The sequence below is a fragment of the Aphis gossypii genome, chromosome X (genome assembly GCF_020184175.1).
Source record: "Aphis gossypii isolate Hap1 chromosome X, ASM2018417v2, whole genome shotgun sequence".
In the NCBI taxonomy this organism is placed as follows: Eukaryota; Metazoa; Arthropoda; class Insecta; order Hemiptera; family Aphididae; genus Aphis; species Aphis gossypii.
The window spans coordinates 25759968-25832056 of NC_065533.1; the positions used below are offsets into that span (position 1 = coordinate 25759968).

The 72089-nt window shown below is 26.5% G+C and overlaps 4 protein-coding genes, 1 long non-coding RNA gene and 1 other non-coding gene across 6 annotated transcripts; 4 read left to right on the forward strand and 2 right to left on the reverse strand.

Annotated features, from left to right (window-relative positions):
- Nucleotides 1–6967: 6967 nt before the first annotated feature.
- LOC114128582 (protein ROP-like) lies at nucleotides 6968–11169 on the reverse strand. The gene is made up of 6 exons (XM_050207140.1): nucleotides 10811–11169; nucleotides 10624–10719; nucleotides 10080–10557; nucleotides 9797–9984; nucleotides 7107–7270; nucleotides 6968–7038 (listed from the first exon to the last, which is right to left on the reverse strand). Exons 1-6 carry the CDS (start codon nucleotides 10969–10971, stop codon nucleotides 6968–6970), a joined length of 1158 nt encoding a protein of 385 aa, XP_050063097.1. The 5' UTR covers nucleotides 10972–11169.
- An 11974-nt stretch (nucleotides 11170–23143) lies between these two features.
- LOC126552444 (uncharacterized) lies at nucleotides 23144–33208 on the reverse strand. The gene is made up of 2 exons (XM_050207141.1): nucleotides 31803–33208; nucleotides 23144–23295 (listed from the first exon to the last, which is right to left on the reverse strand). The coding sequence occupies exons 1-2, from the start codon at nucleotides 33190–33192 to the stop codon at nucleotides 23144–23146; spliced, it is 1542 nt and encodes a 513-aa protein (XP_050063098.1). The 5' UTR covers nucleotides 33193–33208.
- A 5987-nt stretch (nucleotides 33209–39195) lies between these two features.
- LOC114128585 (uncharacterized) lies at nucleotides 39196–42271 on the forward strand. Its single transcript, XR_003592765.2, has 4 exons — nucleotides 39196–39287; nucleotides 39363–39601; nucleotides 40433–40552; nucleotides 41532–42271. It is a non-coding gene; the product is annotated as an uncharacterized LOC114128585 (long non-coding RNA).
- A 3427-nt stretch (nucleotides 42272–45698) lies between these two features.
- Trnam-cau (transfer RNA methionine (anticodon CAU)) lies at nucleotides 45699–45771 on the forward strand. Its single transcript has one exon. It is a non-coding gene; the product is annotated as a tRNA-Met (tRNA).
- Nucleotides 45772–59641: 13870 nt separating this feature from the next.
- Nucleotides 59642–60926, forward strand: LOC114128583 (protein lifeguard 1-like). Its single transcript, XM_027993127.2, has 3 exons — nucleotides 59642–59824; nucleotides 59957–60035; nucleotides 60135–60926. Exons 2-3 carry the CDS (start codon nucleotides 59983–59985, stop codon nucleotides 60760–60762), a joined length of 681 nt encoding a protein of 226 aa, XP_027848928.2. The 5' UTR covers nucleotides 59642–59824; nucleotides 59957–59982; the 3' UTR covers nucleotides 60763–60926.
- Nucleotides 60927–64734: 3808 nt separating this feature from the next.
- On the forward strand, nucleotides 64735–69012 carry LOC126551796 (actin-like protein 6B). The gene is made up of 5 exons (XM_050206000.1): nucleotides 64735–65360; nucleotides 65849–66240; nucleotides 66320–66571; nucleotides 67895–68071; nucleotides 68140–69012. Exons 1-5 carry the CDS (start codon nucleotides 65132–65134, stop codon nucleotides 68356–68358), a joined length of 1269 nt encoding a protein of 422 aa, XP_050061957.1. The 5' UTR covers nucleotides 64735–65131; the 3' UTR covers nucleotides 68359–69012.
- The last annotated feature ends 3077 nt before the right edge of the window (nucleotides 69013–72089 follow it).

Consider the following 72089-nt stretch of genomic DNA (forward strand, 5'->3'; position numbering starts at 1 on the left):
AGGTACCTAGTCACATTGTATAAAGCTATTTATTTATCGTTTGTAATATAGTAATATTATATTATTGTCTCTCGCCTTCGACACAACGACGATGACGACGACGAATAGGGGTTTTCAAATAAATTTCATAAAGTATACTTCAATAGTCATGCATTCAATATTATATATATTATATATGTATATTGTATATGTATTATGAAACAAAAAAAACGTGTGTTGCTTAGGTCGCTTAAGTAAAATAATGCACTTATATTGTAATATTGTAATACCTATTATTTTATTTTATAAGTACAGCGTCCATACGCGTACACGATGTATTTTTCCAGAATAATATGACTATTATACTATATAGTATTACTTGTAGATAGGTACTTATTTCTTATACTTACTAGTTACTTAGATATACTTACTTATACTTGACTATCTGTCAAGGAAATAGTATAAATAAGTACTTACACTGTATACCAGTTTGAGTACAAGTACAGATAGTTACATACACGCGTATAGATTATTTCTATAAATATTAATACAATACATGTTCAACCATTTAGAATATCATATGAACGTCAAATTTTATTATATATGTATACAATTATAAACTTAATATTATGGATTACCAACCATCGCATGAAGACCATACAAGACTAAAAAATAATAACAACCTAAATATTCCTCATAATAAAACTAATTTTGGTAATCAAAGCACTATTATCAAAGGTGTTATATTATTACGAGTATATAATATAAATGTTTTTTAATTAATTTTATTCAATATAAAAACCATATAATTAGTGTTCTATCTTAGATTTATTGTTTTTGTAATTTGAAATAATTAATTTGTAACTTATTATCTTTTTTTTTTATTTATTTATATTTTGCACTTTTGTTATACACCGCGTAGGTAATAGAACTCAACTCATCCGCATTCAAGCTTATTTGCTTATAGGATGAGTTGCAACTTTTGTTATTTATATTGTCTATCTAACCATGTTAATTGATGTTGTTCCAATAAACTTTTATTATTATTATTATTATTATTTCATAGAAGTATATCATACAATGCCTATTTTAAATCGATTGATTTTTGCATTAAAAAATATCTACCTATACACAATACACATTTGGTTTTACCTATTTGATGAACGTACAATATTATGACATGTATGCACATTTTCTTACCTCGGAACTTTACTCTGATCATATGCCACTGCTATAATAGAACAAATATAATTATTAGATAAAGATAAGGATTAACAAAACATCACAACACCAAGTAGATTATAGTATAATTTTAATCAAAATATTCAATCAAGTAATGATTAGATAGGTATAATATATTATTTTGTATTAACGCAACACACAGATTATATTTTTTAATAAGCATAGTTATACTTAATGTATACGTTATTCGACTAAATAATGTTATAATATAATATAGGCTTAAAGTTTAAATTTTAAATATGTAAATTACAAATTAGTTTTGAAGTAAAGTTAATGATTAATATTAATATGTATCTTGCATTTGTACATTAGGTAAGTATAAGTTACTCGAAAACTCCGTAAACATGTATCTTGATATAATAATTATCGGTCAAAAGTAGTCTTTGGCAATCGTCATCCGGATCGATGCCAGATTCGTATAGGATATGATGTAGGATAGTATATCGATATTTTGAGTGTCGAGTGAAATGATTAATGATAATTAATAGGTAATTCAAATGAGTATAAATTATTTAAAAAATGAATTAAGTTTTTTTGCCAAAATATATCAAAGTTAAAACCTTATAGAATCCAAATTAAAAATCATCCCAAGAATTAAAGCTTAATATGCGGAGCCTTTTTTAAAAAGAAATTATATTTCACGAAACTACTCATATAATGCGGTAATCATAATTAAATGATTGGGTCGATTATGACGGTTTTCTGAAACTTTGTTTGTCCCCATCTAAAAAGTAGGTATAAATAACAAATAACTTTACTTGATAAATGTTTACAAGTTCACACAAAATATTTAAATGCAAGATACTCGATATTTATTACTAATGTAGATATCTCAGTTACTGATCAATAAGCATCAGAACGACTCACACGAAAAAAACACATAATTTAATGTTTATCTTAATTTTTACTATAAGTTACATAAGACATATATTATATATTATACTAGTTATAAAGTTAATTAGTTTTAGGGAAGGGTGGACGTGTCAAATGTTCCAAGTACCAAAAATATCATTAAATTAAAACAATCCGTAGAAATATCGATGATAATTTTAAATGACTTATCTTAAAATTATTACCTTTATATAGATAGTATAAGTTATATTTATAGGTATAAATTATTATATGTTTTATCTTTAAAATACTTAGAAAGTCGTGTAATCTGCATGTGTTTAAAATTTATAAGCAACGAAATTGTATTCTATATAATACATACAACTTAAGTAAAAGTTTTGGATAAAATAGTTACATTTTTCCAAATCTCTGCCGAAATTTAACAGATTGAAATATTTACCATAATTAAGAAACAAACTTTCAAAATCATCATTTTTTTTCTATACATTTTCTAAAATTTAATGATTTAATTTTTTATATACTGAGAAAGTCTTTTATTCACCCATAAATATGGAAAAGTACAAGATACATACATGAGTCACAATCTCAAACCATAAACTATTTATGAAAGTTTAAAAATATCAATTTAACGCCTGGAAGCTATAGGTTATAGTCATATGTATAATGTATAATGTACTTATGTACACATAAGAACACTAATCCCAAATGAAACCTAACCTTTTTGGCACTTAAATATTTGACACTTTTACTCTTTAAGTAAAATATAAATGAAAAAAAAAATTTGTTTCGCCAATCGTAACATTATAATAATATCTATCATCATAAAATCATAAGTACATAATAATAGTAATAAGTATATAATAACCACAAAAAAAAGTTTTATATTGAAATATTGAAATAATTGTTTTTTTAATACATATTTGTGATTGATAATTATTTTAGCATCACACATTCATGTCAGAAAATTAAATATTCAGTATATCTAGTAAAAATATATCATGAAAAATGTTAAGTAAATCGAATAAAATCATTCAAATTTCAAGTGAAGCATAATATAATTTATTGTTTTTAAAATAGGTTGATGATAGCTACAGATAATAAGTTTTTCATTTTCCATTATAATATATTTTAGAAATGAATTATGATATTATTGAAACTATCCGCCGTATGTTTAATAATTAACATTTAATATTATTACTTCGTTTTGGTACCTGATGGCTGATTTTAAAAAGTTCAATAATAAAAATGTTGATTTTTATTATGTCAATAGAAAATGCCAAAGTAGCACTCAGCGTTTATCTTTCTATTTAAAAATTTGATTTATTATTATGAATCGAGTATTTAAATAGTAACTTCAGTATAAATTAAGACGGCCAAAAGTTAAAGTAAATATATTGTTAGCACGAGATGAATAGAAAAAAAAAAATTCCAGTTTATAAGGTTGCTATAACTATTGACGATTTAGATTGAAGGAAATAGTGCGATACATGAAGATATTTTTATCACACTTTTCAACCCGTAAAATAATATACAACACATTACATTTTCCGTACGTTAAGAATATGAATTAAAAATATTTTTGAAAACCATACAATTTGTAAATGAGTTTAACAAGATACGTGTATGGCGTATGCTAAAAAAGGAGAAAAGAATATTATATGATACATGTACATGGATACGATACATGTATATGATACATGGACATACATGAAGAAAGCAGATATCCGATGGCGACGCTTTATGAAATACATAAGTTAGATTAATTTGTTACTATATTATATTATATAGTTGAAATTAATAGTTTTTAATTAAGATTTAAGACTGCATCATTTTCTTTTCAGCCTCCGAAGAGGATTGCCAGGAATCGTATCATATGTCATAACTCATAATCATAAACATAGTGGAAATAGTGAATTTTAATTATTCGTGAGCCATGCACCAGAAACGTTAGGGCAAGATTTTGGTAGTTTCTCTACAATATTTATTTCAACAACGAAATAATAAAATTATTAAAAAAAAACCACGACATTCCTCGTTTGTTAAGAATTTAAAAAATAAAAACATCTTTTAAAACATGGTCGTTTTCAAATATTTGTTCAGCATCTACAAAATACCAAACCAAATATTTTGCTGCAGAACAATTTTAAATTATGTACTACATGAAATTATATGTTCAATTTATTTTTATGTTTCATAATTATTTGTGTAAAATAAATAAATCCGATTAGGTTTAATTATTTGTTTATTTTATCAATTTTATGATTTTTACGATTTATAGGTATGTATACCGAAAATCGAAGTAACGAATTCCTGAAATTACTATTTAAAATTAAGTTTTAATTATATTTTATAGGTTTAAGGCTTTTTTAAAAACTATTACATTTAAATCCTATTGTTCATTAGAAAAAAAAAACATTGATAAACTATGAATACCTAAAATATAATAGTTATTAGATAATCAGTATTATTTCACTTGCGTTATTTTGTCCACTCATACTCATATAATTTTAGTTATTTTACTATATAGGTAGCTATACTTTTTTTTTTAAAGAATTTTTCTTAATATTCTTTGTTTCCGAGAATATTTCTCGTGGCACATCACTAAATACTAAATAGTATACTCCTTATTGCTGTTGGTTGAAATTAATGTTCACAAGACTAACAGAGTTGAGAGTAACAATATATTACATTAAATATTTTATTTTATTATATCTTGTTATAACCAAAATTTCAACAAGAAAAGTTTCGTTCAAAATTGTATATAAACAGTATGATTTTGTACTTAATTTTTAGTATCGATCTTCAAAACTTGATGAAATAATTCAAATAAATAAATTTAGTCGAGGTTTGAGACACATCAAATAAAAACCATAAAGATTTGCTTTAGGTCCCATTTTTATTTAATTCGTATAGGTACGTACAATTAAAATTTAATGGATACAAATTATGGAGATTTTAGATAAGTATATTTATTTTCAGTCAAATAATTATTAATTATTATTAAAGTGGTTTTAATTTATAAGATATTTTAAAGTTCAAATTAATGTATAATGATACATATTTTACCTTTGTGCTATTGTTAAAACGAGCAATGAGTAGGTATACGATAAAAATTACACGATTTGTATATACTAATAAGTAATACTATATTATAATTTGTACTTATATCAAAACATTTTGCCCACGCAACTTTTAACAATAATTAAATAAGAGTATCTAAATGAAAATTCGCTAACGAGACAAAGAAATATCATAATTCATTGAAAATTAATATACTAACATACATAATATGGGTTTGTTATTGTAATTATGTTAGAAGATAAATAAAAGTAGGTGTATAGTTTCTTGATTCTTTTATGAATATCTTGTGCAATCATTGGATTCAAATATTAAGTAGATATATAATGTATCCATAAAATCAATATAATTTCGCAATACCATGATAATAGAGTTAAAATCAAATTGCTTCAAAATAAAATTGTATGCAATGAGCGTTTACTGTTTTGAAGTTTGTGTATATATTTTTTTTATGTATGTACTTAGTTTATGATTTAAATAATAGGTAACTAAAAATATCTAACTAACAGTTATTGTCAGTTGTAACATAAGTTACATAGGTTTATTTTGTCATTTTGTTTGACATAAATTTAATTGACTTATTGAATACTCTATGGTTTTATGTTATGAAACATAACATAATATAAATTATCTAATGCCATAGAACAATGATATATTATTTGAGGTACGTAATGATAAATGTATAAAATTGTCAAATAGGTAATTATTATACAAGATCAACAAAGATATTGGTGACAATGAACCATGGTAATTAATTACATGATAGACAGATGGACACAATATACCTCTAGGGCCTAGGTAATGTATTGAGTAGGTAGTCATTAAAAACGTATGATTTAAATAAGTAACATGATAGTAATTTAAGTTATGTTAAAAAAAAATTTTATAATATTTTTCAATTTAATAAAATGTCACGAATGAGTTAACTTTTAAATAAATATTTTAATAAATAAAAAAAATTAGAGCATTAAACATTTTGGTTATAGGCACATTTTTTACCTACACAGTAGGTAACTTAGATACCTTAAAAATATTTTATTACCTATATTATTTATTTTATATATTTATAAAATTTTATAAACTTTATTTATGATACATATTGTGTAAAAGTAATATTATTTTAGCCAGGCTATAACAGGCTTTTAGAATTTTTTCTTATTTAATAGTCATTTTGTTTGTATTTGATTTAGAAAATATTATTTTTAAGCGTTTCATTGTATAACATAAATAATATTGTTTTCTTAAATTGTAATATAATTTATTATATCATAATTTTTATTTTATTTAAAATTAAATTTATACACATAGTTCTGTAATATGGTGAACACAAACAAAGTTGTGCATAAAATATTTAAATATTAACGGATCAAATACAATTTTTGTTGACATTAAAACTCTGACCATTACTTTGAACACATGCTAAGTGCAAATTACAATTTTGTTCAAAAACAATAATTGAACAAGCAAGTTATTCAAATAACTAATTAAATATATAATATTATATAATAATAAACAATAATATAATCATCGTTTAGAATATCTTTTTTAATTGTGCTATTAAATATGTATTAAAATTAAAATTGAGTTCATAGACGGTCTTGTTAAAAATAATTTTTAACCAATAAACAATACCGTTTACTCATAAAATTATTAATTAATTACTTCTTTTGAGTAATGTCATTTTTTTTTGTGATTAAAATTTAACCTTAAAAAAATAAATATCTATATAATAACAAAAGATAAATAGATTAAAAATACTACATTCTTTCCACTACAATCAAATATAAGTTAATGTAATGTAAATATAAAATTTCACCTAATGGGGCGGTTTGTTTAATTCAGACAAGTTTTGGATGAAGTCATTAGGTGTCAGTGGGTTTGATGAACCTACACAAAAACACAAATAATGTAGTTTAACGATCATATTTTTTATCAAAATAAACGTCTTTACTTACCAATTATAATTTCCCAGTTTTTGAATTTATTGGACACTTCATACGCACATCTCATTTCTGAATATGTGACTCCTCCCAGGATGTATATTATGACTCTTGAACCTTGAAATTCGGTCGAAGCTTTTGGTTTGTGCCACATTGCGTTAGGCGCTGTATACCTTGAACTATAATAGGGGCGTCATTTCAATTTTTATTTTTGGTATGCATAAATATAGAGCAAGCCACTATTTATTTTTTTCTTGACATATTATTTGACATTATTAATATATTTAATATTATATAATAATAGTATAATAGTATATAATAATAATTATTAACACAATTAAAATAAAGTAAAATGACATAATACAAGCAATAAGCAGTGCAAAAGCTATAAATGTCTAAATTTAATACAAATTAAAACTTCAACAGTCAAATTAAATAAAAACAATTACTTAACAATATAAATCAATACAATAGATATACACAGAATAAATCAGTAAAATTTGTGGTTACAAGTTATTATCATACAACGGTTGTTTGATCAATCAATCAATTATCAATTATCATAATATTTACATATTAATTTATTATTTTAATATAATTATAAAAATATCATTTTTATTTTTTTTTGTGATGTGGCCGAGCGGGCCATATGTATGTGCCTTGTGGGCCAAAAATTACAATTTAGAATTTTAGGTACGCAAATGTATACCCTGCGTACCGCCAATGACGCTCCTGAACTATAATAGTTATTATATTAATTAAATATTTATTCGTAGGACGATTCAATGTGTACGCCAAATATAATTTAGTAATGTATTAAATAATTATTTTAAATTCTTTGTTCAATTAATATTTGCAAATTTGATAATAGGTACAATGCCTGGTACATGCTTTTTTTATTTTTAAATAAAAATAAAATATTACACTTACAACTCACAAAGATAAGTTTTATAACAGTTAAGTGGTAAAAATAATTTAGTTTATGTAATTAGGTTTTTTTTGCATTAAACGAATGATAGATTAATATATTTTAAAGATATGTTCAACAAAAATAAGTGTAAGCTACACGAGTAATGAATACAATGCGATTAAAATCTAAAAATAACATTTCTCTAATATTATCTATATTATTTATATTTAAAACTATAAGTTCACATTTTTTTTCAATACATACAATTTATAAATAAATTGTACAACAAGCATGTTGGATGAATCAAAAAAATAAAATATAAAATTTTAGTTATTAAAATGTCTCAAATTTAAAAGCGCAAAATTGATACCGAATGCCATGATATTGGATAAGATTGATTACAGAAAAACAAGCCCAAATTTGACACTAATATATTTTTATTAAATATTCTATAATCTGATATATATTTTTTTTTATTTATTAAAATCAAAAATTGCAAAAATAGGTATTTGTAATTATAATTTGTGTAAATTATAATTTTCATTTTTATTTCTACCAATAGAAATTTCTAATTTCATAGAATAGTCAAAGGCTGCGGATTGGGCACGCCTGATATAAATAATAATATTCCCACAAATTATTACAAATTATGATCAGAGGCGAACTGGTTCACTGGCCTACTATGAACTGTCCTATAGGACAGTAGCCCTTGTATTATGCAGCCCTTCATCAACAACTTTCATGTGGTCAAAATTATTTTATTACACATCTAAAACCCTCAACTGTAATTTCTAAGTATGACAATGAATAGGTACTATAATCGATACTCCGTCATAACTATATAATATTGGACATTGGTATAATGTTTTTACAGTTGGTATTATAAGTAATAAAAATTTAGATTAACATTATCAAATTATAAAATATATTATATGTACAACTGTAATTGATTGTATCACAGATTGAAAGACTGTTTAATGTGTTATTGTATTTTTTTTTTTAATATTTATTGATTACTACTTAATAGTAAATAGTTAATAATTATTGATATTTATATTAAAATATAACAAGTAATTATGAGTGAAAAATAGAATATAAAAGTGAATTTGAAAAAAAAATAAATTACTAAAGGAATGCACGAAAAATATTCATGTTATTAGAAAATTATTTGCTTAATAAATATATGCAAATAATAAAATTTATTACAATACAATAGATTCTATTGAATAGAATGTAACCATAAATAAATAGTAAAATATTGGGATGTTCAATAAAAAATTATATTAGTAGAATTTCATACAAACCATGAATACTAATCTACGGAATATGGATTAGGATTATTTATAAATTATAACAGCCCAATAATATTATAATAATAAATTATTAACTATTACCTATTTAAACAAATGCTATTTTACTTATTAATTTTGTAAGTAATATTCTATAGGTACAGATAAATAGGTTAGTGTTAAGAATATACATTTATTAATGTAATACTTCCCACTAGTAATCTGGATTTTCTTGAATGTGGTGCCCTCTAAAATTCTAGAAAAGTAGGCCTATACAGGCCCAGTCCGCCCCTGATTATATTCATTATTAAAATATAATTACACGGACGCATGTACCTAAAAATTTTATAACTTATATTTAGTTATTATTTTCTTTATAAAAATAATATTATTAATACAAAACATGGGATTAAATGGTTGAATATAATTATTTTTACATTTTTTATAAAAATATTACTCCGACTCCTGTTATTTATGATTTAGTATTTAGTATCAAATTGTTATACCTTGATGCTGCATGATTTTCAGTTGAAGACTTATTAACACCTACAAATGGACATTGTTCAGGATCCAATTTATTTTCAATGCAATTTTCCATTAAATTTTTGATCAACGGCGTCCATGGAGACACCGGGAATTTTTCATCACTGACGCGGGTCCCATGTCCAAATGGGAGTTGTATCTTTGTGCCTTCCTAAATTATTAGTAGAATGGTTGATTAATTTTTTTCATTAGAAATAATACTAATTATGATAATTAATTGTATAAATAGTCATGTATATAATTTACTTTTTTAGTAGTACAAAAGCCAAGTATAATATTCAAATTCATAATAGTTTGTATATTAGTTGGCGAAAGTTGAGCAATTTGAATAAATTCATTAAAAATATTTTCTGGTAATCCACCCTTATGCAAAATAAATAATATAATAAGCCGCATCTTGTTCTGTGTAGATACATTAACATTATTTAGATAAGATTTCAGTTCACTTAAAAAATCTGTGAAATCTGCGCCAAATGTAATACCACTCATAACTAAATTTTGTTCTAAACCACAGATATTAACTAAATCTTTTCCATATAAGTCCATGCATTTTTGAAGTTCACTTATATAACGAGAACATTTTTCTTTTTCTTTATTTAGTTCAGGTATCATTTTAATAGATTTAGACATGTCCCAGACCGATGAACTCTTTGCAGCAGTACCAACAGTTAATGTTAATGTGCGTAAAGAGTTCACACAGTTCTTTAATTTCTCGTTCACGACACTAAAACAAAATAAATCTTAATTATAGAATTATCTTATCAAGTTTCAAAGGAGAATCTTAACATACGTTACTGCATGGCAAATATGTTGATGTCTTATTTGTGTCCATAATATATCTCTTTCTTCGAAACATGCAACATTTTGAGCATTGTCATCAGTAAAACTTTTCAGATAATAATATAAAAAAATATGAAATCATACGATCATAGGAATTATAAAAAATTATAAAATTAATTTAATAACTATTAACTCACTTAAAATTTTTTTTTTCCATTGTAAAATTATCATAAGCCATAGCTTGGAAAGTGAGCTCATGTAGAATTATTGAGTTCAAATCAAACGTCCGGTCAACTATAATTAACTGTGAACGTAATTTTCCACGACCTTCACCCATGCTTGGATTTAAATCTTTCATTATTTTCAGTTTTTCCAGGACCAGGTTTGCTAATTCGAAATTGGTTGTATCCTTATTATTATTAATATATCGCACTGATGGATATTCTTTTAACGTATGACAAACGGTGGAAATTCGGATTGCCAATTCTTCCAAGTGAGAAGTACGAACAGTCTTAAAAAATGGATTATATAATGATTGAAAGGAATCGTGGCAGTTCAAAAAATAAACCTAAGGAGTATATACAGATAAAAAACATATTAAGCTATTTATTTAAGTCAATAATTAGAAAAGTTAAATTGATCCGTGTATAAATGAAACGCACCTGGCTTTCAAATGGTATGAAAGCAATGTTAATCTCTTTGCAAGATTTAATCTTTGGCAGATTAAGTGATTCGGAGAGCGTATGAAAAAGTGGGTCTGGACATGCTTGTATTAAAATGAAGCAAAATATTAATACTAGGCTAGTCACATTAAAACAAAAAAAAATCATAATAAATTCATATTACAAATTATAAGAGGAAACCACCCATCCCCTCCATATCCTCAGCATCATACCGTACTGCAGTGGTCTCAAATTTAAATTACCAACGAACCATATATATTTACTTCAAAGATTAGCGGACAAAACACTTTTTTTTTTTTACTAATTTTAATATTAAATCTAAAATAAACAAAATCAAAATCAAAATTTTCATTCTAACATCGAAAGGGCTTGCGGGCCGAATATAGCCCACGAGCCGCGTGTTAAAACCACTGATGTACCGTATCTTTCAACATAATAATTATTTGAAATGCAGACAACTACCATAACATGATCTATTTACTCAATAATGTTATAAAATATTCCTCTATGATACTGTTTTAATATTGCACTACAACTATAAATAACTGAGTTTAATCTAGAGCATGTATACGTTTATATGTAAGCGTTAAAGTTTTTGATAAAATTAAAAATGTAATAAATCAGCTATCAACTACTTGATAGATAATATAATTATTAATTATAAATATAAAAAAAATATATGAATACGAGTATATGACAAAATACGATTTAGAGTATAATTAATTAAGATCAAAAAAATTTAATTTCCCATTAACTAGGTATTATAGGTACTACATTCTAATTTTCAAATAATCTACGTGATAGTAATAACTAATAACTTCTAAGTTAAATTTAATTTCCTATTAATGGCTAGATACCTAAATAATCAAAAGATATATTAAAATACTTTAAAACATGATTCTGTATAGTTTACCTTAAAATATAAATAATAAATATATTTATATAATATATCTTTAGACAAATAATAAAATTTTTTTTTTTAATTCCCCGGTTTGCTCAACCCTTTTCCGCAAATGAAAATAAGATGAGTATTATTTTTTTAGTGGTATTTTAATAGATATACCCCATAATATGGCCATATATTACAAACATTTAATCATAAAACCAACTTTTATTCCACGCCCCTTCAATAATAATTTGTAACAAAAAAATTATATTAGTTTAAATGTTATATATAAATAATTTAAGTAAAAAATATCAAAATGTTTACCTTGAGTAAAGAAAATGTGAGCAGCTTTATATTTTGTAACTCCGAGCTTAGGAAAGTCATTAGTAACAGCAGTTATTGAGTTTTGTGTTGGCGCTATTAAATAAATAGCGTCCATATTTATTGGCTCGCGTACTTTGAGCAAATCTTCCACGACTTAAAAACAAAAAAATAATAAATATTATATAATTATATAATAACCTAACCTAACTTAACCTATAGAATACAGAGACTCAATTCAAGACTAAGACTAAAGTATGGGAAGTATCAGTGCAAATATTGGTCTTTGAATTTATCTCGAGATTATAGAAGGTATAAATCCAATTAAAAGACGATAAGAAAAATAGAATTGGTTTGAAATTAGGTTTGAGAAAGTTTTTGAAGTAATATAAACTAAAAAACATGAGGGGAATAATACTATTCAGTTGAAAAAATGAATCATGAAATACATTTACCAAAACAGTCCATTAATGCAAAATTAATCAAGATTAGAATATTTAGAATTATAAAATTTAATCAAAACATGCAACACGTAAGAAACACGAAAATTTGAAAGAGATAAATAAGCAAGACTATTAGCATTATTTAAACAAAAAATGTCAGGTAATTTAAAATCTAATGAAAGGTTGATTTTTTCACAAACGAGAGGTTAGGATGAAATTGAAAACAAACTCAACACTGAATATAAATTTTTTAAATAATAAAGATAAATAATTAGGAAGGAAATAAGTTATTAATTAAAAAAAAATTAGAGATCTTAATGAAAATCTTGACAGATAAATGTTTAACATTAATTTCAGGGGTAATTACTTGTTTAGTAGCTTAGATAAAATGTTTTTATATATACCAAGAATACATCCCTACCGCTTTTAAGGCTTAAATAATTGGTAGAATTGGAACATCTATCATCTCTATACATATTATAATTTACAAAATCAAGTTTCCTATTCGTAAATAAATAATTCAGCTATACTCTATTTAAAAATAGCGGAAAAGCAGTGAAAAATGAAATGTGGAAACTGATCAACATAATTTGGGAGAAACAACAGATACCTGAAGAATGGAATACAGCCATAATCTGTCCAATATTTAAGAAAGGAAATATACTAGAAACAAAAAATTACCGAGGAATCTCCCTTTTAGATACCTGTTACAAAATACTATCTTCAATCCTATTAGAGAGGTTAACTCCCTTTGCTGAAGAAATCGTTGGAAGATACCAATGTGGTTTCAGAAAAGGTAGATCAACAACAGATCAAATTTTCATTCTCAAACAAGTAATGGAAAAACATTACGAATTTAATAAAGACTTATATATGGTATTCATCGACTACAGGCAGGCATACGATAGTATACATAGAGAAGAGTTATGGAAAGCCATGATTAGCTTTGGTATCCTAAAGAAATACGTTGATATGGTAAAACTCTGCAATGCCAAGACCATGTGTAAAGTAAAATTTTTAGGAGAGCTGTCATCGGAATTCGAAATTAACTCAGGACTACGGCAAGGCGATGCCTTGTCCCCGACACTATTCAATATAGGTTTAGAGAAGGTCATAAGAGAATTAACACATAGACAAAGGGTGGAGATATTAGGGAATGAATCGATATTAGCGTATGCAGATGATATAGTCATATTAGGCAACACCAGGCAAGAAATCACACAAACTACATCTGAATTGTTGGAAGCTAGTAAAAAGATGGGGCTATGCGTAAACCAAGAGAAGACTTAATTTATGGTACTCTCTAGAAACAACGAAAATCAGCATAACTTACAAGTAGGTAATCTAACTTTTGAAAAAGTGGAAAACTTCAAATACATAGGAGTGAACATAAATAGTAAAAACGACATGCATCGAGAAATAAGTGAAAGAATAGCTAGTGGGAACCGGTGCTATCACAGTATAAGTAAGCTACTAAAATCCAAATTACTGTCAAGAAAATCAAAAACTTTACTCTATACAAGCTATCTGAGACCAGTAATCACGTATGCATGTGAGACATGGTCCTCAACGAAAGGCGATGGCAACAGATTGGCAATATTCGAACGAAAGGTACTTAGAAACATTTTTGGCCCAATATATAATACAGAGTTAAGAATTTTTGAGAGAAGGAAGAATGAAGATCTATACAGACTATTTTCAAAACCCAATATTACGACGTATATAAAAATTAAGAGAATGGAATGGTTTGGACATGTATGGAGAGCCGATGGCGACATAATCAAAAAAGTACTAACAGAGACCATACAAAAAAAAAGACCAATAGGCAGACCACGAACGAGGTGGAAAGATGCGGTAGAGAAAGATATCAAGATGCTGGGAAGAAATATGACAGTTGACCTGACATTGGACAGGGAAAGATGGAGAGAATTGCTTGTGGCAGCTCAGGTCCTACAGGGACCGTTAAGCTAAAGAAGAAGAAGAAGAAGAAGATACTCTATTTAAAATAATATCGTACCTCAGTGACGATCAGTTTTCGTCCGCGAGGTCAGACGCTTCCCCCAACTCGTCAAACAAAGGGTTCTGAATTCCGATCTTGTGGCTAGCGCCGTGGAACAAAGCCATGCCCATACGCACCACAAGTCAGACGCCAAGGTACGATCTCATTCTGAATATAGTATATAGCAAGGGTTATAAGTATAAGGGGTTATACTAAATATACTATATTTCAGTTAAAATCAGTTTTATTATTTAGTCCAAATAAGACCACAACAGTTTTGTTAAAAATCATAGAGTAATTTATCTATAGACCTTATATTAATAGACGAGACATTCGGGTTGGTTACAGGTGGGTGGAGCGGTCTTATCTAGCTGCGATAGTACGTGGTGTGTGTATTGATAAGGCGCAAGGTTACAATGATTGTACAATCCCATGTTTCTAGTGCGCATGTGCTGTGTACAATGTACTACCTTGATCAGTGCCCTCACGTGTGGACGCCGGAACTACTACCATGTACCGTCTATTAGTGTAAGATCTATGAATCTATCACAGATAAAAGGTTAAGAGTTGTCTTCAGCTAGCCATAATGGAAAATGCCTATTTCTTGATCGTCTTAATATAATAATCGTTATGCCATTGATGTTGACTATTCGCAGTCCAACTTTATTTTAATCTCACGATATAGTTTAAAGAAACAGTTGCACAACAGCAGATGTTGCAGGCCCGCACTCAAGATTTTTGTATGGGGGGGGGGGGAGATCTTAAACAATTTTCTACATTCTTTACATACAAATAAACAATTACAACTAATTCTTAAATAGTTCTTAGAATTTTTGGCTTAATATTAATATTGTTTCGTTTTTGACTCATTTTATTATTTATTTATTACACCGACGTATTTAACACAATACTACCAAAACAGAAAAATCGAATGGACTGAATTAAATACAGAGAATTGTGCAAATGGATTTTCATGCCACAGACATTCTAAGAATTATTCGATAGGTCAGAAACCACTGCGGAACTTTAAAAAATATATATAAGGATGAGTACAAAGTAAAGATGAAACTATCTTTTCATACTTCCACAAAAAGAACAGACTTTGGCCGTCAATTAAAATTGAACGAAATAGATACCAAACAACTAATATAATATGTATGTTGGATATTGCTGAATTTAAATGGATGCAATACTAAATTTTTTTGACGCCTAAAATCTTCTACAAAATCAGGCATTTCTTAGGGCTAACGAGTAACGGGATGATTTTGTCGATGTGTATCACATACCTAATGTTCATTAAAACAAAAAATATAATTTTACTTAATTGGAAAGAATAACAAATTTATTTGGGTATCAGAGCAATCAACAGCTTAAAACAAATGAAGCAATTTTTAACTAATGATCAATTTTTAAATTATACTTATATAATTTAGTATATGCTGTATCAAAGAAAACAACATCAACTAAGACTGTGTATCATTTTAAAAAGTTATAGTTGATAGAACTAGTGTGAAGTGTTACTAAATTACAGCACCCATTAGTAAGTTTACAATTTTTGATTTATTACGTTCTTTTAGGCACTCATTAGGTAATACCATAGATACAAATAAAATTCAAAACTCCCAGATTGCTAGATGGGTCAGGTTAATGCCTGTTAAACGATTATTAGATAATATAGCATAGATCAGAAGCGAAAATGGCTCATGTGGATGGTATGTATCATCATTATTTTAGGTAAAGTATTTTATGATATTGTCAGTCGAGAACTAGTTAGTTATGTGAGTGATGCACCCGATTACATTATGAAAGAGACCATTCCAAATTTTGAATGTCGACAATCATAGGTCCATTTATTCCTTTTTCAAGAAGTAAATTTCATGTGCTGATAAGAAAAGATAATTAATTGACGAACATTTTTAAATTATATGTAGTTAAAAAAACACAAATAGGTACTAAATGTATCTTAAAGTTCTATAAAACTTTTGTTCGAGATTATTTTCTCAGAATATAAATCCAGTTAGAGCTACTTGTTTTACGAGTAAATCCTTTTATGAATACTGTGTGTCCAATGATATTTATCATTGATTTATTCATATACTGATACTCCACCCAAAAGGTAATGCACAAAGTCAAGCGTGCAAATTCTACTTTGTTTCTTGTTATAAAAACAAACATGCATACTGAGCGAATATTAGACAAAGAGCTTATGCGAGTGAAGACATTATTCAACAACTGTTTTAATAAAATCATTGGGGATACACCTTTTGAAAATATTGCTAATTTTAAAGATAGAACGTTATTCGGTTAACTTGATAATGATCAAACATGGACAAATATTATTTCTTTGTAGTTTAATTAGAGATTGCATATTTAAGGGACATAAAATGTCAAAAGAAAGGAACAATTCAATGTATATTAATATTAGTTATTGTGTAGGAGAAATAATTTACTTTAAGAGAACACCTGAGTGCATTGGTTGGACGACTAAATTACAACCGAAGCATAGTAATAATCAATCACCCAAATATTATCCATAAATACATACAGACTTCACAAACTATTACAACATAGTGGATATCAGTATCATAGGGGGAGTATGTTGAGTGTTGACAGCCTGCACGAGGCCTCCTCTGCACGTGCTAATAATAAAAAATCGTTAACACGTCCAGTAGCCAACAACACGACAAGCGACCATCGGTTTACCGATCGCAGACCTACCATGAGCACAGTATCAAATCAAAATAGACCTTTTCAGGGCTACACCGACAACGTTCCTCGTGAATAAAATTAAATAAGAAAATTTACCAAACCTTATCAGAATCCTTCAGATAAATATCAAAGGCCTATCCAGAGCCAAATGCATCTACTTAGAAAGAATATCCAAAGAATACAATGCAAATATACTCTGGCTCTAGGAGACACATATTGCAGAGATCACCCATCCTGATAGATTTAATTTACAAGGGTTCTTATTCGCTTGTCATGATGATCACCCGAGACAAAGAACGGCAATTTATATACGTAAAGACGTCTCACCATACACTACCATATCACCTACAAAGATAAATAATACATCGGTTACCGGAGTAAATGTCGGAGATATAATCATATACAACATTTATAAACCACCCAACACCATCGTTGATCTTGGGGGATTTCAATAGCCATAACACGTTATGGGGATATGCTATAACGGACAAAGTTGGCAAAGCACTAGAAGAATACACTAATGAATTGTGTCCCAAGACTTATACCTTGTCCAAAACTTAAAAGGACCAAATACCTTTTGTTCCATGAGATGATATTCCGGTTATAACCCTAACCTTACGTTAGTGTCATTGGATACCTATAGTATACCTTATCCAAATGAAAGGACAATAATCATGGATTTCCCTAATATCCAACACCGACTCATGATAATCAAGCTAGGTATTACTATTTTATTCCATAAGTCCTTATAAATTCCCAAATGGAATTTTTGGAAGGATAATTTGCAAGGATTTCAAAAATATGTAGAACAGATTGTTAATCAAATCCCCAAAGTCCACCGTAGTATAGACAGATTCACTAGCCAACTAACTAAAGCAGCAAAACTTAACATCCCAAGACCGGGCCAAGAGGCTTCAAAAAAGTATACGTTGCTGGATGGGATGAGAAGAACTCTTTACATAATACAGACAAAACTCGTCCATTGAATCAAGAAAATCCCTTCCAGCGTCCCTGAATGAAGCCAAAGACCGGAAGTGGATCGACACAATGGAGTTTCTTGATATAAAGAAGAACAGTAGCAAAGAATGGAAATTACTAAGCAGACTGGAAGGTAAACATGCCCCTACCAAATCACTGTCAGTAAAACTGCAGGCAGTATCCTCAGTTCTAGTGAGGAACTTTAGGATAATTATTAATAAAATGAGCACCAAAAGGGTCAATAAATGACTTAATCAAAATCTGCCAACCTCAATCAAATGTAACTGAACGTTTCAGCATACATGATGTTTCCCGAGCAATTAATATACTACAAAAAGGGAAAGCGCCTGTAAAAGACAAAATACACCCGAAGTCTTTGCATAACCTAAGCCCAATAGCCCGTTTTTGGCTCGCAATAGTCGTATTTGATATATTTGTTAGTGGAAAAATACCTAAACGTTGGAAAATAGCTATTAATATAATTGCACTTCCAAAATCAAGAAAACCAACAAGTAGACTTACTAAGTATTTTCTTAAAACTCATAGAGAGAATTATTCCTAAAAGGATAGCATCTGTCATAGATCCCCACATTCACCATACAGGTTTTCCACCTAATAGGAGTTGCTGTGGCCTGGTTCTAGACTTAAACTCCCATTTCGAGAAAAGCTACAATGATAAATTTAAGTCCGGAGCTACCTTCATCGATCTCTCGGCAACATACGATACGGTGTGGAAAGACAGTTTACTATGGAAACTATCAAATATCATATGATGGCCACACCTGGTACAATACATAAGAGCCAGCTTTGGAAATAGGAATTTCCGAGTTTATCTCGGAAATTTGTAAAGCAAATCACGAATACCAAACAATGGCTTATCTCAAGGCTCTGTCCTAGCCCCAATTCTTTTTAATGTATATACTCATGAAATACCATTTACAGAATCAAAAATGTTCTCTTATACAGATGACAAGAAGCTAGACAATATTGAGAGAACCCTGACATCGAATCTATCAATGTTAGAACAATTTTTCCATAGATAAAGGCTTAGACCGAACCCATCTAAAACTATGACAAAAATGTTCTATCTAAATAACAGAGAAGCTAATAAGGAAATGTCAGTTTACTTCTACGGCGAAAAAATTAAAAATGTAAAAACGCCTGTGTACGTTGGCATTACACTATAGCGATCGTTAACTTTTAAGACACATCTGCATAAAGTATCAGCAAAACTTAAAACTAGAATTGGCCTCATCAACAAATTAGCGGGTACCACATGGGAAGCTTCTACAAGCGTCCTTCGGACCTTTTCATTAGTCCTGGTCGACTCGGCCACAGAATACTGTGCCCCAGTATTGGCAGTAGGAAGTGCTCATACAGAGGTAGTAGATATTCAACTAAGGAGGGCCATATGCATAACATCCGGCACAGTTTTGAGCACAAACAAACAATGGCTACCTTTCCTGTCCAACATATAACCTTCTCGTATTTGGAGACAAAACAGTGTGCTAAAAGAAAAGGACAACATCGACAAGCCCCAGGAGTGCAAAACGGAATTGCTTATCCGAGGCTTAAGTCACGAAAACCATTCTTGTTAAGAACCCAAATCAATGCCGAGGTGAGGGTTATCTTTCAGATGCGTGGCAGGCTGAATGGCAGAGAGAGAGAGACCTGGAGGCATAAAATCAGATAACGTGTGCACTCCAATTCTAGGGACGGATCTCTCAAGAAAAATCTGGGTTAGACTCGACAGAGTACGCTCAGAGCAAGGTAGATGGAACGAACTCATGTACAAATGGAAGTTCAAAAAGAGTCCGGGATGTGAGTGCGGTGCAAGTATTCTATCAATGCAGCACTTAATTCTAGATTGCCAATTAAGAAGTAACGATGGTGATCTGGAGGACTTCATTAAAGTGACCCCTGAGGCAGTGGCCTGGTTAGAGAATTTGGACGTAGATATCTAACCCAATTAAATGAACTCAACTTAATGTGATATTTATTGTGATATTGTTTTTTTCGCTTTACTAGAGTACTTGTATTCAAAATGTTCATTCATATTAGCTTTTCATTTATAATAAAAATAGCAATAGTAATAATTAAATTTAACATGTTATTTAATTTAATAAAAAAATATCTTGGTGTTTCTGCTCATTGTAAGTCATACGAATAAATAAATAAAATCAGGATCATAATCAGCACACGTGTCAGAGTTAAAATCATAAACTATACCTATCGACGAAGAAAAAGATAAAAAATTATGTTCTTGATGATCAAGAAGCCAAGGATAAAAAATATAGTATGTTGAGGAAAACGAAAACCAAACAGATAAACTTTAAAAATTAATCTGGGATTGTAACACATTTTGTACAAATGCAGCGGTTTAAAGAATTGAAATCAATAAAAATTACTAGGAAGCCACAGTACTTGGTGGATTATGATCTCAACTGAATTTCTAATTGTCTAATGTTCTACAATCTTGCAGTATCTATAAGTTATCAATGTATATCATTAAATAATTTTAATTATCATACAAATTACAAATTAATTAATGCATGCACCTATTGCACCTATTATATCTATTTGTATACTATATAATATAATAATATAACAAAGCTTTCTTTAATTCATAAATAATGTATAATAAATTATAATATATTTATACAATATTTTAACAAGTACAGTGGTAATTCATTATGTTTTATTATAATTCAGTATGAAAAGTTGTATATTTTTTATTCAATTGTAATATTTTAGATCAGCGGTTTCCCAACCGAGTGGAGGGAATTCCCCCAAGAGGAATTTAGAGTCTTATCTTAACCAAGAGGGGGTATAGTGATAATGAAATTACAAAAATAATTATGTTACTTTACAATGTGTACAATTGAAATGACTGTTTTAATTTTCAAATTATCACTCATCGATTGCAATTGTATATTACGTTTAACGATAGACCTTTTCAAATTTAATCTAATATTAATAGATACAAAGTTTGATTCGCATGACTCACGTCTATCTGTTTCCCTCCGATAACGGATACTAGAATTCAGATAGATCATGAGTTGAAATGAGACTTCTAAACGCGAGATTGTTAACATTGTTATTATTACTAAAAACAACCAAAACAACCAAAATAACCAAATATCCAATCGTAAATCTCAAATGTCTGTTTGAGCACCTCTCGGGATTGGGCCTATCACTTTTTAAAGTATTTGTTGTTTTAGTGGCTACAGAAATACATCATCTGTGAATATTTTAACTGTCTAACTTTTTTTAAAAGATACAGCGAAGCGACAGACAAGCAGATGGACAGCGGGGCCAAAGTAATAGGGTCCCGTTTTATGGTATGGAACGATAAAAATCAAAATAAGTGAAAAAAATGTATTTATAAATAATAATTTTTATTAGAGATATGGGTGTGATAATGGGTGCAACAGTAATTTAAAATATGAATTATAATATTAATAAATAATAATATAAATTTACATTTTAAGTATTATTTGAAATTATTAAAAAGTAAAATATAAATAAAAAAAATTAAAACGTATTTGATCGGAGTATGTCTAAAAGAGCACTTGTCTTATTTTAGCAATATATAACACCAAAACCCCCACAATATTAATATTAAAATGATTTTTCTAATGTTATACAAATTTTTTTAAAATCTAAAATTTGAGAAAAATGCCCCCACATTAAACAAAAACTACAAAAAATTACCTAAAATATGAAAAAATTACTTAAAAATATTGAAAATGACATAAAAAAAATTTTTTAAATACAATTATAGCTCAAAATGCATAAAAATGCAAAAAAAATATATTCTGCATTAAGGGAGCATGAATATGAGATAGCATTGTATAGAATCAAAAGAAAAAATGCAAAAGTCATCAACATCCTAACTCTAATTATTAAACTTCGATAACACCACAATTTAGAATTATGTAATTAACAATAATTTATGAAGTATCAATTAAAATATAATATTTAAGAATACATAATTTTTAATTAAAACCGTTATTTTTGTCCTACTAATTTTAGCTTTATAGAATAAATTGTATTTATGTTAAAATTTTAACAATATATTTTTACATAAGCCCAGGACTTTGTATGTATTTTGAACAGCTTAATACTATACATTTACCATAAAAAGTACTACCAAACAAAAAATTCCCATTATTTAAATAATTAACATTATTCACTATTTATATTAATTATATAATTATGCATAATAAATAATTTATACATTAGCCAAAGTCCCAGGCTAATATTAACATTGTCTTACTGTTAATATTACTCTTAGAACACGCATACATACATACATACATACAGTGGTGTATCCTGTTTTTTGTGGGAGGGGGGGGGGTATTAAAAAAATTTTACTTAGTACTTTATTCTGTTTTCAAACTCTTAGTTTTTTTCGAAGACATTTCGGGAAGGAGGTTATAACTCCCCCTCCCGATACATACATATAAATATCATAATATTATCATTTATGATATTTGAATAATAAATTATCACTCACGAATAACTCCTTCATCGCACAAATCATGCATTCTACAGGCAGATGAACCAATCTGCAGCCCTTCTTTGTCAAGAACCAGAACGCAACGGTTTAATTTTTTATCATTTTGCTTGCAACTCCAAACGATGGCATCTTTAATAATTACTAAAAAAAAAAAAATGAATAAATAAACGTTAACTAATATCTAAGTTGAATAACGTGGATTACATTATATAGGGCAAACAAGTGGTTTTTTTGGGAAGGGGGCTTAATCACAATTAATTTCTTCACTATTAATATCTTTATCTATTATATTTTCGTAATATTTATAATTTATTCTATGTTACTCGTCAATACCACCACAGGTTTGCTCTGTAGAGTTGATCATAGAAAAAAAAATAGAAAAAAAAAATATAACTGTAAATTAATTTTTTTTTTAATTTTTATCTATTCGGGGGGGGGGTGAGCGATAGAGTAAATACTATTTTATCATCCTTTCAATAAGTATCTATGAATTTACTTACAATTTTTGACAGCCGCTATTAGCCCCTTTGGTTTGAGACTTCCGTCCATCGAGTGAATACGAATGTAACAAAATACAATAAAAAAAGTCGATATTGATTTGTACTTGTAATATTTATAATTTGTATTTGTAGGTGATTGTGATACAGCGGAGAGTGTGCTGTGTTCAACAACGTCGCAGTTATAATGACGATGGTGCGGTAACGAACAGCAGTAGATGGCCTAAAGCGCTCCAGCGGTGGCGATGATGTTTAGCCACCCTTGCTACAAAACCCGGCCCCCGGATAAGACGCTCAATCGATTTATCAGAGCTGCCGACGAATGGGGTTAGGAAAAAATAATATTTAGGTCACATCACCGTTGTCGATATTTTTACTATTACTATTTTTTTTTCATCGTGTTGACTGAGGTGAAAATGCGACGAGAAAAAATTCTGACATTAGGATTTAGACTTACCAAATTAAATAATAAGCGATTTTAAAGGATTTTTTAATAGAATATTTTATTTGAAATATATAAAACAATTACACCATAACCGTAACCGCGCGTGGCCATAGACGTGCGCACGGGGTGTGTAGGATGTGCAGCTGCACTGCCTACAAAAATGTGTCAACTTTAAATTTTTTGATGAAAAATTGTTTAATTATTTAAAACTGGTTATTTAGAGTAGATTAGTAAGTATATGTAAAATAATATATAAATTAATAATTATTTTTATTATATACAATAGTCAGTAATAATATTAAATTTAAATCTAATATTCTTTATTTTCATTATTAATGAAACAACGTCTAAAAAATTTTAATTTATTATAAACTAATTATTATTATATAGAGATATTATTTATCTAACTGAATTGTTGTAGATCATGTAATACTTACTAAAACAATTCTGCACACATTTTGAAAAATTCCTGCGCGCGCCTATAACCGTAGCTCCCCATAAATAAAAATATTTTTAACACCAAAAGTGTGCGTGCCATAAAATTAATTAAGATATCACTATATCGGTGTAAGACCATGTTGAAATTAAACTGTTATATTTGTAAAGCCATATTTAATCATGAAAGTAGAAATAGTAGGATAATTTATTAGAGCTCAGCAAAAAAAGTAGTATGCAATTTATAAATAAAAAAATAGAATTATATAATAACAACCAAATTGATAGATATAATTTAATTTATACTGATAACGACTATATTTGTTATATGTATGCATGGAGATAGATAAGAATGCTGGAGCGCGTACGTAAATATCGGCAACGTAAAAAAAAATGGCCAGGTCACGACAGCCGACAATTGATTTTGTCCCCTCCACTGTATGGTAAGCAACGCGCCAACGCCTACTCGCAGTCTTAGTTTCAATGTAAATCTATAATTGTGGTTTTATAAATATTAAAATGCATAATTATTTGACATAATTTGTAGGTATTTAAATTATAAAATCTGTTTAAAGTAAATTACGAACCGATGAAATTGTTATAATGTTGCCTTAAAATTTCCTATTAACACAACCATTTGCGTCTTAAATTATGAAGCTAATGTTTATTAGATATTTACTAAATATAAAAATAGAATAAGTCATAAGATTAAAATATTATCTACTTAAGTTAGTTAATAAGACGTTGTTCCTCATGTGTTGTCTCCGTCTTATACACGTAGCACGTAGCTACCTACTTACTATATACTTACACGTATTACGTACTTAGATAATTTTAAAATGTACCTATCTACATTTTCAAAAAGATCATAATTTACTTATAAATAATAATATTAATAAAAGTCTACGTGGTGCCCTAGATAATAATCTTATCTTTAAATTGTAGAATTGATCAATTTTCTCTAGTATCAAACACTACGAAACTGATGTACGAAAATTCGCCATGTCGTGCGTGTTTGAGACGGTGACACCACATGTGGGTACTACGTCCTCTTAACAACCGCGGTTTAAGTATTCGCGTAGGTACCTATGTATTAAAAAACATATTACATTTATTTACAGAATTGTAGAACAAAATTAATGGGTAGTGATGTCTTACGCGATCTACCCAAATAGGCGATCTACCGGTTATTCCGATTTCATACACTGATCTCAATGTTAGATGTAACAGCAAGTTAGCATTAACGAGATAGCGAACTACTTGAAAACAAGTTAGGTAGATCGCGTACGACACAAGTACCAATTAATGATTATATGCTTTTTTAATATATTATTATTGTTTACATTTAATTGTTGTGAATTATTTGTTAATGATAAAATGGATACATTTTGACTATTTAACTAAATTTTAACTTTTATTTAAAAAATGACTGCTAAATTCTAGTTATTCATGTAAAAGCATACGGTATTAAAAATTTCCAATTTTTAATACTACGGCCTCTATAACTAATACACTTCATTGTTACTCATTTTTAATTAGATATAAAAACTTTTTTAAATACTTACTGCTAATATCAAAATAATGTATGAACATATATTATATATTATATTCCTAACCTAACCTAGGTCTTAATAAAATACCTATTTTTTTTTTACGAAATATAGGTAACAAAACAATGTATTATTATATGATATATGTGTTGTTTTATATTTTAAAAAACAAAATTAAAAACTTGCGATTTAAATTTATAAGGATATAATAATTGATATTTCCGGCATTTTGGTTGTTATAAATATGACATTATAGTATTATAGTGATGGGCGAGTTGGATACCTGGCGCAAAGATTGGATTATATTATCTTACGCGAGGGTAACCAATTTTTGAATAAATAAATCGTTCTTCTATATGTCAAGTATTCAAATTTAGTGGTGTCAAACATTCTAAATCAATATAGCACCTATCGAAATATATTTTAATGTGCCCAAATCACGGTTTACAGAAACGTCAAAATCATAAACCATCAATCACAAAATTAATGTGTACATAAATTTAATTAACACGTCGCACAGTATTATGTGGAACAGTGATTGAAGAATGACACAATGAATAAATGATATAATATTATTATCTATTATTAATTATAATGTAAATGAGTTTTTCTGCTCGGTTGAATCACATCTAAATTACTTGGGTGGATGTTTATTTTTTTCATCATGTTGCGAATAATATTGTATATTTAGATAAATTACAAAATTTGACATTGATGGTTACTGAATTCGTTATAAAAACATTTTGACTTTTTCGAGTCTGACCATTGACGTCATCATCACCGACACCAAACATATATATGATAATAATATTCATAGAATAAATGTTTATTTTCCAAAAAGTATCTGCGGACACATCAATCTATATATTTATCCAAAACTAAACTTAAGTATACAGACGGAAACGTAGAGCTGTCGAAGAAAATCATATTCAGCAATAAATTGGTTTACACGAAAAGAAACTTTCTAGAAAATATGTTTTTCATTTTAAATCATCGTCAAATATATTGCGTGTAATATTATGCATTAAGCCCACAAAATACATGGGATAATTTTTAAGCTTTTTTTTTTACTTTTATTCGTTCGATAGGATAGAAAAGTTTTTCGAAACACTAATACCACTTCTGTGACTTTGATTTCCACTAAAAAGTGAAAGTCCCGTACATTTTTATCATAAAAATTACTTGACACAATTATGTACGACGAATATTTAAGATCGTTTTATTATATTAATAAATTATGTGCCATATAATATTGTAACTATTTACTCCTGATATAAAGACATGCCATGCCTAACTGTAATAAAAGAGTTGCCTATTTATAATCCCCTAAATTGAATGCGTTTTAAAGGGCCATTAATTTTTATTTTCTATATTATAGCGAGCTACTGATTGATGCTGTTGGTGCGTCAGTAAAAATTTTTTCAAGAAGTTTTTTAATTAGAATAATATAAACGACCAAATTATTAATTTTATTATTTAATCTTTTTATCCAGATAGCGTAAATTATAGTTTCCCTACTATTATTCCTACAATTTATTTTAAATACAATTTTCTACTATAGATTTAAAACATAAATATTATATTTTATAAATTTTTAACGTTTATACGTCGTTTTTGCATTTAGAATTTCAACACACAATATCTATATATCTTTTAATATTCTCAATCAAATGCTTGGAGAATGTGTTTTTTTTATATATACTATTTTAGACTTAATATTATTTAGATAACAATTAATGTATGTACTACTAACCGAATTCAATGTTGTAAAAGTGTGTAAATAAATTCGTATTTCGTATTAATCTCATTTATAGGTATCATACAAATTTTTTTAAATAGTTTAAATTTTAAAATTTATTTTTATTTTTAATTAAACGACAACGTATTCCACGCTCACTAATTACAGATCACCTAATTTGACCCGACTACAGCACCCAACGATTGAAATCATCGCCAGTCTTCATACAACGCGTGTTTTATAAAAAGAATTTTAATTCGTTTTTCGTTTTTATCGTTTTAGTGTCAATTTATTAAATTAGAATTTTATCTACGGTCGTTATGAAGACTATATTACTTGTATCACATAAAATCAACTTATTTTAATATTAATATTTAATTTAAAATCCCCTAAACGTGATATTACATTTTAAGATTTCAGAAATATAAAATATATTTTATTATGTTATGAAAAAAGTGAGAAAGTAATTATAAAAAATGAATGTTTAAAAATTTAAATCTTTTCTGATAAATAGATCAACTGGCATAATTGACAAATAGTACAATAGCCTTTAATAAAAATCTGATTTTACTATACGTTTATCCGTACACAATACAAACGTCACACAATATGATGACTGATGAGTACGTATCGTCATATAATATTGCTTAAATTTGTTAATTGCTACATTTAATTTCTTTAAAAAAAAAAAAAACAGTTCGAAATTCCTATTAATTTTTTAAGCATGTATTTGTATTTCCGATTTAGTATTTTAGTCTTCAGAATAAGATGCTTGAAGCCATTGATATAGCATACGATATAGATATCTTTTTATAGTTATATAGCTATATTATATAGTTTGTTGTAGTTATGTAGTTTTAAAGTTTTTATATTTAAAGTTGTTAAGTAAGTAATGAAAAGCAATTGAATTGCACCGTGTTAGCGTAATGTCGTAATATTATTTAAAATAATAATTATAGGTGAGTAAAATACTAACCTATGATTTAATATACCTAATATCAATTTATAAATAATTAATTTTCAACTATTCGACTGAAAATCTACAAACGTAATTTAGGGTTTAAATGGTACCTATACAAAAATTAATAATAATCTTAACATGGAAATACAAAGTAATCAAAATGAAGAACTTTGATATTCTGTATTTCTGTTTAATATTTATGTTTATGTTTTGAAATATTAATAAGTAAACCATTTTCATGTTTAATAAATATACTTGAAAAGCGTAATTTGTTTTGGGAAAGACAAACAGATAGTACATAATAAAGGGTGTGGATTTTAATCAAACTCGGACCCCAAATGCTACTAAATGTCTTGAAGTTGGTTTTATATTATAAATTATATAAAATGTAAGTAGGTTATTTAGTTTGTGTGTGTGTGTGTGTGTGTGTGTGTTATAAATAATTTCACCCCGTCACTAAAAAATCGTCTGGAATAAGAATTAATTAATAATTTCCATTAATATTATATGTTTTCATTCGTCTGAATCAGAATATAATATACAACCGTACAAGATTCGAGGTCACTTACAAACAGTTTTGGTGGAAAGGGAAACATTTGTGATTGAACAATCGAAATTTATTTACGTAGTACGATAACCGTGATTCAACAATTGAAATTAATTTACGCAGTACGAAAGTGATATATTCTAAAAAGTAAAAATAATAATTTTAAGTGTTAGATATATAGTCATTCGATTTTTCAACATAAATATTATTCAATTTAGATTCAAATAATTAAATTAAAAAAACAATTATTATGTAATGCGTTCTTAGACTGTGGATAAGAATTCAATATTAATAAATATTTAAATTTGGATAGGTAATATTGCTGAATTATACATAAATAATATCAGGTTATCAATAAAACGTAAGGCATTCATTAAATTTACTATTTTTTTATAAAAATATTATTTTTACGTAAATTTAAGTTGCTAAAAACAACATTTTTCTAAAAAAATATATATACAAATAAAATTTATTTTATCGTTTTCATGATGACTCAATAACAATACGCATTTTTAATTCTTCATTGCAAAGCAGAATATTATTTTAATCATCCTGCAATATTTAAAAATCAAATTATGGAAGAGTAATAATTTATGAACTATTATGAGGATTAAAAGTTAAAAATTTAGATGAGTGGAGTGCAGTAAAGAGAAACACCGTAAAATATTAATTAGTACTTTTCGTTTTTAATAAATTTATACTTATAAGTTAAACTACTTATCCAAAATATTATGATAGTGAAAATATAATATTTTTTTTCAAATTATTATTCTATAATGATTTAAAATTGTGTAAAAGAAATATTTTTAAGAATGTCATTGTTTTTTCAAAAATTAGTATCTTATATTAAATATGTATATGTACCTATATATCTATTATATTATTGATTATTAATTTATTAATTTTTATTTATTTAATATTTAACAAAAATACTCCAAAATTGCGGGGATCTTCCAAGTGTGCGTCGAATCGGTCATAAGCCGCTTAGATGCAGGTGAATTGAAGTTCCTACACAATAGAATAAGGTACATATTATATAACGGTGGTGAACGATTCCGCAAAATTTGCGGAATCGTGTTGCTTTTAAGAACCACTGATATACATACACAATTCCGCATAATTTTAAAAGCAACGTTGCTATTTCGAAAACAAAATATTATATATTATTGTAAGGGCCGAGCTACACTAGAGTGATTTTGACGCACAGTACGCATACGACAGTGGCACCCGGTAACCAGAGGCGTGTTTAGAACCAAAATTTAGGACAGGCCTAGTTATAAAAATAATTTGTATAGTCAACACATTAGTGTGCTTATATAAATATAATTTTAAAATGCATATGTTGGGTATACTAAAAGGTTAAAAATCAGGGTAGGCCCGGGCCTACCAGGCCTACCCGCTGGACACGCCTCTGGGCGTAGACCGTTTGGGCGAATCGACCCAAAATATAGTCTGTTTGGGCGAATAACTATATACCGTTTGGGCGAGGGTTTAGTCAACTAAAACTACCGTTTGGGCGAATAGATATATACCATTTGGGCGAATAGATACATATTGTTTGGGCGAGAATTATTCAATTAAAAATACCGCGGTTTGAGCGGTATGAAAATGCTTATAATATACACTCAACAATTAATTAAACAAAATCATATAAAACATAAATAATTAATTAAAAATCATATAAAATATAAATAATTAGTCAAAAACCGTTTAAAATATAAATAATTAATAATAAGTCTAAAATAATGTAAAATACAAGTAATCTGCAGTTAAAAATCATATAAAACACAAATAATAAGTCAAAAATCATATAAAATATAAATAATTAGTCAAAAACCGTTTAAAATATAAATAATTAATAATAAGTCTAAAATAATGTAAAATACAAGTAATCTGCAGTTAAAAATCATATAAAACACAAATAATAAGTCAAAAATCATATAAAATATAAATAATTAGTCAAAAACCGTTTAAAATATAAATAATTAGTCAAAAATCGTTTAAAATATAAATAATTAATAATAAGTCAAAAATCATATAAAACACAAATAATAAGTCAAAAATCATATAAAATATAAATAATTAGTCAAAAACCGTTTAAAATATAAATAATTAATAATACCTAAGTCAAAAATAATGTAAAATACAAGTAATCTGCAGTCAAAAATCATATAAAATATAAATACCTAATTAGTCAAAAACCGTTTAAAATATAAATAATTAATAATAAGTCTAAAATAATGTAAAATACAAGTAATCTGCAGTCAAAAATAATATAAAACACAAATAATAAGTCAAAAATAATATAAAATATAAGTAATCTGCAGTCAAAAATAATATAAAATATAAGAAATCTGCAGTCAAAAATCATATAACACATAAATAATTAATAATAAGTCAACAATTATAAATAAAATTACATATAATATAATTATAGTACAGTTTAAAGTAATTTATTAGCCTGATATTTTAAACCTAAACATTTTATGTATTCTAATTGGCTAATGTTCCCTTTTTCATATTTAATCCACGTTTCTTGCACAAACTCTTTTTTTTTTATAGTTTCTTTTCGTTGAACGTTAGGGATATTTTTTGAAATGGAATTGATTTTAATCATATTTTCAGTTTGGATTTCTAATAATACTGCAATGACTTGATGTACATGAGGGTGTGGTGTGTAAAATTGTTTGTTAAAGTGAGAATGAAATGATTCTGGTCCATTTGTGGTTCTGGGATGGTCAAATATTGGTGATGACGCCCACAAATGAGGGGGGAACTCTGAGTTTTCGTCTATATAGGTGTCCAAGACATAATCAGCAAATTGTACACATTCATTGTCAGCTGGCATAATTGATAACAACTCAGTAAATGCATCTCCTACTTCGGATGGTGGCAAAAATGATAAACCAAAAAAAAATTTTAGCCACAATCCGATTTCAGAATCTTTAATTGAATACGCTTTCGATAAGTTTTTATGTTTTACTATTTGCCTATACCAACTTTGGCCTAAATGAAATGTACATGTTATTAACTGACAGTTAGGAAATGTTTGCGTTGTAGCTAAATGTGCAGCTTTTTCAAAATCCGAATGAAAAAAATCTACTTGAAGAATTTTGCCAATTAGTTCATTACATAACTTAGATATTTCAAACCACATATTCAAATAATTGTTTGTTGATTTTGATGTTAAAAATATATATGCTACTGGTACATAATAATTGTAAGTATAGACATGTAATGTATATAGTTGACAAAAAAACTTGGGACAATACGAAAATGTTCCGTCTCCAAAGACATTTTTAGATTTACACAGGAGCTGTAAATTGTCACGACAAGTTAAAATAACAATTGACTTTTGTTGATTTACAAAACAAAATTGTTGATCATTGTATTTAATTGTTGATTGCATATCATATAATTGATCAAATGATTCTTTTTGAGATTTTGGTAATATTGGGTACTGTTGTTTACGACTACGATAAATTGATCGCCTAATTAAATTAATATCAGAATAGTTAAGTTCATTCTGAAGCCCTGACTTATCTGCTAATAATTCTTTCCTAATAATTTTATTAGGTTTTTCATGTGTTTGTTCAGTAGCTTTTTTTTTAGAAGAACTTCGAATTATATCTATAGCTAAAGACCTTTTTGTACTCGGCTCATGATTATGTAAATGTGTTGTCATCTCTAATATATTTTTTACATTACTATCAATTAAGACACTTACTTTACATTTTTTGTTTGTACAACGAAATCGAATTGTTTCATTTTGAAGAATATTTGATTCTGTGTATTTGTACTGTTCGATAACTATACATCTTTTACCTCTTTTCGTAGTTAAAATATGTTCAATTTTTAAATCCATTATAAATGTAAGAAAATATAAAAACTTACAACTGACTAATATCGTTAGAATTAATTTTTAAATAATCATACACGTGAAAGTATTATTTAAGACACTACACATAACATACTACAGTGTTATTATGTACAATATATTTTGTACAGCGTGTCTGAATCGTAATCTTATTTTCGATAATAGTGATAATAACAATTAGCAATATTGCAATAATATCATCTGAGTATCTATCATCCGGTTTTTACCTCGCACAGGTAAAAATAATTTCACTCGCCCAAACGGTACAAATGATAGTCGCCTAAACGGACTATTATTTTTTTGGTAAAAATTATTACCTTCGCCCAAACGACCACCGCCCACGCCTCTGCCGGTAACGCGCGTTAAAATGACGAGCGGTACTCGGGCGATACACGCGCGTTTTCACAGCGCGTCAAAATCGCTCTAGTGTACTCGTAAAACGAAATAACGATATAACTAAAGTCTTGATAGAACGTATAAAACCTAACCTGGCCAAAGTTTCCGTAACATAACGAATTAAACGTATATGGGTTTGTTTCAGCTATATTATTATAGATTTGTATAAATCTTATAAATCTCAGGATCATTTACTACATTATTTGTCATTAACTGGCCATAATTATCAAGGTAAATCATTATAAAGCATATTACATATGTTTTTCAAATTTTTATACTTATTATTATTTTTAACTTGCATATTAAAATTGTTATTTACATACATCATATTATATTTTATGTATTATTATAACTTTTGTTTTTATAACTTTTTTTGACTATATTAATTAATAATTATAGCTTTAATATTTGCGTGTATGGGGCGAATAGCAAATCTAATATATTATAACATTATACCTCATATCATTTTGATAGCTATAATATTTTTATATGTTTTATAATAACAAATATTTACAAATGTTTTAAATTGTAAAATTAATAGCTTATCATTATTTTGTGAATTGACAAAAAAAAGAAAACATTTAATTTTTCAAAAATTACAATTTATATTAACGAAAGTAATATATTAATTTTATATTTATAGTATATATTATAGTATATTATAATATAATATACTTTATATTTTTTTTACATATGTATCTAGATACCTGTCTTTCACCGTACAAGAACTTATATACGTTCATTTTTTATCGTGTAGAAACTTACATATCACATACATTATAGGATTATAGGAATGTAATTTTTTTAGTGTAAGAACTTATGATTCCCCCTTGGGTGCTGATTAAACAATTTACCGATACTGTTTACGATATGTTAACGCGCTTAGGCATATATTTTATGAAAAAGCGTCACAACACTATAATAGTAATCGAAGGTCGTGACACATACAAATAAAACAAAAACAAATAAAGAACAAAAACAAACATCACAATAAAACATTCATCTTCCTGCTCAGAATCTACAACGGTCGTAGCTTGGTATAATTCAATTCCAAAATTCCATTTGGAATTTAAAAGTCACAGTTGTTCAAAGTATACCTACTGTTATTTTGATCGTTTTTTATAATATTGTTATTCTGAATGTACACTTTATGTACTTCGTAAACGTATATAAAATATTACAAAATATAAAATAAAATAAAACATTAAATATTAAAAATATTATAAAATATTTTGTTACTTTTGGTTATAATTAAACCACTTCAAAAACATTCCCTTTCGTCCACAAAAAAACTTTAAGATCGCCACGACATTCTTTTGACAAAGTTAAAGTAAAAGAGCGCACGCGCACGCACGTTCCGCAAAGTTTGTGTATTGATTTTATTTTCATGGTCCTAATAATAAACATATAGGCCTGGTATACTGGTGGAAATGGGGCAACAGGCGCATAAATCACCCATCGGCAGCGCGGCGGCGGAAGCGGAGGCTGCGGCGGCGACGGCGGCGGTTGGGGTCGATGTGGCGGTGACGTATTAAAGCATTGTGGTACAGTGTTTTCGTTCCGATTTGTAACCCTCGGTTTATTGTATTATTATACAGTTTCTAGTCAATCGATATGTTTACCCTATAAATAGAAGTTACGCTGAGGGGTAAGAGAGGCGTGAGGGGAGAAGGGATTTGGATGTTTGAAAATCTGCTCGCATCTAAAACTGATTTACCTGTTGAAAGTATACCAAAATTACACATTTCTTTTTAATGTAAAATGTATATTGCAGTATTTTTTTTTTTTTAGTTTCGTATTTTATTAATCTGCACCAGTACATCAGCAACCCTTTCCCCATAATCTGCCACTGAAATAATCAAATTATAATAATATAATATAATCTTACCCGTTTCCAATTGGAACTCATACAAGTTGTATAATATAACTACATTATAATAATATTTGAAATATTTAACTCATTGAATATAATTACGATTAAATGATATACTTTTAAAACGTGCACACTCATTGTTACCCATTATAAAATGATAATCTTATATATATCCACATATGTAACAAAAAACAAATTGTTTAATATTTTTACAAGTTTGAATAAAATAAACAAAAACAAAACGCAAATAGAAAAATTCCAAACTTGAATATCCTTTCATTATTATTAGATTTTGAAAAATAGAAAATAACCTGTTTACCAATTTTAAGCATTTATATTTTCTTTAAGCATGATTTTAAAAATAATTTAAGTCAAAAATTATATTCTTATCAAATTTTTATTACCGAGTGTTTAAATTTTTTAATTGGCAGTATAAATTATATAAGCTATATATATCTATATCTTTTTGAAAATGTATGATAAATATTATTATAAACTTATAATATGTACCTATTTTTTTATTATAAGATTATATAAAATGAATTTTGTGTATCACGTATAGTATTGGTATTCTCATTTACGTTAATAATTATTAGAATTTTCGGTTTAATGCTGATACCGTTAAGTAGAGTACTAGTATCAGCTGATTTGTTTCGTCTTTTAACTAATTTTATTATTTATTTCAACACAATACTATCACAACGGTAACACTAACGGAATGAATTCAATTCAGTGAATTGTTCATACGAGATTTTCATGCCACAGACAGTGTTAATTGTTATTGTTATCGTAGTTATCAATCAAAGTCGATCCGACGTAATTGGTAGTAAATACTTATATAATGTATAATCTAAAAATAGTTTCAAAGAAATAAGCGACCTGTGCCCGGTGATTGCTACAAATTTTTGCACGTACTGTTGAACTATTAATTTTTATCTAACACTAAAATAAAATTAAAAAAAAAAAAAAAATCATCATTGTAGTACTTTATTTAAGACAATATGCTATAATAATGTATAATTTAATATAAAATAAATTTATGACGGGGGCTTAGCTATATCCCCCCCACGGGTGCGCCTATGATATGAAGAGGCTTTAGACAATTACATAAAACGAGATCTATATGGTAATATGTTTAAAATATTTCACATAACAATTTACTCGAAAAAACCATGTCAGATCTTTGAAAACCATAAAAACGAAAATTGTATTTATTTAAAATTGAATTACATTTAGAATTCAATTGTGAGTTGTGGACTGACATCCATACAACAAAATCATATTAGTTGCACGAATATTTAATTCTTCTTCTCACATATAACGGCTCTTTAAGGTCCAATAATCAAAATTCTCTATCTTTTACCATTTTATCTACATTATTTACCTACTCTAAATATCATAAGAGGTCATCCTTTACTCTATCTATATAACGGTGTATCCTAATATATGCTACTCTTAATGACACCAATTATGTTAAGTTTTCAATAATAGTTTCTAATTTTTTATTTTTACATCCACATCAATAGTAATAATAGTTATAAATTATGATAAGCTTATAAATATTACAAATATATCAGCTCGAATAAGACGAGGCGTAGATCTCCTTTTGGCTTTTACTACCAATGAGAAATTTATTAGCTAGGTAGTACGTTAGACCATTATTGATCTGCCCGGGTCATTTCGCAATTGCCACAGTATTGCGACGTAGTGCCAAATATTTATGAGCAAGTCTTGAATTCGAAAATCAAAGACGGCCCGCGCCCTGCTTCCTGCCGACCTATGGATGCTATGTAGCTTAAGCCCTACGGGATTAGATGAAATAACCACGATTACCTACTATCGTTATTATAATTACAGTTGTATTATTTGAATCGCAATTTCTGGAGATTTTACTAATTATATACTAATGTAGGTATTATTCGAATCGCAATTTCTGCAGAGCATTTCACTAATTATATATTAATGTACTATTCTAAGGTATTTATACTTTATACAACGATAATTAACTCATCATGACGAATCGTAGTAATATAAACTGTATAGGTGATACATCGTCGTTTTGTTTGAGATTACTTAGAGCAACCGTTGACCGGAGATAGATTAATATCAAACATAGCTCTGTTTGTGAGTTAGTAAGGCTAGTGTATTACCAGACACTATAGTCTATATTAAATTACCAAGTAGAGTATTGGGTTTTTGTGTTAATTGTCAATTACATCAAATAATTTATAAATAACATTATCAATGAATAATGCACCATTAAGATTAACTAATTAATTACAAGAAACTGTAAAAACTGAAAAATGATAGTAATATTTTGAAAAAAACTTCAAATCCGTTTTTGAATACTTAAATTATTTTTTTGAATAAATTTTATTTTTTAAAATAACTGTTGATTTTTTATTGTGTACTGTTTTGAAAAAAAACTTAAGATTGTCTACAAAAATTGTTTGATTTAAATTTTGTTTTTAGTGATTTCGCTGTAAAACCAATGTATAACGAGTTATCACTGTTGTCAATATGAATATTTTTACGTTCAAAATTGGTGGTAATTGTTGAAGTATGAATAGTATGACGTGCGTAATATACACTATACCGTGTGTTGACCTACAGAAAATATCGTTTGACAGTAGTGTAACGTAATCACGGTAACATCAAGACCATCCGAGAAATGCTGCAATTGTTGTTTACAAAGCCGTCGATAACTTTTGCGGGTCCCGAGGCTGAGATTCCCGGACCGCCTTTATTTACACTTATTTAGATTCCAAGATAAACATCTCTCTAAAGTATATACTTGTATGTAGTTTAGTACAATATTTGAGTTTTACAATTTATAAACATCAAAACCACAGTGTTTGGTTTAGTTGAAAACTTATTATTTATTGATGACGCACGTTATAACTACTTTTTCGTACATATGTAATTGATAATACTGTTTTTAAATAATTATTGAATATTTTATCTTACTATCATATAATAACCACCACACACCAAAAAAAATAATCGTAAATAAAATTATAGTAAAAAATAAATTCAATTACCTAAATAATAAAAATAGTTTTGTATTTTTTTTCAATCACTCTTCATTGTAGAAACACGCTGACGCTGTATACATCAGCACATGTTATTTTATATTAAAATGCTTAAAATAATGTTATTAAATTAATCAAAATAGGTAACAAGTAGGTAACAATAATCATTTAGTTTATACATTATACGGTATGTTATTGTATAGACGTTCGTGGACGTCGACATTTCGGGGGAAAAAATAAATACCAACACTAAACATAAACAAAAATAAAAACCGTTTATATCGTTGGCATCTTAACTTCTTGAGATAGTACTTGAACGCCTGCAATAGATTAATTTAGAATTATTAAATAGATACAATTTTCTTAAATAGCATCTTACGCTACAACGGCGAATGATTATAAAACAATCAATTCTTTTGATTATTTGTAAATTGTACCTATATGTTGAACTATAATATAATGTAATTGAATCATATAATAAATAAAAGCAATAATAAATAAATAATTTTGTATAAAAAGTGCCACGGGCCCTCTCGGAAGTACGAAGAGCTCCGAGACCATCTTTAACCTCCCCCCCTCGATTACCCTGGTTGTTTATAGGCCAGTGGCAGGCGGAGGGTACGGTTGAAACCATGGTATGATTAAGTCTAGCTACAACTTACTGTAGCGTATCATTCTATTATCAATGATAACTTATCGTTGTTATTATTTTGTATCGTGTGATGTGTGATGTGTATATTTGAGCGACGCTAACAATCGGCCGAGCTAACACGTAATAATATGTAATAATATTATAAAATTACATCGAAATCACACTGCTTTTGAATAAAAAATTAAAATTTTATCCGATCTTTCAGATATAAAATCGTTCGAGAAGCCGCATAATAAACGCCACTTTTGCCGTAACAATGGTGCATAGGAAATTTGAAAGTGGCTCCCGACAATCAAACGTGTCACAATGAATCTCAGTCCAAGTCGATAGATCAATCCACGAAAGTTCTATTGTGCAAGGTGAACTAACAACACCAACAGTAATCGTGTTCGATAATCAATTCTATCATTTCTATCGTCGGCTACCATTAAGTGAACGCTAACGGTATGGTCTGCAAAAACTATTAATTAATCAATAATCTATGAGTACCTAAATACTAATAATAAAAATAATAATAATAATAAAAAATAATAATAATCAATAATTGCTCACTAGCTGAGAGTTAACTACATCATAACATCTTAAATGTTAAGTCGAGTCTTGAATAAAACATTAACACAATAAATCAAATTCAAAAATTCCTATATTACTCTAGAATAATGGTTGAGGTGCAACCGTTAATATATTAAATAGGTACCTTTTTTTACATTTTAATTCATATTAAATAGTCTTAGCTCATATTAGTATATTACTAATGAAATTAGTGTTATTTCTCATTAAATAGTATCTTTTCAAAGTTAAACACCAATATGGGAGTACCATAATAAGAAACAGTAGATTGTTAAGCTTTATACACAATATGTATAAACACAATATTAAACATTTCTAAGAGATATGAAAATATAATATAATTTAACTCTAATCTAGTCCCAAATTTGTATTATAATCAAGAGCATCAAATAATATTTTCAAGTTTTGCCAAGGTAAATACATTTATATTATTTTTAATAACTATGTGTATAATGAAAAATAAAATTAAAATATCATAATTTATAAACATTTATTTGTGTTAAATAAATGAATATATTATTAAAAAACCTACCTATTGTAAATTATGGGTTTTTATTTAAATAAAAGTGAAAAATTGATAATTCAATTCTAATTTTATTATTATTCAATATTTATTTAGGTATACAAACAATTTTATGTTGATAAAAATAAAAACCAAATAAATATATTTTTTACTAATTTTTAATGTTTTCTTAATATTATTAGTGTCGTGCACCAAAGTATAAAAAAAGTATCAATACTCCAGATTTAGAAGATCAGTTTAATATGGTAATAAGAAGAAACATAACATTTGGAGAAGTCATTTAAGATTTGTATTATCTCTTAGTAAGTATACCTTAATTTTTAATAATATAATTTTAATACGTACATCAACTATAAAGTTTGATTACTTAGTTTTATGCAGTGTTGGGTAAACTACTTCTAAAAAATAAAAAAGTAACTTTATTTATTACTTTGAGATTAAAGTTATTTTACACTTTGCTCAAATAAAATTTTAATGAAACTATATTACTCTTTAGTCTAAGAAGTAATCATGTAACTCTATGGTACGAAAAATAAAACATCAAAAATAATAAACAGCCAACAATTATTGAAATTTTAAGCATAGGTTGTCATTCAAAAATCAAAAGTTGATAGTGGTTTACCTAATAAATATAAATACCTCTGTTAAAATACGGAGTTTAATAAGAGTTTTACAATTCTAGAACATATTGTTCTAGAATATTGACAAACAAAAAAAATTTGAAAATCGTCAATCCTTATTGAAATAATGTGTGTTGTTTGATAAAAGAATCCCCTATATATATATATATATATATATGTATAAATTATGCAGTATTAATGTAAATTTGCTTTAACTAGTATATTACAGTATAATCGACAAATATGAAACATTATTTTATACTATAATTTTAACTCTAAGTCCACATATTTTTATATTTATTTTATTTTAATTTTTTAATTTTTCTATAAATAATTATTTACCTATTACTTTATTTTTATGAGTTTTTATAGTATCACAGTTTTCAAAAGTACTCATATCTTGCTTTAAAACTAAATTATTAAACATAATAGAGAATGTTTAATGATAGTTTGATTCATTCTGATTTAAAATCAAAACACAAAATTGGAACTTCTGAATGCAAATTTTGTATGTTGTATACATATGTTGGAAACAACAAAGGCAAGTGTACAATACAATAAAAAGAACAATTTAAATTATCTAATCACAAAGAAAAGATCTTATTAATCAAGCTATCAAAATATCCCATAATATACTTATTTATAAATTATTTGGTTCCAGACTAAAGGTGGAAGATAAGGTTTTCACGATTTTCTTGGAGCATCAGAGACTAATTAGCCACGACACTCCCGATAATACCATACCAAGAAGTACCTAGATGAAGAATGAAGAACTGAAGAAGTCATATTATATTGCTCAATGAATTATCGAGATTATATTTTAAAGAAAATAATTATGTGGTGATTATATCTAAATATGTGTAGTGTGTACAGTATGTACAATAAAATGAGGACAAAGTGGAACCTTAAGTAGGTAACAAAATGAAACTTAGGGGTCCATTTTGTTCTTTGTTTTACTGTACCTATCCTACAAAATGTACATTGTGTGAAGCGTGACAAATAAACCAAGCCTCAAACCTACATCAATGAAATTTTTAAATTAATTTTACTTTTAAAGGCCATACGCGATTAAACTAGTATTTATTATTTGATTATTTTTTGTCGTTTCAGTGCTTGTTGGTAGTAATACATATTTATTCGAATAATTATCTAGATAAAATTTTGCACAACTCTGGTTGTACTGCAAGAGTCAACCATATTATTACTCTATAAATTATTATTTATTTATATTTTATTGTAAACTATTGCAACTGATTGTATAAACATCTAAATTATATACAGTCCACTACACATTTGAATTTGTTGTATTTTCACCATAGGGTAAAGCAATTTATTAATTATACTTATAAACCTAAACCTACAACCAGTATGCAGTATTAAATTATTTGTTTATTGTTCATTTCCAAACCATAGACTTCTTAGAAAATTTATTATTAAATATTTTAAAAGTAACTGTGTATAAATTTTAGTGTATTTAAATGCTTTAGAAGATAATAAACTAAATGTCTATGGTTAAATTTATATTTTATACCTGTAAATAACTTTCATCTATTCCTGACAACTATAAATATTTTTGAACAATGTTAAGAAATACTTACCAGAAAGTTATTACTGAATTTATTATTATTACATGTTTAATTGTACATAGTATATAGTAGTCATGTCTTTAAAACTAAGTTGTTTTTTTTTAGACTGAATAAGAAGATTATTAATTGAAGTAATATTTTTATCAGTTAAGTATGGACTTTAAAAAATGTATAATATAATTAAAACCTTTATAGGGGACAAGAATAAAACACAAAAAAATAATAATAATCATTTATATTATTAAACGTGAGGCAATTTTTTATGACAGTTATATGTAAAGTTCAACTGGAATGATTTTTATTGTATCATTTTCTAAAGCAAGTACTCGGTATGTAGATGACCCATCAAAAGAGAAAAAGTTAATTATTTAAATAGTTTAAGAAGTGTAAAGTTTATCATATTGTTACATACAATAAAATAAAATAAGTCAAGTTGTTATACCAACTATACAAAATTAATTAATTAAGTAAGTCAGGTTATTAAACTAACTATATAAAAATTTCTTGATGGCACATTATTGTATCATATCCATAATAATAAAAAAAAAAAAAAATTGATATAGCTTTGAAACTTAAGGATTTGAAATTATACTATACAGGTAATAGATTGTTTCATAATATAAAATAATCTATTACATACTTTTGTTTTTAGTAGAATTTTGCATCATAAATGGATGGCAGAGTTAAAAAAAATATTTTTGAAAAGAGTTATAGTATAATACATTTAATAATTCTTGCTTCATTTGAAATGTATAACTTATCGCAGTAATTCTATAGTGAAAAACATTTTTATTTCAATTTATTATTTACAAATTTAAATAGATAAGCACAAATAAAATAGTTATGTATAAAGATAAAGATATGTTAAAATATATATTATATATATTATGTTACAACAGTTAACTATTTAATATATTTTTTTCTTGTACAGCTTTATTATAATTTGATTATTTATGAATTGGTATAATCATTTTAGGATAGTTACAAATGTTACTATAAAATATATAATGATTTTAATAAATATTAAAGTTAAATTAATTTTATTATATAAACATTTTATTCTTTTTCTTTATTGCAGGTAAAAATAAGTTTGTATAGACATTTTTTTAAGAGAAGGAGTATATGATATTTTGGTCACTATTGAACTCTAAAAATTGTGCATTCAACACTTCAATTGTCTACAATTTAATATTTGTAATGTACAAAATACAAAATATGAATAATATTAATGGGTATTACAACTTTATTTAAGTCAATTAATACATAACAAAAATAAACTTAAAAAATATAAAGTGTTAATTAGGAAAATAGTAACTTAGCTTAAGTATAAAATGAATTAGCTAATTAGTATCAATAGTAACTGTTTATCAAAAAAAAAAATGTGGATAACATTAAGGTAAAAAAATATGAGGTTTATATATTATTAAGAAGTTATAGAAAAATAAACCAACTTGTTATAATATAACTTTGTAAAAATAGTTAAAATATTTAACTTGTTAACAGTTACACTTGTACTTTACACTAGAACGTTTCAGTAGTAGTATAAGATGTAAGTGAATACACTCAACACAGAATATGTCTCACAAACCAACATTATTACACATGTTACATATAATTGATGATACTAACAACGACATTTTTGGGGTTCAACCAGTCCCTATCATTGTAAAAGGTAGTTTTTTTTAAGTTCATCTGACATAATTGTAATTTGATAATATTCTTTGTATTAAAAGCGTACCGGTTTTAAGGAGTTTTGAATAGGCAATAATAATGTCATTTAAGTATTATAGTTGTGCTAACATCTATATAATATCGTAGGCATATACTTATACTGAGTGCGCTGAGAGAGCGCAAGTCGGCGGCGACCAAATTCGGTTTTACTGCGCATCCCCAAACGTCACTCTGCCATTGGGAAACCAGTTTTGATAGCAGGGAGATACAGGAGGATGCGCAGAACTTGATAGCCGACTTGCACTCTTTCGGCGCACTCAGTATAGTCAATGAATTTAATTTTTATGCAATTTAATAAAATGACTAGACATTTAATCAAATGTCTATCTCAAGTCAGGCAAATGTTAAAAATAAAAAAATTTGTATTAGTTTAAACATTTAACTATATTTTCTATAAATTATTTATTGCTATTTTATATATATATAAAAATATGTACTATTAATTAATATGTAAAACACGTAGGTATATGAAATATAATTAGTTTCGTGTACATCGGTACTATTGTTTTAAAACTTAAATCATAAATATATATTATGTATAGGTATAATTACTAATTAGATGTGGTAGTATGAGTAGGTATAAAAAATGATTAAAAAGTTTATATTGTAATAACAAATTTTTGTTAATTTTTATTTATTTCTGATTGTTACATGTAATTGTTTGATGGTATTTTCTAGAGCATTTAATTTTTTTCTTACAACTCAATATAGATAAGATTCTCATACAACCAATGTTAATGTACTTAAGTTAATTTTCCAAGGTAAAACCAATGGAACTTTAATTTTATTTAATAATAATATATTTAGAACTCACTATTCACTACTTAGTACTAGTACAGTAGTACTATATAAGACTATAGCGTATATAATATATTCGTACTACCGTCTATATTTATCATACCTAATTATTGATTAGGTAGTAATTACGTATGTAATATATATATGATTTAATTCTTAAAACAATAGTACCTACCGATGTGCACGAAATTAGACGTATTTCATATACCTTTGTATATTACACATTAATAAATAATACATAGTTTTTGTATACATAAAATAGCAATATATAATTAATAGAAAATATAGTTAAATGTTTATAATAATACAAAATGTTTCATTTTTATTATTTGCCTGATTTTAAATAGACATTTTGGATAATATTTTGATGACACAACGTTTTTGTTATTGAATTATTATAGTTTAAAATGTTTAGATTTCTTTGGTTTCTTTAATATTTTTTTAAATTCAGCATGTTTTCAAAGAAAAAACTTAATAATATAATATACCTATGTAGGTACGCTAATAATATTAAAACAACATACATTTTTACTTGTAAATCCTTGATATTTAATCTAATGAAGTAAAAGTAAATTAGTTATTTATTACTACCTATTAAAATATTCAGATTTCAAGAAAAATTAATTTCTTATTTATCATAAATCATAATAGTTATTAAATGATTACAAAATTCTTAATTATTTAAAATACTATAATATCCCTTATCACAATAAGCCTCAGTAGCGCAGTAGGCAGCGCGTAAGTCTCATAATCTTAAGGCCGTGAGTTCGAGTCTCACCTGGGGCAGTGACTTTTTGCAGTATTTTCCTTTATTTTTTTTTTAGAATTATTGACAACTTATGTTACCATTTTATGATTGGTCGAGTTATAAGTAAATTGCTTTGGAGTTCAGAATATTGTATTGAACTTATTTAAAAGAAAAAAAAATACAAAAATATTAGTAATACCTACAATATTTTTTTTTTTTGTTTTTATTATTTAAAACTGTAGATAAATCAACGAAATGTATATATTATATAAACGTAGATAGGCACATATAATATGTGTTACTCGTGTGTTGTACGCATTCTTGTATATTTAATTTCTTTGGAGATTTGTGTCTGCCGGACACCGGAAACACGATTTGAAACTACTTTCGTTACTTCGTCCCTGTCCGAAATTCTCCTACGGTGGTATTTTTATACGGTCAAACAAATCGTTATAATTCGAGCTGCTTGCAGTAATAGATTTAACGAATGACGTATACCAATAAACTTTAAAGGAATCCGCTATGTGTACTTATATATACTATTGTAACGAAAAAATCAATCAAATATATTGTTATTTGTTGTTTACTAATAATATAGAACACGTTAGTCAGTTTGGTGCTTATATTTGTTATAAAGTACCTATACGTATGTTTTTTTTTCAATTTATAAAACTTGACAAAATGACAATATTGTAAACACGGATGAGCAACTAGCGTCTAATCAGAGTACCTTCTTTATCTCTTCCGTAAACATTTTCAAATTACTTTATACAATTTTAGCGTTTATGTGTATTTTATTTTATTATGTTTTTTAAACATTATACGTGTTCGGATCATTAAAACATAAACCACCTTTTCCATCGGCCAGTGAAAAATATATCCTAAGCGGCTACGTTAACAAATAATCTCCGTTCAAAATCGTTTTTCGTAGGTATACAATGATACCTACCATTGCATTCACATCCATTATAGTAACCTGCTCTATGTCCGAGGTTCAATCGATAACTACTCTGTACACCAGAGCGTTGTCCACTTGTCTAATAATAATTCTTAATTAATTACAAGAATATTTAAGGAATAATGTGTTTAATAAAAAAAAATGGAAGTATAAATTCTAAATGTTAATATTATTGGTAGGCATTATATTATATAGACATTTACAATTGTTAATTATTATGCTATTATATTTATTAATTAATATCATAATTATTATAATTGTTGTTATTAAAAAAAAAAATAATAATTTAGTATTACCTAATTAAAAATCGATCAATATATTATAATTAAATTAAAATAAATTTACACTCTAATGTTTTTAAATAATCAATTAAACTAATTTCGTTGTTATAATAAAGCGATCGCATACATTTAAAGTCGATTTGTCTTGCTCTTCACATACTTTGCATGTACGGTTCACGTTGCCGTTTTGCATGAGTCGTGTTTTAGATAAATGTATACGCTATTAATATACCTATATAATCAATGTGTGTGGTATAGAACGGTTTGATTTGCAGGAGAAACTATGGTGGATCAAGGCAATAAAAACGTGCGATTTTGAACGACGACCTTTTTTTGAAAATGTGCGTTTTATACAACGCCCTTATTATTACATACAATGTTATTCTGTCTTAAATTATGATTAAAATAAAACTATCAACATTATGAATTTTCGGAACATTTGGTACATATATTATATTATTTTATTATACCTGGGAAAATAAAGAAATGTATAAAATTATATTTTTATGAACAATTGCCACCAAGACAGCTAGAAAAACTAAAATATGTAAAAAAAACTTATGAATTTATATTATTTATTTAAATAATTTTTAAACAGTTAAACCTAAAATAAAAATAAAAAACACATGATCTCCAAAATCTTTATACATACATTTTATAATATAAGATTTTTGTATATTATTATAGATATAAATAAAATAATTTTTTAATTCGTTACGCAGAAAATGAATAATATGGAAGTGAATATACACTCACAAATCACTACCGATCCATATCAACAATCGATTTACAAGTCACAGAATTCGTTGTGCTAACACTTACATATGTTAATAAAAATACATTACTCGTGCAATTTTATGTTTGAAACTAATAGAAACTTACTTCTAAGCCTCCTGAAGGACCTTTGATTTGCATTGTCCTAATATTATTTTGATTAAACTAATTATATAATATTATTAAAAAATACAATATACCTATGTTGCTTGATTTTAATTTTAGTACAGATTGAATGAAATAGACATTCCGTTGCAGCGTTGGCCATAACTCGCCAAGTATTACAAATTGAGGTTTATGATACAATTTAAACCAGAAATTGTAATTTTAATATAATTTTCAAATTTATTATATTCCATAGTCTTTGGCTATACGTATATAATAAATTTTCTCTGAACAAATTCCTAAATACGCCACTATACTGCACTGCAATATAATATAATAGATAGTAGGTAGGTAGTGTACCTATAGCCGTATAGGTACCGACTGTTATAGGCGTATTAATGATATTGCCGACTTACTGGGAAAATATTTAAAAACCAGTATTTATTAATTATACCCGTAAACCGAGACATCTAATGATTGGAAATATTTTTTTTAATCTAATTAAACCAGCATATACCTATAGCAAAATGGAATGCTGATGAACTACTGTTCAACAAAGTGGACATAAGCTCTATTAATTATATCCATCATAGTTGTTGATATTGCCTATAATATTTGATGATGTAGTATATTTAACATATACTTTATTGTATATGTATTATGTACATATAATAAATATGAATGATTTATTCTAATCTTTATATATTGTTAACTACAAAATAACGGTGACGCATAAATTATTATACTAATCCGATGCACTGCCCGTCATCTACACCAACAGTACATCTATATAAACCACTCACGTCGCACTCAAGTATCTATAGTTGAACGTTTACATTAAATATTTATGCTCGTACTTCGCACTGCAGACAATTTTAACTTATCCATCCGTAATGAATAGTAATAAAACGGTCACCGATGGTGGCGTAACGATAATATATATTAATATTATAATAATATGTATATTTAATGTACCGTTTATAATAATCAATGGTACCTACTATATCCATTAACTCGGTAGGAACAAAATATAAAAATATTTAGGTATTATTAAAAAATAAAGAAATTAAGAAAATGAAGAGCTGCTAAAATAATTTAGAGCTTAAACGCCTGTCGGCTTAATTCCCTGTTTGCGACTATATAAGTATGAAATTGTGTGAAAAAGTGCCTAGGACAAAATCGATATTTTGGTAATAAATCTCGTAAAATTAATAAAATTTTAGTACCTAGTAATGTTAAAATGTAACGGTGGCAAAATAATAAATATTGTTTTTAATGTGAAATTATTCTAATTGATATTTTAAGGGCAGAATTGCGTGCTTGGTAAAATGACGTTACATCAACTATCAACCAAATACGTCCTTGCAGGTTTTCGCAATACACGTTTTGAATTGCGTCCACCATTTGTCGACACTTAACAATGGTACCGAGTTCCTTCAACAACGTTATAACATTAAAATTATTTTTTGATTCTTAATTTTTAAAGCCAATGAGGTTAATAACTGATTTAATGAAAATCCAATGGCTATGAAAATTATTTTGCTCTAAAATGTAAATTCCGACCGTCAATATGGACTGAGTTCAAGTATACTATCATAAATACATGCTTACTACACAATACGCATACCTACATGTAAATTATTTCACTCAAAATTAATCTGAAGATTATATTCTCCGTGCGTCAAAGTATTTTTTATTTCTCAGAAATACTAAAAAGTTTATTCAAAGTGACATTTAAATAAAAATGCAAAGTTCAAATCTAACAAATAAATGAAAAAAAAATTTGTTGACTCTATTTAAAAGAAAAAAAAATGGCGTACAATAATTTAACCTTCTAATGACATTAAAAAAATAAAATAAAATTTTTTGACTTTATACATGTTTATAATTATAAGTTCTATATAACAGAATATATTTAATGATCGAGTCGTGTAAATAATACAGTTCTCACGACGTCGATTCAAAACTGAAAAAAAAAGGTAGGTAATAGGTATATATTATATAATGTTATTATTGATAAACATTTCTAGGCTAATAATTAATTTAAAATAAGACAGCACAACGATCACGTTACATTTTTATTTAAATATAGATAGTTTATAAGTACAATAATACATAGGTAATATCATAACATAAGTTTAACTTGAGTACCTGTTATGTTATATAGTAAAATACATTAGTCAATAGTCATTACACCTAATATAATATTGTATTTATATTTTATTTTATTACTAAAACGATGAATTATCAAATGCTGTAAACAAATTAATCGCTTTTTATACCTACCTATTCCTTATATGTCTTATGAGAATTTATTTTTTCATACTAATTCATTTTTTGTAGTAATATAATGGTTATACTGTATTCTATTTTTAATAGTAGGTATTTATTGCGAATTATTGAAACGTTGTCTCTATCGTCATATTATTACGTCTCTTTTCAAATATATTATTTTTATTTGAAACACTAAGGAACAATATTCTAAGTACGCATCCACAGAAAAATACGTAGGCATATTACACAGTTGTTGTGATTTATAATAAAAGAATTTTGTGGGGTAAAATAAGGACCGGTTCCCGACACTATATATATATATATATTATATAGATATAAAATACCACATATGGTTAGGTGTATATATAAATACATATATGTATGTATGTATGTATGTATGTATGTATGTATATATAGTTATATATATATAACTATAATGTGTATTTCCAAACTAATGTTCGGATCAATGTGAACACGGGTCAGACATAATTTATTATTTTTTGGAGAAAAAAGGTTTTCCATTAATTTTGTACTCACCGAAAGATTAAATCTTCGGTATTATGTCGCGATCGTATCGTTTGTGGAACTGAATATTTAATAACACAGTCGCTGTACTCATGACAGGCATAGTAAATTGTAATCCTGTAGACTGCCTACTACCCAATTTAACCTTTATTATCTTATTATTACCAAAGAATGAAGGAACGGTTTCTGAGAAATACATATTTTTCCATTTAACATGAGGTTTTTTTTTTTGAATAAAATAATTTAATTTGATTTCTTTTACACACGGCTTGTACACATCAATAAGCATATTAAAAAGTACTTATGTTATAAACCTATAGACATTTGATCTATATATATCGTTAACAACTGCAGACGCAACACGACGCCAAGACGTTTGGTCAAAAACATTAAGATTTTTTTCGTGTTCAGACGTTGAATCATCAACAGCGATAAATAATGTTATAAATGTAATGTGATATTAATTTAATATTAATTTCCATACCTGGGTGTTAACCAAATTCTAAAAAAATAATTAGCTAATATAGTCGATTAACGGCCGATGTCATGATTTCAAGGCAACCTAAAACTTATGTGCGACTAAACAATATGTTTTACATTTATAAAAAAAAAAAATGACAACGTTGTATGTACAGAACAAATCCATCATAGTCGAACAATAATTTTCAAAGATGTCATTTCATATTTTCAAATATCCCGTACACCACAAATACGTCTGCTAATCGTATTCATTATATTAGGTAAGAAATCTACGTTCTAAATAAAATACAGTTGGTAGGTAGATTTTTTTTTTCAATCTTATGAATAATTTTGACGCCAAACTAGTGATTTCTACAATTCATAATAAATTTAAACAATGATTTTTAAACCTTCGATTCTATTAACTTTTACAGATTTGTAATACCGAATAGGGTTTTATTAATATGTCTTACTAGAATATACACTTTCACTTAATGTCTGTATATATATCAAATATATATCCAGATATATCTTTATGTAAAATAGCTTTTATATGTAACGATTATTATTATTAGATACGTATAATAGTATGTTATAACTTATGAGTCAAATTCAAGTTATATTGACGATATGTCATAAATGATGACCTACGAATAAATAACCTGTCTCTCTTTTTTCCCTCAATTACGCCACCATAATTACCTACACCAGCGGTTCTCAACCTTTTTGTATTCACTTACCACCTACACAGTTTGAAAATTTTTACGTATCACCTGACAATACTTTTGCTTTTTTTTTTTACGCGTATCACAGGTTGAGAACCGCTGACCTACACTATTTATTATAACATCTATGCTCACTGTGTAATACGTACATGAATCGCGGACGTTTAGCCTCCGCCGTTCCATTCACGTAAATTATTAAAATAGGAATAATATATGATTTATCTAAGTATTATATAGTATTTAATTTTAATTTGTTCATTTTATATACATTTTGAGTTGACTTAATATATTGTATAATTATTGTTTATGTATTCGTATATTTTGTAGTAATACCGCTTAAACGGCTACAACACACATTAGCGCACAATTCTCGAACAATAGAAACCTTTTTTCGGAGAAATTTGCGTGGGGTTATACAGAGTGTACCTACATAACAACATAACTTGCGCACCTCTCCAAATTTTCGAAATAGTTATTACTAATGGTGAAATATTATTATATACTCAAATAACATTTTCTTTCATCCTTTTTTAGACTTTTTATCTAACCTTTTAGATTGGTCGACAATTTGTTCACTATTATTTTTTACAACAACACTAAATTTATTAGTCGGCACATCGAAAATAAAAATGTCCATTTTTTAATTGCCCATAATTTCAATTGTTGTAATTATTTAATAAACAAGGTTTTCTCTCCATATGAAACAAATAGCGTCCATTGTTGCGATATGCCACAATAATTGAAAACTAAAGTACATAAAATTCGTTACATTACTGATAGATGGAAACCAATAGAAAACCACGATTAAAATAAACGTTGTACTTTAAGAATATACGCATATTCTGTACACCTACAAAATTGTACCTACAAGCTGGTTTTCAATGTTCGTAATCCTGTGCTCAAATGAGTTGTCATAAATTTAAAAAATATATCAATATGTGCGCAAATGAGTCTCAGTCGTCTAAACACTAAATCGTTCATTGAAAACTAATGTATTTAGATTATCAAAGTATGCCGAGACCAAACGTCCTATGGCTAATAAAGTTATAACTCTCCAAGACGAAACATCCTATATCTTAATAAACACCGGAAACAAAACATTCGTGAACTGTTTTTTTTATGTTGACCAAACGACAGGTTCGTAAACCGATGTATACATATAAAGATCACACATACAATGTCTTCGAAGTGCTTTTTGCATAAGCTTAAAATTAATACAATTTTTGGAATTTCGGTTTTGGTTATAACTTAACATGGACATAATCAAATAAATGAGAATAGAAATGAGAGTATAGTAGGTTATTGCAGCGGCATAATATTTTTGTAGGCATTTGGACAGGGGTGTCCATAAAGTAACATTTTTACTATGTACCCAAGTATAATAATCTGCTTTTAACTATTAAAACCCATTTTATAATCCGCAAACAAATAAAACGATCAAACGGTGTTCGAAATATATTTCTGATTTCGAGTTAGGTCAGTATTTTTAAACGGACAAACGCATCTCGACGGCCGCAGAGATCGAACATTTTGTTTGTAATTTATAATATTATTATGAAAATAGTTACTGGTTGAAGAAAATGTTGAAATTATAATATATAGGTATGTATATAAAAAAAACAACTTATATTCCGCACATGGTATGGGTAGATCGTTATATTGGAACCCCCAATGGGCGTACTCGGTGTAGGAATTTCTTAACAATATATATACCTACTTACGCCGCGCATTATTTATACACATATATATTGAACACATTGTGTAGCTGTTTTGTTACAAAAATGCGACCCAAACCCTCCTTGTACATTGTGTTACCAAAGTAAACCGGTCACTAAATAATAAATATTGTTGTGCGTTCGAGTTCGATCTTACCCTTCTATTACAGTGCATTATATTATACACATGTGTATTGTAAGATTATTTGGGTCTCCCTTTCACGTACATAGTATAATATAATATTATCATCGTTTACTATACTCAAACTCAGTGCTATATAACTGTACAAAAATATAATTTATAAGTGTACGTCATACACCCTCAGTGTTGTATATTAATGTAACTTATCGTATTTTTATATTTTTTCCAACGTAGGTACTGAGTAAAATTGTTCGTCAGTAAGCCTTATAATTACATTTTCGATTGCCAACAACGTATAGTTTGGTGATTCCAAAAATACGACCTAATAATACTTTTTACAGTCGAATCTAGTGTTATGTAAATTATAAAAGATAATTTTACCTATAGATCCACAAAAGAAAGTTAATTTTTTTTCAATCATTCAATATATTTTCATGAAGAATAGTCCTTTCATATTTTTTTTTTTTTTTGTTTGTTTAATTTATGGAACTAATTAATCAAAATATCAAAAATTGAATACTCTACGGAACTAAATAAAATTATCATCTGTAATTTGTATATTAAGTATTTTACTGTTATAGTAATTCTTTCAATAATCGGTATTCTTGGAACGAGTAAAACATTTTATTTTTACATTGTAGGTACTTGTACAAGTGCTTTTTAAATTCTTAGTAACACTTACCATTAGATAATAAATATTACATTCATAAGCTTCTTTTTTACTCTGTTAATTACAGTATTACAATGAATTGACGTATTACAAATGTTAAAAGTAAGAATATTATGCAATGATATTTTAATAATTAAACACGCGAAATATAACAAATCTAAATGGAATATTTTACTAATTAATTTATTAATAGTTATTGCAGCTCATTTATTTGTATATAATTATATAACAAATTAACGTAATATCCGATTTGTAGAGGACAATATAAACTGTGCTCAAGTAAACAGTTTTTTTTTTAACTCGTTTTAAAATAATCATGTGACAAAAAACATTTTGCTCGATCACAGTCACAGACTCCTCTACAAATTTGATAATATGTAAATTTGCTCAAATATTAAATTTAAATAAACTGAAGTAAGAATCCGATTTGTTACATTATGCGTTTATAAAAGAGAGACAATAATCATGCGGGTACGATGACCTAACTTTTAAAAAGGAATATTCTAAATAAGACGAAGTGCGTTATATAAATCGTATAGTAAATGTTAATATATTCAATATTCATATTATAATAATAGGCGCTAAGGCGCTATTACATGGATATTACATTCAACTATTTTCTTCTTTTGTAAACTAACAGTACCTACTTAAAGGTAAAAAGGGTGGACCGAGAGGTAGTATATTATTATCAGTCTATATCTTAACAGTTTATTTTACAATAAATTGTGAAATAATATTTTAAATTATACGTATTATACTATTATACAAAAATTGCACACAATATCATATATCATACATCATATCTACTTCGTTTTATTTAGGAAAAAAACTGTTTTTCTAACAGTAGGTATCCGATATCGTTGAATAATATTACATGGTACCTACCTATATAATAATAGCTTATTAAAAAAAATGCTAAAACTTATTTGATAAATAATGTGATTATAATCCTGTAATCATATAATTTATGAAATAATATTATTGGATTTTTGTAACCGATAGCGTTGATAATACGTCAACATAATTTGAAATAGAAAAAACAGGAAACAAATATAGATATTTTCTGTAATATTTTCATCGTATGTTATAATATATTATGTTAAATACATTTTGTGTTGTTAATTTTAATATTACCTACAGTAAGTTAACTCAATTATAAATGTTAAGTTAAGAATATCGTTTATTATTTTTACTCTCGTCGGCTTTTTTTTCTATATTTTAATTTAAATGCTAGTGGTTCCTACATGTTTTCTTCGGTTATCCACATATACCTATCTATTTGATCGGTGTATATCAGTGTCCTCGTAATGTATACAATTTATGTTGTAGTATAATATTTGAAAAAAAAATAAAAATATATTAAAATGCATACAAACTGATTTACATTCGTTAATAGTCACATAATAATAATAGTATGCATCTAGTACTTACTATCTAAACTTCTATGTTCTAAATTATAATATTATGCCGTCGGAGCGACGGCGTGCTGTTGGGTTTATACATCATCTGAAAAAACTAAAAAAAAAAAATAATAATAATAGGTATAAATAATTTAATTGAGAAACTTTCTACGAATAAAAAAAAATGTATACATATTACCTATATTATATGTATTAAATCCATTAGTATACCCGACCTTATGTAGGTACACTATCGTTTGTCAAATAGGATACAAGTGTGTTTATCAGCGATAATCCGGTTTCCAGCATTAAAAACACCATATAGGTATAATGCATTTCAAAAAGTGTTTTTGATAAGCCCAGCACGGTGCTTTCAACAATCATATTATAACATATAGGTACCTATTATAGGCAATATACATACTTGCCACCCTACCGCTCCTAACACCTGATCCTACCTATCACTCTAATCGGACCAGATAATCAAAAACTATGAGCGATATTCTCAGCATAGAAGAATGTTAATGAAAAGAAAAATATTTTTATAACTATTTCTATACAAATTATTATTCTACTGCAGGTTGTTTTTTGTGGATATTTAAAGTTTAAATATTTGTAAATAAAGTTAGATAATAATATTATTATTATTGTTATTATCATCGACTATATAAAAATACTTTTATATAATACTTATAAAAATGTATTTTTGTATCAATGATCTATATTCTAAGGCGTATATTGCGAATCCAGTCCGGCGTTGAGATTATTTGCGCCTTTCACTCCCCCTCTTCCACATAGTCAATATTACTAGGTTTTCTAGGCGTGTTAGACATATTTTCATCTATACCTATCATTAATTGAACCACTTTTAGCATTTAACAATTAAAACGAACACAATTTATTTTTACTCAAATAATAATATTTATAACCGGTTACCATGCGACATAACTATTATAGTGTGTAAGAAAATATAATTAATATAAGTTAATATTTTTGTATCGCTAAGTGGCCAAGTGTTCAAAGTGAAACCATAATTCTGTTAGTACGAATTTTATTTGTTATCCGATATCCACAAATAGTACATTATATTTTTAAAACTTTTAATACTAACAACTACCTAGTACCTACGATGTCCAATGTCAAATATAATTTTCTCATTGTTAATCTATATTTCTATAGTAATTAACACAGCATAAGTTAATACCATGGACATAATATATATATATATATATGTATATCTTAGTTCCTGGTTAATACACAAAAAAACAGACAGTACCTATATTTAAATGTATAAAACTTGTTTTTTTTTTTTTAAACATATTTATTTTATTTTATGTATGAAAATAAATTAATATACCACAATGTTGCATATATTTCTGTACAATATTTTAATATATTTTTTGGGTTTCTATTGTTTGATTGCATGATTGTGTTCAATTCGATGTGAATATGGTAAACTTAGCTGATTTCAAATTTGAGTCGTAGACGTTTTAAATCATCAACCGAATAAGACTTTCTACATTTTCATAAAGTTAACTACTATTATATATTTATGATGAATATTTTAATTTAGATTCCGAGTGGAGATATGAATGTATTATTATTACAAAAATGTCTGTTTTGTGTCGATCGTCAGCCATCACTTTTGGAATATTAAAATGCTTCAACCGTCAACTTGAATATCTTTTCTGGTAGAACAGAAGATGTTATTGGTAATAAGGTATCAAAGGTAAAAAATACCAATTATAACTGTAGCATTAAAATACTGTATACTAGTATACTATACGTAAAGACCGGATTTTGTTGCACTAAAAATACATCAAAATTGCAATGGAAATAATACAATAATATTGCATTATAAAATGTATTCTTAAAATATTACAAAATGTATAATTATTATTTATTTTCTTACAAACATGATAGGCATTTACAAATTATAAAATAAAAAAGTTGTTGAAAGGATTTAATAATTAAAATTTATAATTATATACATTTCTGAATTGTGTTCCTTAAAATTATATCGTCGGTTACTTAAGATATATTTATATAAAGAAAATTATCTTTCAATATCCACACGGGTTATTGGCGCATATTTAAAACAATTCGAATATACAGACTATTTTAAAAACTGTAATCGTAACGGATAATAAACTATTGTTATCGATATCATTATTACAACTTATAGAAGTCCATATCGCCACGTATATTTTATGCTTTTATTACACCTTTAAACTTCTTAGATCAAATAATCTAACCAATAATGAAAATCCACGATAATTTTATTATTTTTATATTATAAAATTAGTTAAGAAATATTGATTTGTACATTTAATAACGTAAAATATAAAAAAATTGCAAAAAATTTCAAAAATTGCAACATAAAATTAAATAGAAAGACTGCAATTAATACAAATCGTGTACGTATTTGATCAGATTTGATTTATCTTAAATGCAAAAAAAAGTTGTTATATCAATTAAATCCGGTCTTTAATTATAAGTATTATTATAGTTTAAAAACCATAGATAATTGACATTTTTACAAATGTTTATATTAACATTACTTATATAGTATGGTATAAATGTATAATTGACTCTTTTTTAAGCTAAGTATGTAAAGTATGTTATTAAACATTTCAATTTATTTTATTTAAATTTTTTTCTCTATAAATATATCTGTTAAAAAATGTATGCTCTTTTAAATAGTATAAGCATTTAATACAAGGTGTTTACATGGGTTGTTTTTACGCGCGGGACTAAAATAAAAAAAAAGTTGAACGTATATCCACTATATCCACAATGTTTTTTATGAGATCCGATAGGATGTGAGAATAGAATAAAAATTTAATTATTGGAAGAGGTGTAAGAGTATCATTACTTGTAGATAAAATGAAGGAAAATAGCTTGAGGTGGTTTAATCAAGTTATGGGGACCAATTTTTAATACCTGCTCTAAAATAACCTAATTATAATAAAATCGTTTGCGTATATATAAACTAAGTATAATACAATTTAACAAACTTTTTATGTATCAATTTAAATTATTCATTAAATTTGTTATGTTATTTCTTCTATTGTTGATATCTATACTAATTTATTAGCACGATGCGAGTGTAGGTAATAGGTATACACGATAAATAGTTAAAGCAGAGTTTCGATTTTAAGTTTTGAAGGTGGTTTTGGATAAAATAAATTTGGATCTTTTTAGTGTTATTTTTATAAATGTTGATAAGAAATTCACTAAGTCAAAAATCTTGAAAATGTAATTTAAAATCCCGCAAAAATTATCCTTAAAAAAAATATAAAAATATTTAAAATACATTGACACAATTAATATTTATAAGCATTTAAAGTTAAAATTTTGATTGGATAACCATGTAATTACTTATAGCTAAGACTTAAAAATTTACAAAATAAATAAATAAATAAAAATAAAAAATAAAAAATATTTAATTATGCACAGTTTTTTTTTTTATCAATATTTTATATTTTAAATCTGGATGGATATTATTTAAACAATGAATAATAATAATAATAATTTTGTTAGGTATACATACATATACATTGTAAATAAATTTAAAATTATTATATTTTATAGATAGGTATACAGTTATATTTTCAGGTGCAATATGTTTTTGGAAAAAATAATTCAATCAACTGTAATACCAATAGTGAAAAAAATTACCTATCTAACAGTAATATTGAAAAACATAACATAAAATACCTAGTGATTCGTCTCTCCTCAGGATCTTTTTTTGTATTCGATGATACATCATCGATTTCAAATTTGAAAAATAATCATGGAAAAACAAATCACACGAATTTCGTTATTATTTATGTTTTTTCTTTGATTTGCCAAACGGCCGTATTATAGGTAGGTACCAGTCCGGCGGGGAGAAGTCCTCTGGCCTTATCTTTGAAGATCACCCGCTCATTGCTCATATCTCCCGGTACTGTTTACTGTTTAGTCGAATACTTACGTCTCATAAGCGATCCGTGATCCGTGTCTTTATCAATCGCATACTCGTATCACAAAGTTGCAAGTCCACATTACTTTAATTTAATTGGTAAGTTTAGATTTTAATTACTTACCTATCTAATTGTGTTTTTTCCTGTCGGCTATATATGTATTTACATAGTAAAATTGATTGGTAGAAACCTTATAAAAATATATTATATTGATTAAATTTTTTAAATAGATTTGTGAATAATTATCATATCAAGCATGGAGATGGACATTGGCTTCAGAGATAAAACTATACGCAAAAACTTCTTATGGTAACTTTAATTTACTTATCAATAATACATTATGGTAGTTGTATATTATTAGTTGTATTTATGATAGATATTTATACATTATTGTTTTTATTCTTTCAGTAAAATTTACAGTATTGTTATGTGCCAATTGATAATCGCTACAACATTTTTGTCGATGGCAACTTTTCATGAACCCACTAGAATTATTTTAAAATCATATCCTTGCCTTAGTATTATCACAAGTATTACTACTTTAGGTATTTTAATTGCACTCGCTTGTAGTGAATATTTACGCCGTAAGAGTCCTGTTAACTATATTTTCTTGTTTTTAATTACCTTAGCTTTATCATTTTTATTAGCAGTGTCTGTATCTCAGTACTATCCCAATCAAGTACTTTTGGCTCTAGGCATAGCTACAATAATATGTTTTGCTTTCATAATATTTGCTCTTCAAACTAAAATAGATTTTACAGTCATGGGTAGTTTTTTAATGGTAGCTATAATAATTTTACTAGTTGCATCTACCGTTGTTATATTAATCCCTGGAAAATTAATGACTCTCATAACTGCATGTGTAGGCTCAATAATATATTCAATGTATCTTATTTATGACACCCAAATTATGGTTGGCAATAACCATAGATATTCAATCACTCCAAGAGAATATATACTTGGAGTATTAGCCATTTATATAGACATAATTAATATTTTCAAAGACATATTGACGATTATTGTTATTGGTGATTAAACATTATTTGTGTGTTAAGATTTTAAATAAAATAGAGCATATTTTAAATACTTACTAAAAATAATAATTAGGTATAGATTATTATAAGATTCCTTTTGGCTTTTATTTTTCTAAGTTAATACAGTTTATTATGTTGTACAGGGTAAAGTAGTTTTAATAATGTACCTACCGATAAAATTTACATTTTTTGTTTTTATTTAATATTTATAGAAAAAGTATTTTACTACCTGTTCAATATTTTAGATTGTTAAATATTTTGAATAAACCATTATAAATGTTATTAAGAATAATGCATTTTGTGAAAAAAAAATATAATTTTTTAGTAATAATTGTATTTGATAAATTAATATACTTAAATATGTATATTTTTTAATTTAAAAATTTTACTACTTATTTATATTGACAAATTTTAATTATTTTTGTACACGATATTATACATTTTTGACTTCTTATGTATAACTCTATTAGTATCAATACATATTTTAAACTTTTTTATATTTTTTCATACCTAGATAAATTTTTTAGATTATGGAATTTTATTTAATGAATATTTTACATGTATTAACATTTTAACAATTGATAATAAACAGCATAAAATGTTTGTATTTTTTTTTTTGTATTAAATGATCTTGAAATGTCTAAGTCAAACTATAAAATTTAACTTGTTTTTAGTATTTTACATTATTAACTCGTATAATCCGAAAAATAATTATTTCAGTACACAAACTTATTAAATATAATATTTAGACTCTTAATAGAAATGTTAATTGATTACTGATTATATAAATATTAAAAGGATTTAGTTATTTAGTTAAATTTTTCATAAGTATTTGAATATGAAAAACATCTAAATTACAATCAGGATTATACTAACATTTTAAATTATTACATGCTTATGTCAAACAATCTTAAGACATATATTAAAAAACTGATCAACAGAACTAATATTTTATTATATTTAAAATAAGCTTAAGTTAAGTAATAATATAGGAAAATCTTTGTTTATTTAAAATATTCAACCTTCAAAGTTTAAACTTTATTTTTTGAAGGCTTGGTGTACATCATATTCAATTAATGTAAACAGATCCTTAGATTACATTTTCTCTGTGGGTTTTCATTTTTGTCAATTTTGATACCCAGTTGGTCATCATTCATTTTTTTCTTCTGAAAATTGCATATAACTATATGTATATTACACCACTAAAATATAATTTTTATAAATGTTAGAATGTGATATATAACATAATCATTATTATTTTAAGAATTACATAACCATAATAATAAACATATTTGTATTTTTCTACTTAACAATTTCTATTGTAAATAGGTATAATATTTTATAAATGCTATATTGTTCTATATTAAGTAATAAATTATCTATATAATTTTTTATAAGCATATATGGAGTTTTCAATTTTTACCTTTTTCAGTTTTGGTATACATTTTATATTATTTATTTTACACATTTATAAAATCACATTTGAATATTTTGTATTTATAAATGCAGATTGCAGATATATATATAAAACAAATCATTTATTGAGCATTATGATGATTATGTGATTTATATATTATTATGATTGATAATAACTATGAATATTATAAAAATATTTAAAACAAAAATTAAAGTTATAACAATTGATTTTATGTTGTTTTTTAGAGAATATCTATCTGATAAATTGAATATATCTTAATTGGGCGTCTAATAAGATTCAACTAGATTCCAATATTTAAAATGTATTTATAAATTATTTATTTATGATATATACATTTTACTATCATATAGGATAATATAAGTTATACTTATGGCAATAGGTATTATATACCTGTTCCTATAGAACAGTAAAACTAAACAAATGCAGAGAAACAAAGTATCACAAACATTAAATTTTAAAACTATCAATTAGTGGTAAAATACATTATTACATAATAATTTATTAAATAAATTATTTTATAATTATTAATAATAAAAGTTCAAAAATAATATTTATGTTTTTATATTTTTAAGTTTTTTTAAAATTGTTGTTAAAATATCACAAATTGCTAGTTTATATTTTTAGGTAAGTATAATAATTTGAGTGATTGTTCAAAATTTAAAAAGTTTAATGTACATAATATTTTAAAGGAAGTTGGTACATGTATTCAATAAATATCTACATGAAAACTATTTAATAATGTATACGTATATTTGGGGCTTAAAGAAGTGAAATATGAATCTGTTGAAATTGGAAATAAGTAGAAAATTATCTATGTATATTATATTTTAATACATTTTTAAACTAATAAGTTCCTAGTTAAACAATAGATTAGTAAGTATGTTGTAAGTAGTAAAACAGTTGAGTACTCTATCTACTATTCTACCTAATAAATGAAGAAATTTATATTGTAAAGTTATTTAAATTAAATCTAACACTTTATAGTATTAACCTAACCATTGGATGAGCGAGATGTATACTGGTTTAGAATGATTTAATTTATAACAAAATAAAGAAATGAGGATTTTGTCTTCAAATTTTGTTTATCTCTCATTACCAGATTCAACTTATTTTGATTTTGATTTAACTACATATATTTAGTTCACAGCCATCGATATTATAATAATACTGTTAGGTTCAATTTTAATTGGCACTGTATAAATATTTAACCTTTGGCAAGCCAATTAAGAACTGTTAATTGAATGTTGAATGGTATGTTGTCTATGAGTAGGTAAAGTTGTACTAAATGTTCATATGAATTTTTTAAAGTGAGTTAAATTACTCATCCAATGTTTTAGTAACTCAAAATTCAATCATTGAAATTTAAGTGAAATAAATTTATATCATAAAAATAAAAACTGTGATTTGAAACTTTTCTAATTTCTATTACAATCTCAAACATAATTGATTACAAATGTACTCACAAATATAAAACCTATTCATTATAGGTATATCATTATTTTTATTTATTAATTTGACTATATCATACAATTTATGATCATATACCTAATGTAATATCAGATAACAGTCATAGACAAGGTTGTGACAAGGAGATGTGTGGGAAAAGTAAGAAAGTACGAAATTAATTTCATTTCACAGTCTAGGTATAGAATGAGATATAATAATAACAAAAATTATATCGATCCCTTAGATCTAATACAGGCGCAAACACAAAAAAAAATGTCGGGGGGGGGGGTCATAAAAAAATTTACAATAATTAAAATTTATCGATGAGTGATGATATAAACAAAACTACACAACTAATTTTTGGAGGGGCCAACCCCCAACCTCCCCTTGTATACGTGCCTGATCTAATAGCTAGAACCTGATTGAGTACGATTGAACTTTTACAAAATCCAATTGAGCACGGATGAAATCAAACAAAACAATAGAATCTAAAAAAAACCTAAATAACAATACGATTTAGCACGAAAATAGATGTGACATTAGGTACCATTTTGTACCATAGAATTTTATTATTCAAAAATAATATACATATGAACATAAATATTTATAAATAAAAATCTCTTATAGGTTTTTTATCGACCCAATAAACCTGTACCTACTTGAAAACTCAAACATTTGCCAACTCTTTGCACTTTGCCTCTCTCAGATAAAATAATTTGTATTTCATTATTTTCTATTATAAAAATCGTGAAATTTGCAAAATACACACTATATTTGAAGGATCACGAGTACGAGACAACATCTCAGACTAACTGTGACCAAGTCTTTTTACAGCGTAGTTACATACAATAGCATGAACAATCGTTGTAGATAAAATTCTGATTTTCTATCTACCTATCCCAGTTATTTTCAACTTCCGTGGGAGTTTTTTTAACTAATATGTTAGTTACCTATAAGTAATCTACACAAAATACATATCAGTGAAAATCTGATAACGTTGTACACAATATTTATTTATTTTTTATCGTGCTCAATTTGGGTTATCAAAAAGGTCGGCTGATAACGGTCATGCTTAATCGGGTATCACCTGATAAAATGCTTACTGTGGATGGAGTCTAATGCACTGTGTAAATAATTTGACGCATATAAATTATAAATTTTAAACGGAAAATCTCTAGATGAGATGCGCTATTCATGCATATGTTAATCGTTAAGTGTTTGTACCTATAGTACATACCTAAAAATTATATGGTCCCTTCCTCGACGAGATGCGTAAGTATACGGCCTCTATCGTACTATTAACAATCAATGGCCGGCCGACCGAACGGTTCGGTTAGTATCAGAGTTATAGATAGAACTGTTATCAATGATATCCATCCACTGACTGTGAATCACGGATCGTGGTTAGTATCGTCAGTACACTCAAGTGGTTAGGACGTAGTTAATCCTCGTGTATGTGGTGCTCATTATAAATAAATATTTAAATCATGAGTGCTGGCAGGTTTGATAACTTTAGCGCACACAATCCGATAGTGTTCGATGTGGGATCTCATTCAATACGTTTTGGGTACTCTGAGAGCAATTCACCAAGTTCGGATATACCAGCAGTGATCGGTAGCTTGTTGGATGGCACGGAGTCGACCGCACGTAATGATCGTATCAAAGAGGATTTAACGTATTATGTGGACACCAACACTTTGTGTGTCCCGCGTGAAGGTAAATTTTAAAACGTACTCCGAACGAATAGTTCGATTTGAAAAAGGTGGGACGAAAAGTCCGAACTCATTTTTATACCATCGAATAAAAGTCTGAGAAAAATTATCAAGTCTTAAAATACAAAATATTCAATCAAAAAACTCAAATAATTGTTTTTATGTGATTTATAAATGATAAATCTGCTGGTAACAGTGATAATTTTAGTGCACTAAAATATTATGTAATTTGAACAATTATAATATATTGTACAAGAAAATTTGAAATACTAAAGTTTTAATTTAATTAAATTTTTTAATTTAAATTTTGTTGTACCTATTATGAATAATTTGTGTTTTTGGATTTATTGTCTTACGTGAATTATATATTTAACATTTATTTTTGTATGATAATAAAAAATTGAATCCTGACTTTAAAATCTGATAATTTGACTGATTATTGATTACCCTTTAAAATGTTTTTTTTTATCTCAATTAATGTTTCATTTTTAGGCATGGAACTTAAAAACTTTATGAAAAAAGGCATGATTGAAGATTGGGATGCTTTTGAATACCTAATGGATTATGCTTATTCAAAATGTTTATTCACTGATCCTAAGCATCATCCTGTTTTATTTACTGAAGCACCATTTAATTTAAAACAAAAAAGAGAGAAACTTTTGGAGTTAATGTTTGAAAAATACAAAGTGCCAGGAATTATAATTTGCAAGAACGCTGCAGCAGCAGCTTTTTCTTGTAGCATCCCAACAGGTGTTATTGTTGATAGTGGTGCTACACATACATCTGTCATCCCAATACATCAAGGATATGTAATGTGTAATGCTATTGTCAGTACTTCAATGGGAGGAGATAAAATGCTAAAAAGATGTGACGAGTACTTAGATGTAAGTCAAATTTTAACCTTTGTACCAACCTACCTACCTATCTATTTGTTTAAAATAATTTTTTAAATTTATTTTATAGAAAAATAAAATTGATATTATTCCACATTACCTTGTTGCTAAAAAACAAAGAGTAAAAGCAAGAGAAGTACCAATATGGTCTATGAAAAATACACTCCCTAAAGTAACTGATGCTTGGCATAACTACATGCGTAAATCAGTTCTTGAAGACTTTCAGCATACCGTTTTAGAAGTAGCTGAAAATCCACTTGATAATGATGTATTATTAAACTATCCAACTTGTCATTATGAGTTTCCTAATGGATACAATCAGGTAATACTTAAATCATAAATCATTAATTTTAAATGTATACATATAAAAAGTTAATGAAAATAACATGCTGAATATTTTTGTACGCAACTTAAAATAACATAGTTCAATATGTTAACATATTTTCTAAATATTTTATTCAAATACCTATCATATTATTTGCATTATTTATTTTATTAACATAGATTATTATTTAGGTATTAAAAAAAAAAAAAAATCTAAAATCTAGTTATAAGTTTTGATTGTTGTTATAATTTGATAAATTATTCATATTAAAAATAATTTCAATAAATTAAATAACTTAATTAAAAAATACAATAATTTATAAGTTTAGAAATATGTAGAAAAAAACTACTAAGTCAACAATAATTAAATATTTGTTTATACTTTAAACTTTTATTACTCATACATTTTTGATTACAAGTTTGGGATCTAGTTTTAAGATTTAACAATAAATTAGACGTTTTAAGTTAAATACTATTCAGAAACATACCCTATTTATGAAATATATTAAAAATAAAAAGGCAGCCTATTTTATAATTGATTAAAACAACAAAATCAAATTTTAAAACTATTGTAACTACTTACTTCAAATAACGCCTAACCCACATGTGTTGTTTCCGTCTTATTAATGTATAACACCATATATAGGTTCAGCAGAATCCATTTTATATTGTTAGCTTTAATATTAGAGTTGATTTACCTATTATCAAAATTAAAGATAAGAATATTTTGGAAAAAAACATCTACATGTCAGGACATAGTTAGACATAGCAAGTTATGAATATTTTAAAGTAATAATATTTTACATAGCTATAAATCATTTTAAAAATAAAACATCAGTAAAAGCCATAGACTTATTAATAAAAATAAATAATATATAAATAATAATAATATATATATATATAATGTATAATTAATATATATTAATTTATTAATATGTCTATGATAAAAGCCTATAAAATACCCTAGATAATATTCTTAACTTAAAATTTGATAAATGGTGATTCAATCCTAATATCTTAGCCTGCGCTTAAATCTGACCCTAAGGAAGATGGAAACTATACATGTAGGTGAAACATCCTCTTAATGATCTTAATAACATTAAATAGTCTTTAATTAGGTATATATTAATAGTTGATAAACAAGTAATTTTTATATATTATGTTTTTCCAATATTAATGTAATATCTGATTTTATTATATTGAAATAATAAAAATATTAAGCTATTGATTATTATTATTAATATTATTACTAAATGATTAGATCATTAGATTTAATTTAAAATAATAGTTATAATAATGAAATAAATTTTACTTATTTTAGATATTTGGCGATGAAAGGTTTAAAATACCTGAAGTCTTATTCAATCCTGATAATGAACATAAAACTTGGTTAGGCCTAAGTCAACTTGTTCACCTCTCTGTATCAATGTGTAAAAGAAACTTGAGAAATGTATTATATGACAATATTATACTTACTGGTGGAAATTCTTTGATAAAAGTAAGTTATTAACATGTATTTTGTATATTAAAAGAGAATGTTATTTATGTACTGATACCTATATCAAGGGTTTTGCACGGAGATTATACTGTGATATTGCTACGGATTTAAAACATACAAGATTTAAATTAACTGCACCTGTCAATTCAATTAATAGAAGATTTGGGGCATGGATTGGTGGCTCATTATTTGGTATAACTGATAAATTTAATCATTTGTGGCTTAGCAGCAGTGATTATCATGAAAGTGGCACAGATCAGATTAATGTTAATTATCGTTATATGTAATATATTTTTTTTTATGTACACAGTGAAAACTCCCTTAATGGACACCTTTAAATAGCAGACATATTCTAATAATGGACAATTTTTTGGGAAAGGGGACATTTTTACTACTTATTTATAGGAAAACCTCTACATATCAAACACTCTAAATAAGTGACACTTTTAGTGCTAGATTTTGATTATTTTTATCGTAATTGTCTGATAAGCTTATCTTATTGCAATGTACATTGCACATTAAACAAATAAAGATGGGTTTTGTTGGCAGTAAAGGGCATAATAAATTGCTTCTATTGAGATACATAATACTTCATTGTTCTCCACCCTGTGAAATAAATAATAACTTGACATATAAATTGAGACTACATGTTAAATCCTTAAACAGGCTAAAGTAACTGATTCTTTTTCTTATATATTAGTTTTTTACCTTTAATTACTTTTTCATGATTTAAATAATAAGTACAAAAGTACAAATGACATGCAATTAAATAATTTTAAATATTTATAAACATACAAAATAATACAAATATATAAGTACAATTTTTTTTTATAATGTACATTTTTTCATTAAATTCCTCCCCTTTCCTCACTCTAAATAGCGGACAAAATTTCGGCAACCAAGAATTCTGGTATTTAGAGATTTCACTGTATTTAACTATTATGCTACTGTATTTTTATTTAGTTTAACTAGTTTAAACCAAAGTAAATTATACATAGTTTATTATTGAGATTTTTCATTTTGTTTATCATTTCAAAAATCTTAATTTAAAATTAAATTGAAAAAATTAAGTTTTGTAATAGATACTTTAATTACTAAGGTTATTAAATTAGTAAGAAATTCATTAACTTACATAATAGTCAAACAAAAAAGTTTGAAAAATAGACAAAATGTTTAACTATACTTTATTCAAGTTAAAAAAACAACTCAGCAGCTGACTATTTCACAGGGGTATACCTGTATATATGGCTTAATTATACACCACTACAGCAGGTGTATACACAGATAACATGGTATGTAAAAATGAGTGATGTTCATCTGCCACCTGACAATAACTAGTCACTAAAGAGTTGTCTTTTTAACTTCAATAGAGAGATCTATACTTAATACTAACTATTAGTTGTTAGAAATGAGTTACAACTTAAATGTTGTAATATGTAATCATTTACAAAATAGAAAAAGTGTCGATGAATACATGATTATAATTTAACTAATGACTGATCTCAAGTAAATGATTTATCATTGCATGAATAGAATAGACATAATATATAGGTGAAGTTTTAGAAATTAAGTATTTATGAACTGATTTTTTTTTTTTTTAAAGTACCTATAAAAATATTTCTAATATTTTTATTTGAATGTATTTTATGTTTAATTATTGTTAACTCTAAAAGTTATAGTAAAAGTGTTAAATTCTGTTATTTATGAATAAAAATGAGGTAATTTATGTTTGATACAAAAAGAACGAATGATAAGACATTGCACGGGCAACAGCGTTATTGGTAAATGGTGATAATATTATGTACAATTTGACACATTAACGAAGTGATGCTAAATAATGTATAAAATAAGTAACTAAAGTATAAAATATATACATTACCTGCACATTTTAGTTATTTTATAAACTATCTGATTCAAAAATTTAACTGTATTATATATATTATAATAAATCATAAGTCTGAAGTGTAATACATAACGATATGTTAATATGATATAATTTAATTTGTATTTATATATTCAATACAATAAAAAATATATGTTGTACTACATTATTTTATTTAAGATACCTTATATTTAACAATATCTTATGAGTTATGAGTTATGACTGTTAAATTACGTGTGAGTATTCACAACTACAGGGATTAATGCAATTTCAGTGTAGGTTTATTGGTATTTAAACCAGTCGTCCTCCTAAGATCATAATCATAATTAGAGCGTGGATTTTTATGCACTTAAATATATCGAAATATGCAAAAAATATGCAGTCAAAATCATAAAAATATGTAAAAAATATGCAGTCAAAATTATGAAAATATGTAAAAAATATGCAAGAATTTTTTATTTATTTAAAATGTACTTACAATAAAACTTATAATAATTAATTACTTAAATACTTAATAAAAAAAATTTTAAAAATTTTCTGAACTTAATTTATTTATAAAATTTTATTTATTATTAAAATGAATAATCATATGCATATCAAGTTTTTCTCCTCTTGAAGCTGTGTCGTTTATCGGTTAACATATTTTTAAAGACTGAGAACGAACGTTCGACGTCAATCGAAGTCATTGAGGCATATTTTTGAAGCAACTTAATAAAGTTACTTAGTATTGGCATATTTACAATTTACAGACAACGACAAGCGACGAAACTCAGTTGTATACTGGTATGTCGATAACTGATGAATACAGCAAGAGCAATTAAGTTTACGTCGTATCGATTATTTATCTTATAACTAAATATATACATAAATTATTATTTAGTGACTATGAAATTTAATTTTAATTTTTCTACTTGCCAAAATATTATTTTATACATTTTTTTAATTTTTTTTAAATTTTTGCTTCAATATACAATAAATTTTGAATTTTGCCAAAATATGCAAAAATATGCAATAACCTTTAAATATGCAGAAATATGCAAAAAAACATTTCACCATTAGCTTCAAATTATAATGATTCATGGAGATAACTAACAAAAATCCAAAAATATTAATAGGAAGAAATATGCAATTACATAGAAATCCGCACTCTAATCATATCTAAAATAACTTTTCTACTAAAAAAAAAATATTGAAGTTGTAAACCAAAGTATTTTTTCTACTAAAAAAAGTGTCTTCACACATATACAAAACACACTCCACTGTAAAATCAATAGTTTCATTATTTTGTTCAGAATTTAAAATACAACAAGTAGTAATAATAATTTTTTCATATCAGTTGAGGACTATATTATGATAGAAATAAGCTATGAAAGAAATAAGATATGAACCGATTATGTATACTCAAGTTTCAATTAGTCATTAGCATTACACTATGCGATAGTAACAAAGCAGTTACTCAAGCGAAGGCAGAAAACATAAAGGTTACCATAATTATATATATATGAATCATATACATATTGTGTAGCTTGGAAAGCTCAAATTATTATTTCAAGGTCTCAAGAAAATTAAAAAAAAAAAAAAACCTCATTAATAAAATAATAAATATTAAGTACTTTAATACAATAAAAAAAAAAAAACAAGAAAATATACACTATTTATGATATTATTTTTGTATAAATTATTTTTACAGTGATAATTACCAATGTTGTATGTATTTGTATTAGGTATATAACATTTGGTTATTTTACTGTTGGTACAAACAGAACCATATTATCCAATTGTTGTCTAGTATCTTTTTCATAGCAATTACTTGATATCCTTTCCATAGCAATAACATGGTATCTTTTGCAAAGCAATTACTTGTCATCTTTTTCATACCAATAATGATATATTTTTCATACTGATTGCTTGTGTCTTTTTCATAGCAAGTAATTTCAATACAATAGGTTTCTGCAATATAAAATACCAATATTACACCAACCAAAAACCGTGCTTCAATTTATAGCAGCAGTTCTTTTTAGAAATATGTGGTGTTAAGTACTCAAAAATACAACTAAGTTATCAGTTATCACAGTTATAATTTTTATGTAATCACATGAAAAGTTTTTTGTTCGTTATTTTTAAAATAATTTATGA

Bases quoted from the DNA above. Each gene is read 5' to 3' on its own strand.
- LOC114128582 (XM_050207140.1), bottom strand. From the start codon at position 10,971: ATGAAAGATTTAAATCCAAGCATGGGTGAAGGTCGTGGAAAATTACGT. The intron at 9,985-10,079 runs GTAAATTATATA...CTAATAATTTAG, and splicing joins GCTTTTGTACTACTAAAAAA to GAAGGCACAAAGATACAACT. The intron at 7,271-9,796 runs GTATAACAATTT...CCCCTATTATAG, and splicing joins GAAAATCATGCAGCATCAAG to TTCAAGGTATACAGCGCCTA.
- LOC126552444 (XM_050207141.1), bottom strand. From the start codon at position 33,192: ATGGATTTAAAAATTGAACATATTTTAACTACGAAAAGAGGTAAAAGA. The intron at 23,296-31,802 runs GTTTAAAATATC...TTTTTTTTTTAG, and splicing joins AGAATACATAAAATGTTTAG to TAATTATTAAAGATGCCATC.
- LOC114128583 (XM_027993127.2), top strand. From the start codon at position 59,983: ATGGAGATGGACATTGGCTTCAGAGATAAAACTATACGCAAAAACTTC. The intron at 60,036-60,134 runs GTAACTTTAATT...TTATTCTTTCAG, and splicing joins ATACGCAAAAACTTCTTATG to TAAAATTTACAGTATTGTTA.
- LOC126551796 (XM_050206000.1), top strand. From the start codon at position 65,132: ATGAGTGCTGGCAGGTTTGATAACTTTAGCGCACACAATCCGATAGTG. The intron at 65,361-65,848 runs GTAAATTTTAAA...TTTCATTTTTAG, and splicing joins TTTGTGTGTCCCGCGTGAAG to GCATGGAACTTAAAAACTTT. The intron at 66,572-67,894 runs GTAATACTTAAA...TACTTATTTTAG, and splicing joins TTCCTAATGGATACAATCAG to ATATTTGGCGATGAAAGGTT.